Source organism: Trichosurus vulpecula, chromosome 2, assembly GCF_011100635.1.
Source record: "Trichosurus vulpecula isolate mTriVul1 chromosome 2, mTriVul1.pri, whole genome shotgun sequence".
NCBI lineage: Eukaryota > Metazoa > Chordata > Mammalia > Diprotodontia > Phalangeridae > Trichosurus > Trichosurus vulpecula.
In genome coordinates this window covers 397,782,225-397,854,313 of record NC_050574.1, presented here as the reverse complement: position 1 = coordinate 397,854,313, position 72,089 = coordinate 397,782,225, and the positions used below count along the sequence as shown (strand labels likewise).

Genomic DNA, 72,089 nt, shown 5'->3' with positions numbered 1-72,089 from the left:
GAATTTCCTCTTTGAGCCTTTGAAGCAGACTGCCTATAAGAAGTCACTTTCTGTATTTGTATTTTGCTTGCCTGTTCTTTCAACTAGACACTCAGATCTGCATACTGTTGCCCATGACTGGATGGACTTTGCCCAGCAAGGAGGCTGAGAGACTTCTCATGGGTCTAAGCTGCAAGGCATAGCTTTCAGGGCTAATTGACTTCTAATGATCTCTTTAGATCTTTTAGATCTCTAAAAACCCAGATTACTTGTCAAGGTGATTGGGCAAAGACATGCAATACTATTATGGTGATTGCTCTGACTTGGCAGTTATCAAACTTTTTAGTCTCAGGATTCATTTACACTATTAAAAAGTATTGAGAACTCCAAATACATTTTATGTGAGTTATATCTATCAATATTTACCATATTGGAAATGAAAAATTAAAATATTTATTTACCAATTTAAAATAATAATAACCTAATTACATGTTGACACAAATAACATTTTATGAAAACTATCTTATGAAATAAAAAATGGTGGGAAGAGTGGTATCGCTTCACATTGTTGCTAATTTCTTTAATGCATGACTCAATGGAAGACAGAGGGATCCTTATATCTGCTTCTACATTCAGGCTACTGTTATATATTGTTTTGGTTGAAATGTACGGCCTCATACAGATATGTAGTTGGAAAAGGAAAGGGTACTTTAATAGTTTTTTCACCTAAGAACGTGTTGGAGAAAATGTTAATAATTTAGATTAAACCTAAAAGTGTGCTATGGGTACATCTTCTTTTTCTTGGAGAGCCAATTGTTAAACATTTACTAGCATATTCCTGCTTAAAACCCCACACTTACATGTTAATCACACCAGTTCCTCAGTCTTGCATCATACTGTAGAGTTATAGAATTTAGATTTGTAAGGGACCTTACATAGTAATTTTTGGGGAGGGTAGTTTATTTTTATTATTTTTTTTGTCTGCATAGTTTGTGCCTACTTGGGCATGAAGGGTGATGAAGGAGGAAAGTTACATAACATCACAGAATGTTAAGGTTAAGACCTTAAAGATCATCCAGTCCAATTTCCCCATGATACTGTTTGTTCTCAAGAATTCACTTATCTATTTTGTGTATTTCTCATGTAAAGTAAAATTGGGAAGTGGTCAGCCAATGGTGGATAAGCCCATTTTGAGAAACGACTAAATAAAAATTGTATCTTGAAGCTGTCTTATCCTTGTGCCTGTACTTTAATACACTGTGATGTAGAATTGATATCTAAGCTCTAAAATTCTTGCTGGGTCTAAAGTATTTGAATTTAGTCTCTGAATAAGTAAGTCCAAGAAGAAATGAGATGGACTTAATAATTTCTATCTTATGCTCTCAAAGGGCAAAAATCAATTTTCTGTTTTTGAGGAAGATGGAATAATGAAGAAAAAAATGCCAAATATTATCTCTTTTCCCATTAACTGGAAACTCAGGTTATGTAGTATTACAGTGGGGTAGCTAGGTAGCATAGAGGATAGAGTGCCAGGCCTGGAGTCAAGAAGATTTCTCTTCCTGAGTTCAAATCTGGCCTCAGACACTTACTAACTGTGTGATCCTGGGCAAGTCACCTAGCCCTGTTTGCCTCAGCTCCTCATTTTTCAAATGAACTAGAGAAGGAAATGGCAAACCACTCAGTATCTTTGCCATGAAAATCCCAAATGGGGCCATGAAGAGTCAGACATGACTGAAATGATGAAGCAATAATAGTATTATTCTACATATGGTGTAGGGAATATACCCTGGTTTCCATATCTGTTCAACCAGTATTTTTATCTTTAAGGAATTACTTTGGTTGAAGATCACACAGAATGGTAGCTATAACAATTTGCTCTTGGTTTTAGTTAGATACTACTTATCATTTTAAGAAAAATTCCAGGGAGGGGGGGAGCCAAGATGGCGGCTGGAAAGCAGGGACTAGCATGAGCTACCTGCCGAGTCCCTCCAAAAACCTATAAAAAATGGCTCTGAACCAATTCTAGAACTGCAGAACCCACAAAAGAGCAGAGGGAAGCAGGGCTCCAGCCCAGGACAGCCTGGATGGTCTCTGGGAGAGGTCTATCCCACATGGAGCTGGGAGCAGAGTGGAGCAGAGCAGAGCCCAGCGTGAGCGGCATGGACCAACCAGACCAGGAGCCAGGCGGATTGGGCCCTAGCACCCTGAATCAGTGAGCTGCGGCAGTTACCAGACGTCTCAACCCACAAACACCAAAGACAACAGAGAAGGTTAGTGGGAAAAGCTGGGGAGCGGAAGGAGTTCGAGGTCTGGCCACTGCCCCCTTGGGCAGCGGAGGTGGGGCAGCTACAGAAGTACAGCTGCAGTTACTTCTGGCCCCAGGCCCACCTGGTGGGAGGAATTAAGTGGCGGATCAGAGCAGGAGTGCACAGCCTGCTGAAGATCTAAGCCCAGTCCGGGTTGGGGGTTCTTGGGGAAGGATGAGTGCTGCTGTGACAGAGCTGGCTCATTCCCCCAAGAGTGGAACATAGAACTCAAGGGTCAAGTTAGTTTGTTGAGAATATGGCCAGGCAGCGAAAACGCACCCAGATTCAGTCTCAGACTCTGGAATCCTTCTTTGGTGACAAAGAAGACCAAAACATTCAGCCAGAAGAAGCCAACGAAGTCATGGAGCCTACAACAAAAGCCTCCAAGGAAAACATGAACTGGTCTCAGGCCATGGAAGAGCTCAAAAAGGATTTGGAAAAGCAAGTTAGAGAAGTAGAGGAAAAATTGGGAAGAGAAATGAGAAGGATGCGAGAAAACCATGAAAAACAAGTCAATGACTTGCTAAAGGAGACCCAAAAAAATGCTGAAAAATACACTGAAGAAAACAACACCTTAAAAAATAGACTAACTCAAATGGTAAAAGAGCTCCAAAAAGCCAATGAGGAGAAGAATGCCTTGAAACGCAGAATTAGCCAAATGGAAAAGGAGGTCCAAAAGACCACTGAAGAAAATACTACTTTAAAAATTAGATTGGAGCAAGTGGAGCTAGTGACTTGATGAGAAATCAAGATATTATAAAACAGAACCAAAGGAATGAAAAAATGGAAGACAATGTGAAATATCTCATGGGAAAAACCACTGACCTGGAAAATAGATCCAGGAGAGATAATTTAAAAATTATTGGACTACCTGAAAGCCATGATCAAAAAAAGAGCCTAGATATTATCCTTCAAGAAATTATCAAGGAGCACTGCCCTGATATTCTAGAGCCACAGGGCAAAATAGAAATTGAAAGAATCCACCGATCACCTCCTCAAATAGATCCCAAAAAGAAATCTCCTAGGAATATTATCGCCAAATTCCAGAGTTCCCAGATCAAGGAGAAAATACTGCAAGCAGCCAGAAAGAAACAATTTGAGTATTGTGGAAACATAATTAGAATAATCCAAGATCTGGCAGCTTCTACATTAAGAGATCGAAGGGCTTGGAATACAATATTCCGGAGGTCAATGGAGCTAGGATTAAAACCAAGAATCACCTACCCAGAAAAACTGAGTATCATGCTCCAGGGCAAAATATGGATTTTCAATAAAATAGAGGACTTTCAAACTTTCTCAGTGAAAAGACCAGAGCTGAATAGAAAATTTGACTTTCAACACAAGAATCAAGAGAAGCATGAAAAGGTAATCAAGAAAAAGAAATTGCAAGGGACTTACTAAAGTTGAACTGTTTTGTTTACATTCCTACATGGAAAGATGATGTGTATGATTCATGAGACCTCAGTATTAGGGTAGCTGAAGGGAATATTCATATATATATATATATGTTTATGTATATATATATATATGTATATGTGAGTGTGTATGTATGTATATATGTATGTGTATATATAATGTATATATGTATATATATGTATATATATGTATATATACACACATATATATATATATATATACATAGGGAGAGAGAGAGGCACAGGGTGAGGTGAAGATGAAGGGAAGATATCTAAAAGAAATAAAATAAAATTAAGGGATGAGAGAGGAATATATTGAGAGAGGGAGAATGGGGTAAACTATCTCACATAAAAGTGGCAAGAAAAAGCAGTTCTGTAGGAATGGAAGAGAAGTCAGGTGAGGGGGAATGAGTGAATCATGCTCTCATCAGATTTGACCTGCGGAGGGAATACCATACGTACTCAATTGGGTAACTTACTCCACAGGACAAAAGGAGGAAGAAGAAGATAAAAAAAGGGGGGGATGATAGAAGGGAGGGAAATGGGGGTAGAGGTAATCAAAAACAAACACTTTCGAAAGGGGACAGGGTCAAGGGAGAAAATTCAATAAAGGGGGATAGGTTAGGAAGGAGCAAAACATAGTGAGTCTTTCACAACATGAGTATTGTGGAAGGGTTATACATAATGATACGCATGTGGCCTATGTTGAATTGCTCGACTTCTTAGGGAGGGTGGATGGGAAGGGAAGAGGGGAGAGAATTTGGAACTCAAAGTTTTAAAAACAGATGTTCAAAAACAAAAAAAAAAGTTATTGCATGCAACTAGAAAATAAGATACACAGGCAATGGGGCATAGAAATTTATCTTGCCCTACAAGAAAGGAAGGGAAAAGGGGATGGGAGGGGAGTGGGGTGACAGAAGGGAGGGCTGACTGGGGAACAGGGCAACCAGAATATACACCATCTTGGAGTGGGGAGGAGGGTAGAAATGGGGAGAAAATCTGTAATTCAAACTCTTGTGAAAATCAATGCTGAAAACTAAATATATTAAATTAAAAAAAAGAAATTTAAAGAAAAGAAATAATAGTCAGAAGAGGGAGCAACCACAATTTACTGCTGTTATTATGGGGAATATTTCTAATATTTTCTCACTGCATTTAATATTGGCTTTCCATCTCAGATTCATGCTTTTAAAGAAAAGATCCCTCTTTTTCTACTTTATTGCACATAAGTGAGCATCATATTTGGTCAAAGGTTTTTTTCACATTTGTTAAGATAATCGTTTGGTTTTATATTTTAATCCAATTATTTTGATTACTTTCCTAATGTTGAAATACCTTTGTGGCCCTTGTATAAGCTCAACTTGGTCATAATGAATGATCTTTCTAAAAAAGTGAAAAAAAAAAAGAAAAATTCCATTTATTCTTATGCAACTTTTTAAAGACTCTTTCACACTCTTAAGAGTGTTCACGCTCTTAAGAATATTAACATCCTCTATGTCCTTTTTCTTTTTCTTTTCCATGCCTGCACTGTCAATGTGACAACAAAAGGGAGCCCCACTAGTCCAAAGAATATATGCTTCATGAGGTGCTATGGCCAAATAACCCATCATCTAGTGGCCAACCTGCTGGTGAGAAACCTTTCCACACCAGTCAAGGCTAGTCCTCAGACATTAGATCAAGTCAGCCACTAGGATCATACCGGAAGCCTGTCCAGTTGGTAAGACCTGTTGTTGCTTGTGCTCTTTTGTCAATGATCCCCTTTACACTACAATGAGGCATTCTTAAAAGTGTAGAAACAAGGGTATTTCAAACAGGATAAGGTTTGGACCTTTATGATTTCCATTAGGATTGAGAACTCCCAGGTTAGAAAACTTTCTTTACCAATGCAGATCAGCATGGTTGCTGCTATTTAGAGTCTCAGAGAGTTTCAAAGAGTGCTGAGTGATTAAACGACTTGCCCAGGGAGACATAACCAACAATGTGTCGGAGACAAAACCTCAACTCAGAGACCAATTCTCTATCCACTTTACTTCTATTTTTTTTTCCTGTACTGGATGTCTGTACTAAATTTGTAGTTCATCTTGGCCAGTATTCTGTCTCTAACAATGGCATAAGACATTTTGTGGGAGTGTGTCTTTTGTTCTACACCACTTCACAATATTAAGAATATACTCTTTCTCCCCAAGACGTCCACAGTTTCGTCAGATAATTTATCAGGATCCATAAAATACTTCTTATACTTCTTTATATTTTTAGCTTTGAGTAGCGAGTTTGATTGGAGAAGGAAATGGCAAACCACTCCAGTATCTTTGCCAAGAAAACCCCAAGTGGGGTCACAAAAGTCAGACATGACTGGAATGACTAAACGACAACAATGTTTGATAAGCTTGGTACTGCTGGGTAAGTAACACTTCTTTTTTTAATTTCTTCTGAAACTTTTTATAAGCTTCAGAGGCCGTCCCCTACTTTTACCCTCAGCTCTATTCATCATCTATCTTCTTTTCATGGATGCTAATGGTAGCAGTGATTCTTGGGGTAGAATGTTGATGCATAAATACAATGATCTAAGACAATTCCAAAAACTCACAATGTAAAATGCTATCGATATCCAGAGAAAGAACTATGGAGTCTAAATGCAGATAGAAGCATATTATTTTTTTCTCTTTTTTTTCTTTCCTGTGGATTTTCCCTTTTGTTCTGATTCTTCTTTCATGACATGACTAATGTGGAAATATGATTACCTTTTCATGCTTCTCTTGATTCTTGTGTTTGAAATTCAAATTTTCTATTCAGTTCTGGTCTTTTCACTGAGAAAGCTTGAAAGTCCTCTATTTTATTGAAACTCCATATTTTGCCTTGGAACATGATACTCAGTTTTGCTGGGTAGGTGATTCTAGGTTTTAGTCCTAGCTCCATTGACCTCCAGAATATCGCATTCCAAGCCCTTCGATCTCTTAATGTAGAAGCTGCCAGATCTTGGGTTATTCTGATTGGGTTTCCACAATACTCAAATTGTTTCTTTCTGGCTGCTTGCTGTATTTTCTCCTGGATCTGGGAGCTCTGGAATTTGGCAACAATATTCCTAGGAGATTTCTTTTTGGGATCTATTTGAGGAGGCGATCGATGGATTCTTTCAATTTCTATTTTGCCCTGTGGCTCTAGAATATCAGGGCAGTTCTCCTTGATAATTTCCTGAAAGATGGCATCTAGGCTCTTTTTTTGATCATGGCTTTCAGGTAGTCCAATAATTTTTAAATTATCTCTCCTGAATCTATTTTCCAGGTCAGTGGTTTTTCCAAGGAGATATTTCACATTGTCTTCCATTTTTTCATTCCTCTGGTTCTGTTTTATAATATCCTGATTTCTCATCAAGTCACTAGCTTCCACTTGCTCCAATCTAATTTTTAAAGTAGTATTTTCTTCAGTGGTCTTTTGGACCTTCTTTTCCATTTGGCTAATTCTGCCTTTCAAGGCATTCTTCTCCTCATTGGCTTTTTGGAGCTCTTTTGCCATTTGAGTTAGTCTGTTTTTTAAGGTGTTGTTTTCTTCAGTGTATTTTTCAGTATTTTTTTGGGTCTCCTTTAGCAAGTCGTTGACTTGTTTTTCATGGTTTTCTCGCATCCTTCTCATTTCTCTTCCCAATTTTTCCTCTACTTCTCTAACTTGCTTTTCCAAATCCTTTTTGAGTTCTTCCATGGCCTGGGGCCAGTTCATGTTTTTCTTGGAGGCTTTGGTTGTAGGCTCTATGACTTTGTTGTCTTCTTTAGGCTGTATGTTTTGGTCTTCTTTGTCACCAAAGAAAGAATCCAAAGTCTGAGACTGAATCTGGGCGCGTTTTTGCTGCCTGGCCATATTCCCAACCAGCTAACTTGACCCTTGAGTTTTTCAGTGGGGTATGACTGCTTGTAGACTAACGAGTTCTATGTTCTACGTTTGGGGGGGAGGTGCCAGCTCTGTCAGAGCCGCACTCCTCCTTCCCCAAGGACCCCCAGTCCAGACTGGGCTTAGATCTTCAGCAGGCTGTTGCACTCCTGCTCTGATCCGCCACTTAATTCCTCCCACCAGGTGGGCCTGGAGCCAGAAGTAACAACAGCTGTAGCTGCCCCCCCCCCCTTCCACTCCCGCAGCTTTTCCCACTAACCTTCTCCGCAGTCTTTGGTGTTTGTGGGCCGAGGGGTCTGGTAACTGCCGCAGCTCACTGAATCAGGGCGCTAGGGCCCCCTCCGCCCGGTTTCTGGTCTGGATCGTCCACGCCACTCAGGCTGGGCTCTGCTCCACTCCGTTCCCAGCTCCCAGCTCCGTGTGGAATACACCTCACCCAGAGACCATCCAGGCTGTCCTGGGCTGGAGCCCTGCTTCCCTCTGCTGTTCTGTGGGTTCTGCCGTTCTAGAATTGGTTCAGAGCCATTTTTATAGGTTTTTGGAGGGACTCGGGTACGGAGCTCACTCTAGTCCGTGCTTACCAGCCGCCATCTTGGCTCCGCCCCCTAATGTGGAAATATGTTTAATATGATTGTACATGTATAGCCTATAGCAGATTGCATGCCATCTTGGGAAGGGGCAAAAGGAGGGAAGGAGGAAAAAAATTGGAATTCAAAATCCTATAAAAGTGAATGTTGAAAACTATCTTTGCATGTAATTGGAAAAAAATAAAATATTATTAAATGGAAAAAATAATAAAGTAGTTCACTGACCAAAAACAAAAAGAATGTTAATGCATAGAAAAACACAGAGGACATGGGAAAGCTCCCTCAAAAGCATAAGACATGGAGACAGTGACAAATTTCATTGAATCTTAGAGTTGGAAGGGACTTCACACGTAATTTGGATAACTTTTATGTTCAAATAACAAGCATTTAGTTTATCTCCATCTTCCCTCCCCCACTGGAAAAAAAGAAAAAAAAGAAAAACAAAATCCTTGTGGCAAATATGTATAGTAAAGGGAAAAAAAAAACACAATTGCTAATGTAACTAATTTTGTTTTACTTTTATCAGAGGTCATTATGTCCAAACTATACGTATAGCTATGACAGGTGGTCATTAAACTTTTGCTTGGAGAGCTCCAGGAATGGGGCTCTCACTATCGGTGACTCATTCCTCTTGTGAACAGTTCTGATTGATGGGAAGGTTTCCCTTAATACCGAACTAAAATCTACTTCTTTTCTTTCTTTTTTTTCCCCCAATTTCTATCTTTTGCTCCTAGTTCTTCCTTCTGGAGCTAAACCAAATATATTCGATCAGTTTACTCCCTTTCTTCCTACTGCAAGGATATGTACTGAATCTTAATGGTTTGAGTAGTGGACAAAGTCAGATATCATTATTTCAATCCTGCTGTGCCTCAGAGGAAAGTAGATAGAGGGATGGAAGCTCAGGAAGTACCTACCCACATCAGGAAGTACATTATGAGACAGAAACAGAGGGTAAAGATAGTGCATACATAAACTTCTCAATGTTTAAAAAAATGAAGGCCTATATTGGGTGGATTTACTTGAGAGAGGAAATGAAATGAATAAAGGCAGCAGTAGTTTGTGAACTCTCCTGAATGATGTTGGGACCTCACTTCTTCATGCACAAAATTAGTATCAGATTCTTGTTGTTGTGTTGATTTTAGTCATATCCAACACTTTGTGACCCCATTTGGGGGTAATCCTGGCAAAGATACTGGAGTAGTTTGCCATTTCCTTCTCCAGTTCATTTTACAGAAGAGAAAACTGAGGCAAATAGGGTTAAGTGACTTGCCCAGGGTCATATAGCTAGTAAGTGTCTGAGGTTAGATTTGAACTCAGATGTCTCTAACTCCAGCTAGGCACTTTATCCATTGCAGCACCTAGCTGCCCCAGTGTTGGGCTAGTTGATTGTTAAGGGTCTGCAAAGCATTTCCCTTAGGTTATCTCCTTCCATTCCTGTAATAACCTTATTTGGTAGTAAAATGGAGTTTAATTAATTTGGAACCTGAGCAACTACAACTTGTTTTTAAATAGTTATGGGACTAATGAATTTTGCTCAACAAGAACACTGCCTAGCAATGTATATCTAGAGAAATGTCTTGTATCTTTTATCCTTTTTCAATGGATATTTCTTTGTTGCAGTTAATCGTCTTTATCTGTCATCCACACCCTGTTTGTGCAGATGTCATGTTAGCTGAAGTTAATTGTTTCTACCATATATAAGTTATATAGTTCTTAATATTTTATTTTTCCCCAATTACATGTAAATTAAAAAAAATATTCTTAAGAAAAATTTTGAGTTTCAAATTCTCTTCCTTCTTCCTTCTCTCCCCTCTCCAGTCATTGAGAAGGCAAGCAATTTGATAATTTATTTCTTTTTAAGAGAAGCTGTTCTGCTTTTTATTACTTTGTACTCCCATGTATTCCTGTACATTATCAAAGCTAACTGATTAAAGTAAGCATTTCCCTTGATTTTGTTGCTTTTCTGTATAAAAGATGCCTTGGGGAAAAATATTTGAATTTGTATTCAGAGATATCATTTCTGAGTATGTAAAAATTTATTGACTAGTGGCTGTATCTTAATTTTCTTTTGAATTGCCAAAGTAGTGGTGCTACTGGTATGATCATCTCATGCTACTGATGAGCTTCTGAACTTCCCTCTGCTCACTTCTGTTTTTTAAAATTTTGATTAATAAATCTATTTTTCTTTCCTTCTTTCCTCCCTCCCTTTCTCCCTTCCTTCCTTTCTTCTTTTTTCTTTCTCTCTCTCATTCTTTCTTTTTTCTATGTTTCTTTCCTCTTTCTTTCTCTCTCTTTCTTCCTTCTTTCTCTTTCTCTCTTCTTTCTTTCTCTCTCTTTCTCTCTCTTTTTCTCTATCTTTCTTTCTCTCTCTCTCTCTCTTTCTTTCTTACACTATCACATCCATTAACTACCACCCACCAATAGAAGATTCCCCTGGTAACATATAAATATAATAAAATAATACAAAACACAGCGGCACTGTCTAAAATGTACATTTCATTCTGTACTCGTTGGCTAGCTTTTCTCTGGATCTGGTTTTCCTGAGTGAAATCTCACATCTTAATTAGCATTTCCTGATTTCCCCTCAGCAGTAATGCTACTGTCCCCACCAGATTCACTTGATGTTTGAGATGGGGTATATAAATGCTTTTCCACTCTCATCATGTCTGTGAATGCTAGTGTCAAAGACATGAAAGCTGGTTACCCTAGAACTTCACTTACTTACACTAGAGGGGCCAAGTGGGACTGGCAACATTTGTTCTGCATTCCTAAAGCTATAGCAAGATTCTTGTCTTGCTCTTCCCATCTCTTAGAGAAAGAATAAAAAATAATGGTTCTCAGCCATGTATAATCTTTACTTCACTTTTTTTCCCTTCTGATCTAGGGAACTCAATTTCTAGATTTCTCTTAATTGCTCTAAGGCAGTTCTAAAATGTTCCTAGGTTATGTCTGCTTTCCTGTGCTGAAGAGGGCTTCTTTAGGGACTTCTGCTAATGAGTCCCTAGGTGTGGTCATATCTGTGGGTGATGGTTGTTCTCCATATCTGTCTAACATCTATCTATCTATCTATCTATCTATCTATCTATCTATCTATCTATCTGTCTATGTATTTATCTCAATATATCTGGAGAAGTGATCTAATTAACCTATGTCAGTGACTTCACATTTGATATTTGTTATAATGTGTACATTGTCTCTGACAGAAAATTGGCTCCCTGAGGGCAGGTGCTGTTTAGTTTTTGTCTTTATCTCTCCAGCACTTAGCATAATGTATGACACTTAGAACTAGTGGTAGTGACTGGACTTATGGATTTATTGGTATAAGGAACACATAGATGAAGAAAGTCCCTCTCCTAGGGCAGGTGGGGACCTTATCTGCAATTAATCATCTAATAGAGTCACTTAGAGCACTGAAAAATTAAGTGATTTATTCAGGGTCACTAAGTCAGTATATATCAGAGGCAGGATTTGAACTCAGGTGTTCTTGGTTTGAAACTAGTTCAGTATTCATGCTGCTTAACGCTTAATAAATACTTGTCAAATTAATTAAATTGTGCCTAGTCAAGGACTGACAGAATAGAGATGGGTAATGGTTGAGGGGTCAGTCTTACCAGCTTGGTGCACTGAAGTGATTATTGGGTTGTGAACAATGACAATGACAAAAACAACACCCGCAACAACAAATCCAAGGAAAAGGCATTTGGAGAAACCATGAACTCAAAAGGGAAAAACTCCAGGATAAATTGATAGGGGGGTTGGATAGGGAATATATTTGAAAAGCAGAAAGGAATTGGGAGTGGGAAAAAGGAAGGATTTTGTTATGTTATTCCCTCTTTCAGCCAATTATGAAGAGAGTAAGGTTCAAGTGGTGGCCACTGCCCACCCCCCCATCTTTACTTCCATGTCTTAAGCCTTTTGTGCCTTTTCATGTAGCATAATGTACCCTGTTCTACCTCTCCCTTCCCTCTGCTCCTAGTGTAATCCTCTTTCTCAACCCTATAATTTTATGATGGATATCATCCCATCAAAGCCAAAAGGAAGAGTACTAGAAGAGAAGACTGAGAGGAACTCAGTTGCTGATCACAGCGGGAAGCTTGACCCATGATATCTCAATAAGAGATTTCTTAGAGCCAAGAGATAGGCTAATTAGAGAATTTGTGAAGGCAGAGTCTAGGAGACATTTGGATGAGTCATCAGGTTGGGAAACTGTGAGCACAGCAGTTTTATTTGGGGCCTGGGGATGAGAGGAAGTAAAGACTAAGATGGACTAGACAGCAATTCTTGAAAGCAATTTGGAAATATACCTAAAAAGCCAAAAAAAGTCACTAAACTATGCATTCCCTTTGATCTAGCAATAATACTACTATTGCAGGATCATCTCCAGTTGTCCTGAGCTATATCTCACCACTGGATCCAGATGATTCCAGAGGAGAAAGTGAGGCTAGTGACTTTGCACAGCTCTCCCTCACTTAAATCCAAGTCATGGCATCATTTTCCTGATGTCATGATCCTCTTTGAAAATGAAGAGCAAACAACAACAATACCACCATTAGGCTTATGAGCCAATGAAATCCCAGGAAAAGGAAAAGGACCCATACATACAAAAATATTTATATTAGCACTTAAAAAATTATTGAAACTTTTGTTTTTACATCACCTGGCTTTCCCCTTCACTGTCCTGGGGGGCGGATATCCATATAAAAAAAGAATTATTAATTAAAAAGAAGAAAACAAAAAGAGGAAGATAAAATCAATAAAACCAATGAATACATTAAAAAAATCTTATATGCCATGTTCCATGCCCATTATCCTCACTTCTACAAAGGAGTAGGGGAAGCTGCCTCCTTATATCTCTTTTCTTGAGCCAGGTTTGCTTTATAATTTTGCCACAGTCATTTTTTATTTCCTTGTGGTTATTATTCTCTCTATTTTTTAGTCATTGCATATATTGTTTTCTTGGCTCAACTCACTTCATTTTGCTTCAGTTCTTTTTAGTTTTTCCATGCTTCTCTGCTGCCATCTCACTTATCATTTCTTATAACATAGTAACATTCCAGTTTTCTTAACCGTCCTCAATTGATATCTACTTCATTTCCAGTTCTTTTCCACAACAAAAAGTACTGCAGTAGCTTTTTCAGTAGCAAAGTATTGAAAACTAAGGGAGTGCCCTTCTATTAGGGAATGGCTGAAGAAAGTCAGTGGAGAAGTAGTGTATGGAACAGTTCAGTGAAGAGGCAGTCAATGGCAGCTTAATGTAGGAAGCAGTCCAGCCCCATAAACTCTACAGGGAAAGAGCAAACAACAGCTCTGAAGGCACAAAATTATTTCTCCATAGGACATAGCACCATGATTACACCATAGAAACTCTGTTTCTTCTCCTGCTAGCTGCATCGGAATCTCTAGACTGGTGACTCATCCAAAGCTCCTAGACCCTGCCTTCAAAATTTCCTGATCTATTTTCTTGCTTTGGGATTTTTGCATCTTACCCAGTTTGCCTGAATGAAGCTTGCCATCTTGTTCAGTACCTCCTGATTTCCCCCCTGTCTTCTCTGATTCTTGAAATGAGATTCTCTCTCTCTCTCTCTCTCTCTCTCCTCCTTCTCCCTCCTTCCCTCCCCACCCCCCTTATGTAGCACTGTGGATTGAGAGCTAGGGTTGGAGTCAGTAAGAGCTGGGTAAAGTCCCAGCTCTGACACATACTGGTTGAATGACCTTGAATAAGTCACTTAATTTTTCATTACTCTAGGCAACTCTTTTATTTTTTTAAAATTTAATTAACTAATTAATTTATAGTTTTCAACATTCACTTCTGTAAGATTTTGAGTTCCTTATTTTTTCCATGTCCCCCCCCCCCACCAAGATGGTGTGCAATCTCATATAGGCTCTACATATATGTTCATATTAAACATATTTTCACATTAGTCATGTTGTAAAGAAGAATTAGAACCAGTGGGAGAAAGCACAAGAAAGAAGAAACGAGAGAGAGAGAGAGAGAGAGAGAGAGAGAGAGAGAGAGAAAATACTATGCTTTGATCTGCATTTAGACTCCACAGTTGTTTTTTCTATATGTGGATAGCATTTTCCATCATGAATCTTTTGGAGTTATCTTAGATACCTGCTTTGTTATGAAGAGATCAGTCTATCAAAGTTAGTCATTGTATAATGGTGCTGTTACTATGTATAATGTTCTTTCTCCTGGTTCTGCTCACTTTACTCAGCATCAGTTCATGTAAGTCTTTCCAGGTTTTCCTGAAGTCCACCTGATCATCATTTCTCATGTAACAATAGTATTCCGTTACATTTATATACCATAACTTGTTCAGCCACTCTCCAATTGATGTATATCCCATCAATTTCTAATTTTTGGCTACCACAAAAAGAGCACAAACATATTTTTGTGCATGTGGTTCCCCCCCCCCCCCATTTTATGATTTGTTTGGGATACAGACCTAGTAGTGGTATTGCTGGGTCCAAGGTTATGCACAGTTTTATAGCCTTTTTGGCATAGTTCCCAATTGCTCTCCAGGATGGTTGGATCAGTTCACAACTCTACCAACAATGCATTAGTGTTCCAATTTTCCCAACTCTTCTCCAACATTTATCACTTTTCTGTTTTGTCATATTAGCCAATCTGATAGGTGTGATGTGGTACCTAAGAGTTGTTTTGATTTGTGTTTCTCTAATCAGTAGTGATTAAGAGCATTTTTATATGACTATAGATAGCTTTAATTTCTTCATCTGAAAACTGCTTTTTCATATCCTTTGACCATTTATCAATTGGGGAATGACTTATATTCTTATAAATTTGATCCAGTTGTCTATATATTTTAGAAATGAGGCTAGGCAGCTCTTTTAGACTACAACCTGGAGGTCCTTACACCTGATAAATCACAAGTTTGGTTAAACAAATAAACAAACAAACATTGATACTTTGTTTAATTCAATGCCTTTGCTTTGAAGGAATGTACCCTTTAGTTTCATTTGATAAAATGAGGTATTATCTGAAAAGTGCTTTGCAAATCTTAAAATCATATATAATACTAGTTATTATTATTATTATTTTAACTTTATGCATTTAAAATATTATTCTGAGAAAGGAAGTAGAGACTTCACCAGACTGCCAATGGGTTTCATCTCTCTCTCTCTCTCTCTCTCTCCTCCTTTCCTCCTTCCTTCTCTCTCCCTCTGTCTCTTTTTAAAAATCATTTTATTTAAAATTTAATTTAAAGTTTAACAATACTTTGTTACCCCATTCAGAAGGCATTCTTATATTTTGGCTATGTTACAAAGTCTGATTCTGATGTGGAAATTATATATCCAGCCCTCCAGAGCAGGTTGAATGCATTTGCCTTTGTTATGGTATTTAATGGGCATTCATTATATTTTATTATTATTTTTATTATATATTATACAATAAAAGTAATGTTATATTAAATAACATAATTATGTATTATTATGGTATTTGTATTATATATTATTATTGTATTATTTATGATATTTAGTTGACATTTCTTAGAGCTTTCTTTAATGATTAATTTGACTAATATGAACTGAAAGTTATTAATTTTTTCTGAATGAGAAAAAGAGTTCAAAACCAACCACAAATAGTAACACACTGGCCTACAAAGGTCTATAGATTGACTTTGGGCAAGTCATAGTATACTTATTCTTTTTTGAAAAGGGGAGGTCAAAAGTTTTATTAACTTAAAAAATAGAATCACACTTGCTATATATTAGTACAAAATTTCTGCTCAAGTAAGAGTCAAGACAATTGAACTAATAATGAGGAATGCATTCATATCAGAGAATAAAAAAGTTAAAAAAATTGTAAATGTCTGCATTATCTCTACTTTTCTTAGAATATAGTTAATCTGCTGATGGAAAAAGAAAGACTGGCACTCACATAGTGCCCAATTTAGTGTGTATCTTTACAACATTCTATCTGATTACTTGAATGAGGAGAAATGCTTCATTATATTGTCAGCCTTTGTTGGGACATTAAAATTCCTCAAGAAATACCTTTTCCTCTCTTGAGGAAACTTAAGGGAAACTTATATAGAAGTATTCCTTCACCTGAGTTTTCCAAATTCCTCGCTCTCACTCCTCTACGTATAAGGGCTTCCATCATAGGCTTCAGACTGCATTCTGGCCCAAACTAACCCTTGTACAGCGCTTTGAAGTCAAATAGCTTTAACCCGAGAACCTCTTTCCCTTGGCTCTGTACTTTGGGGCCAAGCAGGACAACAATTCATAATTTTTTTTTCACATGACAACACTTTGAATACTTGAGGACATCTATTAGAATACTAGCTAGCATCTGGATAATGCTTTAAGGTTTGCAAAGCTCTTTATATGTTATCTTATTTGATACAATGACCTCATGAAGTAAGTGCTATCATTATGCCATTTTTATAGATGAAGACACTGGAGCAGAGAGAGGTTAGGTGACATCCAGGCTCAAAAAGCTACTACGTATCTAAGACAAGATTTGAACTCAGGTCTTCCCCAGGAATTCTTCTCCAGGCTAAACATTACCATTTCCTTCCACTGATCCTCACATGGCACAATCTTAAAGCCAGCTCCATCATTTAAATCTGCATGCCTTTTAGTATCAAAGCCCCTTGGCTCTTGAGTATGCTTTGATGTGCGGCACTCGGAGCTCTATGAGTCATAGGACGGAGGGTGGTGGCAAATACCGTAGGTTGACCTAAGGAAGGACATAATGATGTTGGTGCTCTCGTTGAAGGGGTAGAAAATGAGACTGGTCATATCCTATCAATCATTCAATCAATGAAAATTTATTGTGTCCACTATATGCCAGGCCCTGTGCTAAGCACTGGAGAGACAAAAACAGGGAAAAGACAGCTCCTTCTCCAAAGGAGCTCAAAATCAATTGAAAAATTCCTAAATTGTAAAAGCACATAGAGCAACTAGGTGGATAGAGTGCCAGACCTGGAGTTAGGAAGACTCATCTTCCTGAGTTCAAACCAGGCTCCTGACACTGACTAGCTGTGTGACCCTGGGCGTGTCAGTTAACTCTACTTTAGTTTGTTCATGTATAAAATGAGCTGAAGAAGGAAATGGCAAACCACTCCAGTATCTTGCCAAGAATACCCTGGATGGGGTCATGAAAGTTGCATATGACTAAAACCTCTGAACAGCAGCAACAGAGGCATATATCAGCTTTCCTGGCTGCCGTATTAAACTGTTGATTCATTTTGTGTTTACAGTTTGCTAAAATCCCCAGATCTTTTTTGCTTGAAGTGCTGTCTAGCTGCAACTTTCCTCCATCTTATATTTGTGAAGTTTCCTATTGCTTCCAATATAAACAATAAACTCTTTTGTTTAGCATTTAAAGTCCTATTACACCTCGTCCCAAACTTTCTTTCCAACTTCACTGAACATTACTTCCCTTTTAGACCCTGTGATCCAGCAAAACTAATTTTCTCTCTGTTTCCTCTCTTGACAATTCATCTCCCATCTCTAACCCTTTGCACTTCCTGTCTCTCATGTCTGGAATGCATATCATCCTCAATTCTGCCACATAAAGTTCCTCTCTTCTTAGGCTCTATCTTCCTAATGAAGCTTTTCCTGGTCCCCCTAATCTCTATTGCCCACTCTCAAACTACCTTGTAATGAACTACTTTGTATATTTTGAATTTATTAATTTCATATTTATGTTATACATATTTGTACACATAATTGTTGTGTCCTGAATTAAAACAAAAGGAAGGAGGGAATATTTCATTCTTTCCCCTTGCATTCCTAGCACCTTGCAAAGTTCCTAGCACATAGTAGTCATGTAATTATTGATTGGTGTATTGAAATATAAGACTTTATATTTATTAAATTAAATTTAATCTTGATTAATTCTGCCTAGACTTCTACCTTTGTCAAGATCTTGGATTCTGATTCTTCCTTTCAACCTTTTAGCTGTCCTTCCTAGTTTTGTGTCTTCTTTGTATTTGATTAGCATGCTATCTATTTTTAAAATCCATTTAGTTGATAAAAATATTCAATAGCTGAAGGCCAAATGAAGATCCTATTTGAGACCTTCTAATATGACCTTGATCCATTAATGACGCTTTTTTGGATCTAGCCATTCAATCAGGTCTAAAGCCACCTAATTATACTATCATTGAGGCTAAATCTCTCTCTCCCTCCCTCCCTTCCCTGCCTCTATATTATATACACATGTAGTTAGAGCTATATACATAGAATGATCTTTCTGTCTGTCTCTCTCTCTCTCTATATATCTATATCTATATATACAGAAGCATCTATCTTTCTGTCCAAGCTTTAAAAAAAAACCCTAAAACTAAGATCATAGAAACTGGTCTTGTACTTCCTAGTACATAGAGGGAGAAGAAATAGAAGCAGTGTCAAACTCAAAGATCACTGCAGACAGTCATCTTCATATTCCAGTGAATGTTGGCAATTTGGTCTTTTGTTCCTCTTCCTCTTTTGAAAACCAGACTGCACATCTGGTAATTCTTTGTTCAAATATTACTGAAGCCTAGCTTGTAGAATCTTAAGCATAACCTTTCTGGAATGTAAAATGAGCACAATTGTTAGTAATTTTTGAATGTTCTTTGCCATTGTCCTTCTTTGGGATTAGGATTTAAGCTGGCAACTACTCAATTTTCCAAATTTGCTGGTTATATTGAGTGCGGCACTTTAAAAGTATTATCTTATTAGATAATTATTAAATAATATTAAATAATAAAGGGGTTGCAATATGTGTTGAAGGGAATTCAATGGCATGAGATTTGTTATGTTTCTTTTCTACTCACTTGCTACTTAGGAGAGTATTGGTTAGGGGAAAAATCAAAATTGTGAAATAGGGGAAGTTTGCTTTGGTGTTCCCCTTTTCTATACCCTTTCATTCACTCTGTATTCCTTTCCCTTTTTTGTAACCCTGATCCTCCTGGTGTCTAGGGACCTATAGCTTCTCTTCTCAATTGAAACATGCTATCAAAAAGGCCCTGACACCTCAGTGACACTAATGCCTCTCTCCATATACTGTACATTTTTGATGGGACTTATTATTTCATTGATATAGAGAACTTTCAGTGAAAAAACTCACTCTACAAATGCGTGTCAGTTCCTCCTCTACAATTTACCATTTTAGAGTTGCCCAGTATAAGACTAAATTATCATAAATACTTGTAATTTTTTCATTAAGAATAGTAATATATCTACTGAAATAGCTACCATAGAAGATAGAAGACAACAGGGAAATAGGAGAAACCATAAAAGGAGGCATAGGATTTGAGGAGGGAGTTTCAGAATAGAATATTTCTATTAAGAGGACCAATGTATTCTCTCTCTCAAGGATCCCTGTTTGGATATGGAATGAAAGAATTTGTCTCTTGTGGAAGAATTTCATGCATCGAGAGAGGAGGTCGTGGGAGTTTTTATGGAGAAAGGAGCCTCTGGGTGCCTCTGAAATTATATGACTTTCCTAACCAACTACTTTGCCCACAGTACTTGGAAGGTAAGTCCCAGTTTGTCAGGAATTTCCTATGCTGTTTTCTCTTTACTTATCCTGATGCTGAGGCTACTCTCTCCCCAGAGATACAAACACATATTTCTAGGTCATCTACAGAAGAATACTGACTGCTGGGGTTACTCTAGAGCAGGTTGCTTCAAAAGAACATTTTCCAACTTTCTTCTACACTTTCTAGGTTTGCTGTGCTCCACTTGGGATGAGGCTTCTGTGGCCATTAATTGTATTGGAGCCTGGAAGTTGGGGATAAGTAGGGTTGTCTTGCTGATGAACAGAATAGGGAGAGAAGAAAGGAGAATTTAGAAAGCGTTTTTCATGGTCCAGGGTGATGACCTCCCTTTTAAAGGGGATAATGCAGGTCAAGTTCGCAGCCACAAAGTGGAAGTAATAACTAGAAATTTGTGTCTCAGGCTCATGTATGTCTTCATTGGTACGTGCATGTAACCTCCATAGTTGCTGCTGGGGAAAAGGGAAAGAAATCCTTTTGTCCCAATCCACATTTTTGAAAGAGGGGAGAAATGAAGGTGAACAGAAGTTGATTTTCCTTTTAAAGCCTACTAAAATGTCTAGCACTTCCTGCTCAGTCATCAAAGATCTTTGCCATAGCCTCTAGGGTCAGTGACTATGGGGAACAATCAGAAGCCTCTGGCAGTACATGTCTTTTAGCAAGGAGCCTGGGTATGCCAGAAGGGCCTAGGGTCCAGGTTCAACTCCATTTACGCTCTATTCAAAAGCCTTCAAAGGCTATGCAGATCAGGGATGACTCCCATTATTTGTCCCTTTACAAAAGGAATGCATTTGACTTAAGAGTCAGCAAGAGAGAGCAAGTGAGAGTGGAGGTGAGGGGCTAAAGGCAAAGGAAAGGGAAGAGAGAGGAAAGAAAAGCAAAGAAGAAAAAGGAAAGGACAGAGGAAAAAGAGAAGAAAAGATCCATCAAGAGCCAAAGATTCAGTAAAGATGACTCAGGTCTCTGGCTTGGAAGGATGGAGAGAGGAATTTATTCTTTTGAGGAAAAAGAAATGGACATTCAGGATAGAGATATAGGGGACTGGGTGGCAATGTACATAGGGAAAAATCAGAACTCTAGGGGAAGTTCAGCTGTTTTGGACACACTGGGTAGCATTTCATCTATCAAACCATGTTGTCTGTGAAACAATGAAGAGTAGACCATTCTTTTTTTTTTAATTAATTTGTTTATTTTTAGTTTACAACATTCAGTTCCACAAGCTTTTGAATTCCACATTTTCTCACCTTCCCTCCCCTGCCCCCTCTCCAACATGGCATGCAATCTGATATAGGCTCTACATATACATCCACATTAAACATATTTTCACATTAGTCATGTTGCAAATCAGCATTACAACCAATGGAATAAAGTAAATAGGGTAAGAAGAAACAAAACAAAACAAAAGAGAGAGAGAGAAAATAGTATGCTTCAATCTGCATTCAGACTCCATAATTCTTTCTCTGGATGTAGATAGCATTTTCCATCATGAGCCTTTTGGAGTTGTCTTAGAACCTTGCATCGCTGAGAAATGCCAAGTCTGTCAAAGTTAGTCATCACACAATGTGGCTGTAACTGTAACAATGTTCTGGTTCTACTCCCCTCACTCAGCATCAGTTCATATAAGTCTTTTCAGGTTTTTCTGAAGAAGGACCATTCTTTTCATTACTGGAGGAGCTATAGGTGTGTGTGTGTGTGTATGTGTGTGTGTGTGTGTGTGTGTGTGTGATCATTGTTGTAAACTAAAAGAACTTGGAGGGGGAGATGTTATTCTTGTCGGGGGAGAGAGAAGAGGTATATCAGCTCCAACTCATCAAAGCAGATGAAGCTTTGTTGGTGTGGAAGATTTGTGGCGAATGAAGGTGCTTACTATGGAGGTATCAAACTCTTAAAGGGAAAAGAAACTTGGAGTTGGGCTGCATTTGAGACTAGGTCAAGAGGCCACCTCTGAGATTAGCCCTTGTGATCACTTATCCTCTATGTGCCTCAGTTTCCTCACGTGCAAAACTGGGATGATAATATCTGTAGTGCCCACTTCAGAGTTATTGTGAGGCTCAAATGAGATCACTATATATGGACAACTTTGCAGTTCTATGTGGACGTCTTCTGTTATTATTATAAAATAGGTTTCAGGCTGATTTGCTGTAACAGTAACTCTTACAAGGCTGAATGTAGACCCTAAGGGATAGGAATGATGAAGTCTTATTGAGGAATGTTCCCTCCCCTTGCCCTTGGGGGACTCTTTTCCAGTGTAGCAAGTCTCCCACCCCTTCAACCCTGCCAACCCTTATTTTTCACCCACACCCGGGGAATTGCACCAAAAACTCGAACATGTGCAGACATACTCCGCCTGTGTATATGAATGACTCATCACTGGGTTGAATCTCTCTAATTGGTTACTGAGTCAAAAAACTTAATGCCAGGAGGCCTCTTGGTGCCACTTTTTGAGAAAACAAGATGTAACTTGTCAGGAGGTGGAGCAAAAGAAGATCCTTCTTTACCTCTGCTTAGTGATGGGGATGGGGCCTTCAGGACCTTGGCTCCCCAACTGGAATGTAGACTCAGCTAGGCAGGCTTATGGTTAGAGGCCTCCAGCCTCCCCTTTTCTGTTTCCTTTCCTGTAGCATTGCCCTTGTGAGCATTAAATGGTCCTGGAGGGTCTGTGAATGATGGCAATAGAGACCACTGTAGTAGAATGGCTGTGGTTACAGTGGCAGGAATTGTAGCAGCATCAGGCTTTTGGCAAGAAAAGCATCAACACTCAAGAGAAAAGCTCCTAGAAGGACAATACCATTCAGTGTTTGGTCAGATTGTGCTCAGTGGTGGTGAAATGTGGACTGGTAGCTAGGTGGCATAGTGGATGGTGTGCTAGGCCTGGAGTCAGGAAGATCTGAGTTCAACTCAGTTTCAGATACTTACTAACTTGGCTTGGGCAAGTTATTTAACCTCTAACTTGGTTTCTTAATCTGTAAAATTGGGATAATAATAACACCTACCTCCCAGGTTTGCTGTGAGAACCAAATGAAATAATTATTGTAAAGCATTTTGCAAACCTTAATACCACTACAAAAATGCTAGCTATTATTAATGGCTTGCAAAAGCCATTTATGTCCCAACAAGGCTTAAATTTTAATTTCCCTACTGCTAATAATAAGTTAATGGATTCTATGCTAAACATTCTATGATTTTTTATTGTTACACCTTCTCTTTTCTGCATGAAAATAAGCTATGTATTCCACATCTGATTCATATTCATATTTTTGACTTTGCTGGGGAGAACCTATAGTCCACAACCTTTTAAAAAATAATTAGCAACTTTATAAGTAGGAACTTTCCCTGGAGTATATGGGGGTTGGGGTGAAGAAGCAAAATATGAGAAGTAAAGAACCTACTTCCCCTATTGAAAAGGCAGGCTTCCCCAGAATAATGACCATGGGGCAAACTGAGATAGAAGGGAAAGTACAGAGACTGGCACAAGTCTCCTGATACCATGGCTTCAGATGGCTGGTGTCTGGCTATTTTCTGCGTTAGACTAGCACCTCCTCTTTCTTGGCCTTTCAGCCTGGTAGGGAGAGGGGATTTCCCTCTTGACTTCCTCTCCACAATGAATATAGTGACTTTTCCTCCTGCCTACCTGACCACTCCGTCTCTGTTTCTTTTGGTGGATCCTCCTCCAGATCATGCCTTCTAACCACAAATATCATTAAGGGTTCTGTCCTAGGTCCTCTTCTCTTTTCTCTCTATACTGCTTCACTTGGTGATCTCATCAGCTCTCATGGATTTAACTACCATCTCTATGCGGATAATTCTCTAATCTACCTTTCCTACCCCAATCTCTCTGCTGACCCCTAATTTCACATATCCAATTGCCTTTCAGACATCTCAAACTGAAAGTCTAGTAGATATCTTAAACTCAATATGTTCAAAACAGAGCTCATTATCTTTCCGCCAAACCATTCCCCCTCTATCCTTCCTTATTACTGTAGAAGGCTGGTGAAAGTGAGGCTGATGACTTTGCACAGTCCTCCCTCACTCAGATCAAATTCAGTTGTAAGTCGTGTCATCATCTCTCTGATGTCATGGGTCTCTTCTAGAACAAAGGACAAACCACAACCTGTAAGTAGTCTGAGCTGCCCTATTGGGGACCCAGCTGGCCAGTTCCAGTTGGGAAACTCAGCTTGTCCTGTCCTGTCCTCTCCTGTCTTGTCCTGTCCTCTCCTCTCCTCTCTTAGGGTATCATGCACTTAACTGAGGGTGCTCTGCCCAAAAGAAGGTAAATTCTGATGGCTGAAACCTACCTAGTTAACTTGGGGTTTACTGGATACATTACTTTCTCAAAGGTGAAGACTTAAACCCAATTCACTCTGGATCTCATTGATTGGACAACAATAGGTCCCTGCCCTGCCTAAGCACCACTTATTGGTTATTTTTTTTTAGGTCCTCCTGGTTCAGAGGGAATGCAAATAATAACTGTTTCTCTTTTGGCCAGCAATCCTGAGGGTCTTCCCTTCCCAGTTTGATTTTTGTTTTTGATTAAAGGGGTCATCCCCTGACTCACTTCTTAAAGAGGCTTATTCACTGAATGGGTGTTGCCTCACTCAAAGTAACTTGAAAAGACCTTAGCTTAAAATGGCCACAGTCTCCTACTGCATCCTGGGCCATCTCCAGTTATCCTGATTGATATCTGGCCACTGGACCCAGATGGCTCTGGAGGAGAAAGTGAGACTAGTGATTTGCCCAGCCCTCCTCTCAAATCAAATTCAATTGCAAGTCATGTCATTATCTCCCTGATGTCGTGGTCCTCTTTGAGAATGAAGGATAAACAACACACATAACTGTAAAAGGCAGTATTATCTTTCCAGTCCCTCATGCTCCCAATTTAGAAGTCATCTTGTATTCCTCACTATCTCTAATCTCCACCCCACCCGCATATTCAAGCTATTGCCAAGTTTTGTTGATTTCATCTTGGTGACATCTCTAGAATAGTCCCTCTTCTCTCCTCTGATACTGCCACCATTCTGGCGCAGACTTTCATCACCTCATGCCTTGATTACTGCAATAGATTGTTGGTGGGTCTACCTGCCTAAAATCTCTCCCCACTCCAATCCATTCTCCATTTGGTCCCTAAAATGACATTCCTAAAATGCAAATTTGATCATATCACCCCATCCCCCCACTCAATAAACCTCAGTGGCTTCCTGTTGCCTCCAGGAACAAATACAAAATGTTCTGTTTGGCATTTAAAACCCTTCATAATCTAGCCCCCTCTTACTTTTCCAGTCTTCCTGCACCTTACTCCCCAAAATTTTCTCTTCACTCCAGTGACACTGACTTCTTGGCAGTTCCATGAACAAGATATTCCATCTCTTGGCTCTAGGCATTCTCTGTGTCCCCCATGCTTGGAATGTTTCTTCTTCTCTGCTCCAAGTATTGACCTCATGGGCCTCCTTTAAATCCCATGTAAAACCCTACCTTCTATATTCTTTCCATATTCCTCTTAATTACAGTGCTTCTCCTTTTAAAATCATTTCCTATATGTTTTTCTACAGCTTGCTTTGTATGTATTTGCCTGCATGTTGTCTTCTCCATTAGATTTAAAACTCCTTGAGGACAGGGACTGTCTTTTGCACCTTTTTATATCCCTCACACTTAGCAGAGTGCCCGGTACATAGCAGGTGCTTAATAAATGTTTTTTGAATGGAATTGAATTTGCTTGGCTAGGTGAGCCTGAGATCGCCTGGAAACCCTATCTATCTTCTGTCTTTCTCTTTCCTTTCCTGAGCTTAGATCAACCTCTAGAAAGGAGACACGGACATTTCCAGTCTAGGTGAATACCTCATTTATTAGAGAGTTCTCAAGTATCTGAACCCAGTGCTGGCCATCCAGAAGATTTCTTCCATAGAATATCTTTAGAGGGAAGATGACCATGACCAGGATCATCCTACTGCTGAAGAACTACAGTAAGCCATGTACTAGCTGGATGGGAAATATGAACATTGTGAATTACTCAAACAACGAGAGTCGAAAGTGAATGTGAAGTACCCAAAGATCCACAAAGTTGTCTTTGCTTTCTGGGGGAACAATAAAGACTGTAATAGGCTTTTGGAGATGGTTTTTGTTTCCATTTTTGTTCATGTGCACTTTTTTTTTTCATGTCTTTTTCGTCTGATGAAGTTTCTATGGTGAAAGAAATAAGCAGCTATCCTATTCCTGACTCTCACATATTGTCTATCTATCTATCTATCTATCTATCTATCTATCTATCTATCTATCTATCTACCTATCTATCTATCCAAGCACACACACACACACACACACATGCTGAATATCTTTATTGCAGGGGGTGGTATTACTTGTATTAACTACATTTTTTTCAAAGCCCTATACATGAACCATACTCAGCTTTGTTTGAGAGATTTCCCTGTGGGATAGGGGCAGGACCAGAGGGAGAAATATGACCTCCCTCCTCAGAATAACAGAATTATAGAATTTAAGAGTTAGAAGAGATGTTAATGGCCGTTTAGGTCACCCCATAGACAAAAAGAATCTGCACTCTAATATATCTGATAAGGGGTTATCCAGTTTCTATTGAAGATCTCCAAAGAGAGTCACTCCAGGACTGAACTAAGGTCCTTGTGAGTCCATAGAATGAATACGTTGTTGGGGGCTCCTGGCTGAAGGTACAGGAATAATACTAATTACCTCAGAAAGCTGTGTCAGCTAATAATGGTTAAATAAAGGATATTTTAAGATGTAATGTATATACTTATATACACACGTTATCTACCTCATTAGAATTTAAACTCCTTGAGGACAGGAACTGTTTAATTTTTCTCTTTATGTCTTCTGTGATTAGTATGAAGCTGGTAAAGTAGTTGCTTAATAAATGGCTGTTAATAGATTGATTAAAGATTTTTATGCATTTTAACTCCTTGATTCTATATTCTGTATCTTTGTTTTATTTTACTTTTTTTCCCTAAGTGCTAATAAACTGCTTTTTAAAAACTTTGTCTCTCCATCAGGTTTGATAAGGAGGACAAAGTGGGCAACCATGCTGAGCTTAGATGAGGACTACTGGAAATGGTAAATAGACATACAGAAAGGGATTTCATGGCAAAGAAGCTTGGGGAGGTCCAGTCAATAATTAATAGTGACCAATGAATTGTAGTGAAATAGATTTAGCTTCACTGTAAGAAAAGTTTCCTAATAATCAGAGTTGTCCTAAAATGGAATGTGATGACTTAGGATATAGTAAGCTCTCCCTCATTGTAGATCTTTGAGAAGATGCTGGTTGGTCATTTTTCATCAATATTATAGAAAACATTCTAGAGATATACACTGAATTAGGTGGCCTTTGAGGTCCTTTCCAGCTCTGAGGTTTTTGCAAGTAGAGAAAAGGAAAATAATGTCAAATAGAACTAGATTTTGCTGTTGTCTTCTCTGTTTGGGTTCATTTTCATCACAGATACTCTAGAAAAATTTCTAGTGTACATTCAGGCAGGATTAAGTCTGGAGTATTTTCCCCTTTTATCTACATTCATCTATTTGCTTGTACCTACAATAATCACCTTTAAAATACACACACACACACACACACACATACACACACACAGAGCCATGCCTCACTTTATATAGGGCATGGTCTCCCAAAAAGTTAGGTTTAAATAATTTTTATTTCTTGAAATAAAATTAAATTTTAAATGCAATGAGTAAATTTGCTATTTAAAGTATTTTTATGTTGAATTATTTTGTTAAGTCACAATTCTTTTGTAATGGGAATAATAATGATTCTCTTCTATATTTTCATTTCTGTAAAGTGAGATACAACTACACACACACACACACACACACACACACACACACATCAGCCCCAATACAAATATAGAATCAACCTTTATGATTAAAGGTCACTTCAGTTTAGTTCTCTTCAGTTCAATTCAACTTAACACAATTCTTTAAGTCAATTGGTTAAGGGAAGTGAAGAAAAATCTAGGAAGTTGAGACATGCTGAAGATGCTTTTTTTTATTTTTGGAGTTTGAAGGAACTGGAAAATCATGTACCAGTGAAGTGCAAATAGGAATGTCAAAATTCATTTCAGTGCTTGAGTTATTCCAGGATCTTAGGGATAGTTCAGACTTGGGATCTGCAATCTTTCATTGCTCCCAAAACAGTATGATCCAGAGCAAAATGTGAATGTTGTACTTCTTGTCTAAGCTCTACAAGTTTTTGACATGGATTGAGTCTGAGCAACATGGTCTTGGGTTTGTCGTTGGCTAGAGTTCCAGTAGAACTCCAACTATTGGATTGCTATTGGACTCAGCATTTATCAATAAGCTGGTGAGCTCTGCAGGTTCAGTATGGCAGAACTTCAGATTTTCCTTTGATCTGGGGTTCCTGCCCTAGTTATAGGTTTCAGACTATGCTGAAGTATGGAATTGAGACCCTGATCCATTCCTGGGGGGCAGTGCCTCACAGCTACTGCTTGCTTCTGTATTTCTTCCTCCCTTAGTACATAGTCTAGGACCTTTGACCATGCCTTACCTTGGGTCACCACTCCTAAATGCAGGTCCTCTCCTCAGTCCCATGCTAAATCTGCGACCCAGTAATGGGTAGTAAGCCACAGAACATCCAGTTGGCCCCTGTTCCTGGTCCTTATATAAGAACAAGTTTCTTTCTCTGGGTCTGGGCTCTCTTCTTGCCCTCATATACAGCTTTTGGCAGTCCCTCCTTGAATCCTTAATCTGTACTCCTGGCTATGCTACTTTTCCAGTGGCCAAAGAGATATCTATCTTTCTTGCTATTTCAACCTGGGATAAAAAGTGAGAAAAGCACTCACTATGGTATTTTTTTTCCCTTGGATTTCCTAGTCAGGACTTAGTTTGTTATGTTTTCTAAATTTTTGTAGAGTAAGTTATATCAGAGCTTAGCTATGCTATTTGGACTACTACATCATTTTGGCTGGTCTTTCCAACATTTAGCCAAAGAGTACATTGGGGCCAGTCTAAAGTTATAAAGTAAAGGCATTAAAACCAGCTATCTGATGTAATAAAGCTTTAGGACTATCACTGAAATTTGGGGTTTTAAAGAATGTCTTCTCAAGCCTCATGATGCATTGGTACTATGCTGGCAGTCTAGGGATCTGCCATGATGTGGACAAGATGATCTCTGTGGTATATGACTTGAAAAGTACATTTGCCTTGTTCTATTTACTCTTCTCAGGCTTCTCTAAATTCTTCATATTTGTAATTTCTTATGGTATAGTAATTTTTTTCTTCTTTTCTTCTTCTCCCTCCCCTTCTCCCTCTCCTTCTCTTCCTCCTCCTCCTCTTTCTCATCCCTTCCTTCCTTCCTTCCTTCTTTCAGCTGGTGTTGCAGTAGATAGAATTCCTGGAGGTAGAAAGACATAAGTTAAAATTAAGACTCAGAAATTAACTAGGTGACCCTGGGCAAGTCCCTTAATCTCTGGCTATTTCAATTTCTTCAGCTGTAAAATAGGGATAATAATAGCCCCTATCTCCCAGGATCATTGTGAAGATCAAATGAGATAATATTTGTTTAAAAAATGTTTAGCACAGTGCCTGGCACATAGTAAGATCTATATAAATGCTTTCCCCCCGCCCCGTCACTTTACTATCATAATTTCAATTGCTTTCTGGAATTGTTAGTCTAATTCATAGCTCTACTCACAGCATTAGTGAACCTGTTTCCACAATTCTTGCTACATGGACTATTTCCGTTGTTTGTCATCTCTGGAAACTTTCTGGATGTGAGGGAAAAGCTCAGAGTTGTTTCGATTTGCATCTCTTTATGTATTAATGATTCGGAGCAATCTTTCCTATAGCTGTTAATCGTTTGCAATTTCCTCTTTTGAGAACTGTTTATTTCCTTTGAACACTTATCTATTGATCTCCCTTTATCTTCAGTTAGAAGTCTTCCTAATGAGATTCACAAGACACCAGAAAAAAAAATCATCAGCCTTCATAAGTTGCACTGCATTGCTGGCCAAGAATTCACCATGGCTTCATTTTAAACTGTGAATCAGTTTACTCATACTACATACCATATTTTCAATCAGCTTTCCCATTTTAAAAATCTCCCGTTCTCTTCCAAAGTCCTTATTTTCAACTGGAAGCAGTGAAAAGAAGGAACAATAAAGAGAACTGGAATTTCATGCTTCATCTCTGACATTGACTAGTGGACTGAATATTTCCTTATCTATAAAATTATCAAACTAGATGATAGCAACAGATGCTGATTTTCTGAACCTAGAATAATCAGAAATTAACTTTCTGATCCCTCGAGTTCCATTGGGGATGGGGACATTGTACTGAGTTACTAGCAAAGCTACTATCCTCCTGTAGGCTGTCAATTTCCTTACCCTTTGCCAAGGTAAGCAGGGATAGTCAGTCTCTTTCTCCCTCTGACTTCTTCACCTCAGTAAAAAACAAAACAAAAAAAATTACATTAATTCCCTTTCGGGAGAAAAAGAAACCAATGCACAACCTTATGTGTCCTTGTTTTTTATTTATTTCAGCCACACACCAAGGATGCATACATGCCCATGGGGAGGCTGGTTCTTAGTTAGAATAAAACATGACTGTCTTCAGCAACCTGATGCATGTTTTCCAGTCCTACCTTCTCTAGACCTGTGTAGTTTCATGTCAACACAAAGCATAGACATCTGTGGGGAAAGATAATGAACACGATGGCACAGCTTTCCACAGCTTAGGGATATAGGACTGCTTTGGGAAATGGCATTTCTAATTCCTTGATTCTCACTCCTTTCTGGGCTTTTCAGCATTTTAATTGGCAAGGAGAAAAGCTACTAGCTTTTCAATTCCCAGTTAGATCTACATCTTGGAATCTTTGGATATTGAACTTGTTGAAGGGCTGGAAATGGGAGTTTGACTAGCTTGTGATAAGTCTGCTATAGTAGTTCTAAGTGGTTGTGCAGATAGCTGGTTATTTCACAATATGCGCAGCCTTATAGGGAGGCCTAGCCCAGCAAACCTCCTTACAAATTTCAGGAATGAGGCAATTGAATAAATCAATCAACAAGCCTATAATAAGCACCTACTATGTGGCAGACACTGTGCTAGGGAAACAAAGGTAAAAATGAAACCATTTTCTGGCTCTAATATCTTACAGCTTATAGGGGGAAGCAACATGTACACATATAAGTATAAACAAATGAAATATGCTGACAGTGTTACAGTACAGATAGTCACAATTGTATGTGTGTATATGCTACAAGTAAGCAAAAAAGTGTCACAATTGCTGTCTCTACAATTATAAAGAATCATATTGAAATGAATGAATTAAAAAAATATTAGGGCCTCATTCTCTTCCAAGAACTAAGTCCTGCTAAGTTCTAAGGCTACAAATGGACAAAAAGAAGGAAACAAGCATTTATTAAGTGCCTACTGTATGGTAAGCACTATGCCTGTGAGAAATGGAAAGAGAAGACAATCCCTGCTCTCAGGGAACTTATACCCTAGTGGGGAAAGATTGCGCATATAGCAGAATATAGCTGTAGCACAGATAGAAAGGCCCAGAGGTCCTAAGATTGCATGGGGTATCTGCCCTTCGTGGAAAGGAATGTGTAGGAAAGTAGCCCATCATCACTGGGAGTAGGTCTAAGGGTTGGAGAAGACAGGGATTCTGGATTCCATTTGGAAGAGGTAGGGATGGGTGTCAATGTTTGGCCAAGAGGGCAAAAGAAAAAGGTGGACATTGGCAGGAAGGTTGGAGTAATGAGTGGCTGGGTTGGGGAGAGGGAAGGATGGTCTAGCTTGTAGAAAAATGATAGTGGTATCCAATCTGACTCAATGTAACAAGCATTTATCAAGCACCAAACACTCTACTATCATTAAGGACAGTGGGCTGGTATACCCTTGTAGTTCCTTGTTATAGGTACATAATCAGCATTCAAGGCTGACTTTATGCTCTCATTTGGGTTATAATCTTCCTCCCAATCCATATAAATATTTACCTCAGGTGACCCTGAATTGCCAAAATCCTTTTTCTCTTGCCTACCCCTCTTTTTTAGCCAAGAAATCCATTTATCCCAGAAATCAGAGAAAGTATACATATAAAAATATATACTAGACAATACAAAGTGAAGGAGCTTTCCTATTGGGAGGGAGGAGGAGAGAGAACCCTTGATCTCATCCAAGGGGAAGTTCCCTGAAGTCTCTGATGTAGCAAGCCAGGAATTGGGACATGATGGAGACTAACAGATCCCCTTATGTCTTCTTGGTCTTTTCCTTCAGCAACCTGGAGTGGGATTGGCCTCATCCATCTTGTCTTCTGGCACTGGAAGCCAGAAGCACGCAAAGCAACTTGGAGCTTGAGGAGAACTCAAAGAAGACTGAAGAGACGTCTCTCAACATCTCCTTCCCACTCCTCACACAGAACAGGGCATCCATCTCCACCAATGAGGAGACAGCTTCATGCCAATGGGCTTTGGGACAGGGGTTACACTTTCTTTGTATGCCCACAGCTTAGCACCATGCCAGGCACATAATAGGTGTTTAGCAAATATTTATTAAATGACTTACTGAAGATAAGGAGACCAAAATGAAACAGGCTTTGCCTTCAGGGACCTTGCCATCTTCAAGGGGATACAACATGTATACAATTGAGTAAATACAATGTAATACAAAAGAATTTGGAGAGGAAGAGAGGATTAATAACTAGTGGATCTGTAAAGGTCGATTTGTTCTTCCGTACCTGCTCTCTATTTCTTGACTCTACTGGGAAGATGCATTATTATTTTTCTCTACAGAGAAGATAACGATAATTTTAAAAATAATTTGATCTTCACAATATTCGTAATTTAGATTATATAGCTGTATATTTGTACATGCACATTCATTTTCTCAATTTAGGAAAGCTGGCATATTAAGTTTCTTCTATGGCTTTGGACTATACCAGCTATTCAATAAGTCTAGCATTGTAATGAATGATTAAATTCATAATTGGCAAGGGGAAAATCTATTAGATTTTGCCTTCACAGCAAGATCTATATCTTGGGGTCTTTGGATGTTACAGTGGGTTGAAGGGGTGGAAAGAAGTAGGGTGGAAAGAAGAGACATGGCCCCGTGGTTAGAGCGACAGTCACAGGGTTATGTAGACCTGAGTTCAAATCCATCTTCAGATACTTAGTAGCTGTGTGACTCTGGGAAAGTCACTTAACCCTTGTCTGCCTCAGTTTTCTCAACTTTAAATTGGGGATGATAGCACCTACCTCCCAGAATTATTGAAAGGCTCAAATAAGATAACATTTGTAATGCACTTAGCACAGTGCTTGACACATAGTAGGACTCAGTACATACTTGTTCCTTCTCCCCTTCTGCCTTTAATGCAGGTCCTATCTTCCCTAGAATAGTACCTTGCACATGGCAAGCACTTAGCAAACTCTTGCCAACACATTAAACTGGAGACATTGATGAACTAGTGATAGTGATGATAATGCCTACCACACTGGCTTCCATTTAGTCATTAGAAAGAGAAAAAGAAATGACATTCTGAGGGGAGTATTGGGCCAACCAACAAAATTGGAAAATAGATCATAAACCTGGGAATGAAGCATTGTATAATAGCGGGACATCAGCTAGAAACTTCTCTGCAAAAAACAAACAACAAACAAAACAGCTGATAAATTGACTTGTATTCATTGAAATTTAATTCTTTGAAAAGAGGAGGAAATACAAAAGGGAACTTCTATTCTAGGTTGGATTGTGACCAACGAGGAAGAACTTGTTGCACAAGTAAAAATGATAGGGACTTTAGGGGGAAAAGTCAGACTCCATTTTAGAATTCATGATGAGGAAGAAGAAAGCTTGGTATAGTATGACACACACTGTAGATTTTGGAGAAAAATATTTGAATGTCCAGAGAAAGGATAGGTAGGATTCTGTGGCTAAAAATTTTATGAGAGAAGTCAGCTGAAACAAGAAGTATGGGAAAATAAAAAAATCTTTCTTATGATACAAATAATTTCTTTGGGTAAGACAAAGAAGAGTCATCAAAAAGATTCTGATAGGTGTGTACAAGGAACTCATAGATGGGTTTAGATTTTAAAATGGTACACATAAAAGAAGGAAACAAGGTCAGTTAAAAGAGGATGCACTAAAAAAAAGAATATTCTGGTTTGATGAGAAGATAATCAGGATCTCTAAAGATCAGAATGAGTGGAGGCTGTGGAGGAACGCTAAGGACTTAAACATGCACTTAATTAGTTATGTCAGAGACATGAAGGAAAACAAAAGAGGTACTAGAGTACCATTGGAGTTTTTGAATGGTAAATAACCAGACAAGTTTGTTGAAGGAAAAAATGTTAATATACTACTCTGTATTTGTCTGCCAGAAACAATTCAATATAATGTAATATTGATGTAATATATAAACCCTAAATCATTTCTAGCTTGGGGGTGGGGAGGGGTAGAGAGAGGGAAGAGAGAGAGAGAGAGAGAGAGAGAGAGAGAGAGAGAGAGAGAGAGAGAATATGTTCCTGCACATTTCCTTCCCCTCCTGCCCTGCCTCTACACTCTCAAACATGTCTCTCAACAAAAATATATAGGACTTTTGAATAAGAAAAAGTTCACAATATGTTAAAATACAGTTTGGATGAACTTAATCTAATCAAATTATGGGATTCCTTCCTTGACCACTCACCTCAAGGACTGAAAGGTCTTCCTTACTAAGATAAATATCTTAATTCTTGAATGTAGAAAAAGATACTGCTCTTTGGTGGGTTGTGATGGGTTGGAGGTGGGCATGGCTGGGAGAGTGGGCCATAGGATGAAGAGTCAATGCTCTTACCTAGATAAGATTTAAATTTGGTAATTAGATTTGATTTGTTCCTAGGGCCTCAGTCTTTGTTTTACCCACTTCCTAACAGAAAAAGTTTGGAAAAAGTTTTAGGTTGAAAAAAATATTGTTTCTTTATATTTTCAGTTGTTTGCTTCAGTTAATAGAAATATTTCCTCAGTTCATCTTTGGCTTGAAAAGAGAATCCTTAAAGGGCATGGTCACAGGGGAATGAATGGTTAACTAAAAGTAAGCCAATTGTTAACTTAATTGAAAGTTAAATGACTATTCTGTTTGATGAAGTAAAATGTTAACTGAACTTTACAATGCATTCTATAACTGTTCTATCTCATTGCGGAATTTGTGTATTATATAGGAACATTGTAACTGTAACTTCAAAATAGTTTGTTAGAGACTTTTCAGTCATGGGGGGTATCTACGTTTCTCCTCTCTTTCTAAGTACATGTGCCTAGATTAGGATAATCCAAATTAATAAAAACTATTTCTGAAAGGCATGTGCCTTAAACACTGAGTGCGGATTTTTTTTTTTCACATCCTGCAGCATCTTACTCCACGGGACTCTATCTTTCCTCTGAGCCTTTTGAATCTGCCTTCCTAAAGTATAGGGTACATATTTGGCTTGGCGTGGTTTTCCTCTCCTCCATTACAAATTCTAAGACCTGGGTGTTGGAAAATTTTTCAGATGGAATTTCTTGAGGGTCCAGAGATAGAATCTCACCTATCAGCAGAACTCCAAGGGCAAATAAAGTGAATAATTAAGGTGAAAGGAAAAGGAATTATTAGCGTGGTAAGGAGGATTGTTTTCTGGGGTGTAGATTTGGCTTATATAGCTTTTTCAGGCCTTCTTAGAGTACAGAGGCCATCAATAGCATTCTATGGCATTTGAATTGATTGATGGGATAGTCTGTCCCTATGGCAAAGTTGGTCTGGAAATTCCATAGTTTTGTGTTATGTGCAACATTTCTGGGATTCTGGGAAGCTAGAGAGTGCTGTGTGCAGGAGGGGTCAGTATATTCGCATAAGTAGCATTAAAGTAGTTGTCAGGTTTTGTTATTCAATCTACAAGAGAAATGTGTGTGTGTGTGTGTGTGTGTGTGTGTGTTTTGTGGGGCAATTTAGTCAGGTTTTGTTATTTAGTTTGCAGCAGAATGGGTATTATTTAGATTTAATAGTACATTCTGATAAAAAAGGTTTTTTCCCTCCTCCACTATTGTTCCTAATCCCCAGGGCTCCAGTCCTTTTCATTCTAATAACCGGTTCCTCGCTAACAGTGAGAATCACATCCAGTGTAGAAATTCCCTTTTTTGGTTCTTCCGCCTTCTGAAGGATGAAACTCTCATTAAGGCAAGTCAAGAAGTTACCCTCTCATGCCTATTCATCTTGCTGTTGGAAGCCTGTCTTCTTATCCTGATGCCCTATCCTCCTCCTTTCTCTTCTATTCCTTGTTCCCTCACTCCCCTCCCCACCAACCCAGTGAAAGATTTATCTCAGATATAGGAAGTATATGTTATCCCATCTGCTATCTGACTTCTAGTCTCACATTGGGATGTGTGGTAGGGTGAGGTATCTGGTCTTAAGTGATTTCTATTTCTTAGATATTGGAAATACAAATACAAAATTTAAAATGATGATCCATATTCTCAAGGAGGGGAATAGAATGTATGAATGTGTAACAAGTATTTATTGTGGCCACTCACATTGTAGTACCTCCTACTGTTTACACTGGGCTTGTGATCATCTACTAGTGAGTAGAATGGGTTACTCACTCACTCAACATATTCTCACATTGTAAAGCCTCATTTATTCTGAGGAGCACAAATCATGGAGTGATTACACTTGTCAAATTCACCCAGAATCTAAGTCACTCTACTGGAATATACTCACCCTAATTATAACTTCGAGCTCTTAAGCCCCCCACTGATATACATCTATTTGCACAGACCAGCCACTAATAATAATAACACTTTTATATAGTAAACACATTATTTACTTAACATTGATGCAAAAGAAATAATAATTACATCACAGAAATAAGTGCGTGAATAATAAATACATCTCAACCCATACATATACCTGGGTCACACCCTCCCAGCAATGTACTCTATTCCTATGAGGGAGGGTGGGCACACAGTGTCATTTTCTTGCCAAGGAGGCACATGAATGAAAAAAAAAACAGACAAAAAATGGGGTAACTCAAAACTTTGGAATTGTGAAACAGAGTTTTGCTCATGTCACAGAAAAGGTCTATAAAAGGTCTTTCATGAATATAGCTTCTGTGTTAGACATGTTTCCACTATTAAGCTGAGTTAATCCCTGCAATACTTAACAAACACTTCCCAGGGTGTGACATATCAGTCAATCTAGGCAATCCATTGGGTGGCATCATTGATTTCTTTTTTCTAAACTGTTCCTCTCATCAGTTGGACTTATTCTTCAAACATAAGAGCAATCGCTTCCAGCTTCAAGGTTAGCTGATGTAGTCCTGAAATTGGTTCTTTCATCTTCTGTTCTGTTTTCTTCTCTCTCATATTTTTGTTGGTTCTGAGAATGCCATCACCAATTTTAGTTTGTAGTTGGTAACCAAATTCTCAGCTCTCTTTATAATTTGATAAATTGCATTTGTTCCACAATCATAGAATGGTTCTGTTATTCAAAGCTCCAAAGTCTGTTATAGTTTGTCACATTAAAAACCAACAACTATCTCAGAACCTATCATTAGAGTAACTGCTTCAGTTAATGCAGAAACTTAAAAGGACAGTATCCTTCACACAGGCAATTAATTACAAGAAGGAGAGGATGCTAACAATGAAGGGGAATCAGGAAAGATTTTGTGTGCTAAACTCCACCTGGACTGGACCTTGAAAGAGCTAGAGATTTTAAGAGGTAGAGATGAGGAGAGCGTGCATTTTAGAAATGGAGAGCAGCCAGTTCAAAGAGATGGCATGTTGCGTATATAAAACAGCTAGTAGAATTGTTGAATTAGAATGCAAAGTTCATTAGGGTAGTAATTTGAAATACATGGAAAAGTAAGTAGAGACATAGATAGTAATTGCTTGCATCAAGCATCATAGAAGAAGGTTGGGACAAGCAGCATGAAAAGTGTCCACAAGTCAAATTTATAAAATAAATTCAGTTCAATGGAGAGGAGGGAAATTCATGGTTATTATGTTGGATCTCAGTACACATGGTTTCATTTGGAAAGACACAAGACTCAGTGTATCTGTAAAAGGGAGTGAGTCTCCCTCAGTTCTTCTTTTACTAGCCTGTCCCGCAAGGGATAAATGTGGAGAGGTGAAGCCCTTTTTCTTCCTTCCAGAAGAATGTCAACTTCTCCCACGTGGCAATTCAAGCAGGGGTGATGGGGTCAGTTGGGCAGGTTTGACCAGGTTCTCTGGCTGCCTCCTCTGCTTTGTGTTTATTTGACTGATCCTAAGTGACCAAACATTAGCCATGAGGTATACACATTTGGGTTTAAAGGTTACCTTGTGAGTTCCAGAGATCTGGAGGTTCTGGGTCTCCAGATAGGGCCAGATGGATTTGGAAGGAGTTCCTGCCAACTACTCTAAAGTTCTTGGAGAGAAAATGACCTCTGGCTATAAGATGAAGGACAATGCAGAGATGAGATGAAACATGAAATGGCTATTCAGCAGTTCTGCCAAATGCTTTATGTTTTGATGGTTTTAATTCTCAATTTCTTGGCAGAGTATTTCAGTAGCTATTACTGCTGATTGTTGGGTTTAAGTTTTCTGTCTCTGGCACACTTTTTTGTAGAGCCTTTTATGTAAAATATTTTTTTTTAAGGAAATAAATATTGACATAGTGAATAGAAAACTGACCATGAAGTCAGGAAGCCTTGGGTTTAAGTCCTGCCTTTGACATATACTGACTGTGTGACCCTGGGCTAGTCACCTAACTTCTCGAGGTTCTAGGTAATTCTCTAACCCTGTAAGTTGATGAGAGGTGATGGCCTACATTGATAAGGGGATAGTTTCCACAATGGAAGTTTACTATACTGATGAAATCACAGGTCCAGTGAGTATCCCAGTCTGTCTCTCATATCTGAATTGCATTTAATACTGGGTATCTTTCCACTTTTGCTTTTTGGGAAGACTCTAGACATGAACTGAAACTTAAGCTTTAAGTAAACTTTTCCCTCAGGTGTCAGGGTAGGAGTGTTTTTGTTGAGTCATTTCAGTAGCATCTGACTCTCCATGACAACATTTGGAGTTTTCTTGGCAAAGATACTAAAGTGATTTGCCTTTTCCTCTCCAGCTCATTTTATAGATGAGGAACTGAAGCAAGCAGGGTAAAGTGACTTGCCCAGGGTCACACAGCTACTAAGTGTCTGAGGCTGTATTTGAACTCAGGTCCTTCTGACTCCAGGGCTGGCGCTCGATCTACTGTACCACCTAGCTGTCCAGGGTAGAAGTATAAACTGCTAAAGAATAAGAGAAAAGGAGTCTAGCCCTCTCTCACCAGAGGCTAAAGTTCTCCAGGACTGAACTCAGTCTGTACTACTTGCATGGGTTCAGTCAAGGGCCCCTTAATGGAGAAGGATTGGGTGAAGCAGCCCTTGGGCCCGGTAGTATTTATACTGTCAGATCTGGCACATTAATTTTAAAACTGTGTGTAAGATGGATTGGATGGGGGAAAGAATGAAAGCAGGGAAACTGAAGTAATCTAGGAAAGCAGTAAAGAGGCCCCACGAGGTGTAGTGGTCATGTGCATGGAGAGAAAAGGATGGAATCAAGGGTTGTGGAAGTAGAATTGACAAATTTTGGCAACTGATTGGAGATGGAGGTGGGTACAAAAGGAAAAAGTCAACGATGATTCCAAGGTTGCAAACACAGGTGATGGGAAGGATAATGGTGCCCTCAACAGAAACAAGAACGTTTGGAGGAGGGCTAAGGACTTGGCTTTGAAGCTTGTTCTCTACTCACCATGCCAAACTACCTCTCTGCTGAGACAAACAAAATATAAAAAAAATAAAATTTCCTAAAACTCCAACGGGTAGTAGCGTTGGGAAAATTCACATGCTCCTCTGGCATTAGACATCATCCTATTACATCTATAGTCATTATCTCTTCACATTTTTCTGGATGTTTAAATTCTTCCCAGATGATCTAAGGAAAAGAAGAAAAGCAAGAGTGATGTTTTGGTACGTTATTGGAAGCCTCATAAATGGGTAGTAGTTTCCCACTTGGAAGTCACTTTTCCTCCTATGAAAATATCGGAAAAGGTTAATAATACTAGGGACCAAGAGAAAAGATCAGAAGTGCTGAGAAAGGCAGATAGCCCTATGTGATCCCTGAATTGGGGATCGGAAGAACTGGGTTTGAGTCCCAACTCTGTCATGTGGGCCTTAAATGTAACCTCTCTGGACCTCATTTTCCATGTCTGTCAAAGGAAGAGGACATGTGATTGATAATATCTCCAGTGCCATATAGTGGAAACGGCAGGGTTTATTATGAGAAGACCTGAGTTCCTAATTCTGGATCTACCATTTATTACCATTGTGATGCTGGGCAAGACTTTGGACCTTTCTGGACCTCAGTTTCCTCAACTGTAAAATTAGGTGACTTTGAAGGTCCTGTCCTATTCTAAATCCATGATCCTTAAAGAACACTGGGTGTGGTGTTCCAAGATTCTATGAGTTGAAAGTGCAAATGACTTCCAGTCTTTGAATATTTTTTCCCCTGGATCACTCCTTTGCCTTATATACCATGGGCAAGTCTGTTCATTTTTCAGTGCTTCTTTAAAGCTATCTCTGAGATGCTTGTCTGTATTAGTGGAAGGAGCATTCACACTGGGAGTTCCCTACACTGATGAAATCACAAGTCCAGCCTTATTATCCCAAACAAAACCGCTCATTTGGTTCCTTATGAGATGAGCCGCTTTGCATTATTGTTTAACTTGTGATTTAAACAACTCGGTTACTAGCTTCTTCAAGGCAGAGGTTCTATTTTTTTTTTTGATTTATTGTATCACAGAATTTCAGTTGAAAGAGATCTCAGAGACCTACAATCTTAAGGCCACACATGGCCCTCTAGGTCCTCAAGTGCAGCCCTTCGACTGAATCCAAACTTCAGAACAAATTCCCTCAATAAAAGGATTTGTTCTGTTAAACTTGGACTCAGTCAAAAGCTGTACCCAACGACCTAGAAGGCCACATTCTCGTCCTAATTAGTCTGGGCCTAATTCTAGTCCAACCTTTGTCTTAAAAATGGCACCTTGATGGCATGATGGTTAAGGCCTTGGACTTCATCTCAGGAAGACCTGAGTTCAAATCTAGCCTCAGACACTGTTATGGTAATTAAGGAGGGACTTTTTTTTTTTTTTTACTGTTTTCTCTTTTGGAATGCTGAGGTAGTCAAGTCCCTTTGATGAGTTTTGACTTTGAAATGTAATGGCAAGCAAATCAGACTTTTTGTTGTCTTTGTTTTGGAGTGCTTCTCAGCACTAAGGAATCTTTGATTGAATGGGGAGACTTTGATGACCTGCTTATGTCAAGGGAAGGCCCAAGTCATGTGGGTTTGAGGTTGTGATGCCCTTTGACCCTGAAGAAGTGTATGCAAACTCAGAGGTTAGCATTTTGCCTTTGGGGGCACAATCATTGAAAGAGTGTTAGTGATGAGACTCTGGGTAACCATTGAAGCAGCCCCCCCCCCACCCCGCCTGCTTTGTAAAACCCAGAAGTTGGTGCTTCTCTAGTAACTATTTATTTCTGTTTACATTGTCTCCATTTGTAATTTCTGTTTGTATTTGCTCTGAAGTTCAGGGTGCTGACTTTTTCCCCTGAACTAAGTGAATGGTATATGTATGTTTAACGGAAGTGAGATTGTAAACCATTTAAAATTGCTTTCCTTAGAAAAGCAGATCAAAGAATCTGTGCTGGCAGCCATTCTATGTGCTGGTGTTGTTGGTCTTACACAGCCACAGCAGCTACTGGCAACATTGTTGCTACAGACACTTACTATCTGTGTGTCCCTAGGAAAGTCACTTAAACCTTTGTTTTCCTCATTTGTAAGATGTGGATAACAACAGTATCTATATCTCAGGGTTGTTGTGAGGATAAGATGAGGTAAGATTTGTAAAGTGTTTTGTAAACCTGTTGTGTAAATTCTAGTTATTATTAACAATGATCATTCTAAAACATCAGGATTTAGCTTGAAGACCTCTGTAATAGAGGTGTGGTTCATGGCCAGAGAGCCTCAATAGGAGTTTTCATGTGAAAGATGCTAGGGAGTTTCTTTCAGGAGAATTGTGATCAAATTAAGGAGAAATACTTTGTGGAGACAGATTGTGGAGCATGAGTAGACATTCTATAATCGGTTCTCCTAGGCCAGGGCTGTTCAACCTTAGGTTTTTATTGAAACAATAGACAGTATATTTTGATTTGCCATTTTAGTGAGAGCTCTGTGATGGATTTGACGCCTCCCTAGGCAGGTAGAAGCCATTCCTTCTCGTGATAACAGAACCGTAATTTGAATAACCTGGGGCCAGGAGGATTTGCAACCGGAACTCTTTGAATGGGTGGAGTGGAACCCTCTTTTCGGTTGAGGACGTGGAAACATGTCCTCATTTTCTCATGTGATAGATGGTAGTGCAATGTAAAGCATGATGGTTCTGGAGCTAGAGGAGCTGGGTTCAAGCCCTATCTTTGACCCTTCAAATCTGTGTGAACTTGAGTACATTTCTTAGCCTCCTAGGCCTCAGTTTTCTCACCTCTAAAATGGAGGTGTTCAATTATATGATCTCTGAGGTCTCTGCCAGCTCTAATTCTATGATACCTGTAGTGACAAAACACAGGGAGGCTTCTGCTCACTGGTGCCCCTGGTGTTTGTCACACAAGGCACTCAGTCTTTGTCCTCTTGTGGATTAGGTCAGGCAATAAACAAGGGCCCCCTTTCCCATGATTGCTGTTGTAGACAGGGAGCTATCCCCTCCTCCCATCTTCCTCAACACAAATGTCTATGTCTACTTGTCACAGTTTTTGAAGTGAAGATAGTAAATGGTATATAGCAAGGATGTCCTACCTGTTTATCCAGGTGATCACAGGTATTCACTTTGTCTTTAATCTGAGGAATCTGGGGAAACAACCTTTGCATGACAAAGTACCTTGGAAGAAAGAGGGGAGAGAATGAATGGAAACTGTACAAAATGACTCTTGTGATCTGCAAAATTGATATTGCTCTGATAAGGAAGTCCATGAATGCCAATGCCCTGCTGACCCATGGGATAAAGGCCAGAGAGGGTTCCATACAGCCCAGCTTTCCATCCAGCGCTCTGAACATTCTAGATACTTAATGACTCCCTTGAATTTAGGTTAGGATTCTAGAGGGAATATGTGTGAGAGGTAAGGGGATACAGATTGTATATCACAAGTGCCCTTCTATATTTAAAGGGTTAGGCAGCTCAAAGCTCTTTCTTGCTTTAGTCTGGTCTTAGAGAACAATATTAGCGATGTACCATTTTCAGGTTCAGTACACTATTCACATTTCATGACTTATTTTAAGTATTGTGGTTTTTCTAAAAAAAAAAAATTTCCGTTGTGATTAAGATAGGATTATTTGCATTCTGATCTGCATTCTAATGTGTGAATTTGTTTTATCATTTAGGGACAAAATTCTGCCTGTGGGCGCAACCATCCCCAGGTTTGTAATATGTCAAAAGCAAGTGGTTCAATTAATAGAAATTATTCAGGGTGCAAACACGTGCTCAAAATGTTTATGTTAATAATGAGGTGAAGAAATGTAGGTAGCAGATGTTTCCAGATGGCATGCTAGCTTTTGAGCAGTGCTATATTGCTAAACACTTATATAGAATGTGGTCCATTATGGCCTCTGCATCTTTGAATGTTGAATAGTTGAAACTATTCTCCCATGTGATCCATCATTCTAGTCTTATTGCGGAAAATGGGAGAGCAAAAGTCAGGAAAGGGATAACTAGGTGGTACGTTTTCTCTGAGCCTAATCCATACATTACAAATTATAATTGATTGATTTAGGCAAATTGACCTGTCAGAAGATCCTTCCTTGAAAATCTACTCACTGGGAAATATTTCAATATTTCAATGAATCTATGCTCTAATTTCTTATTAGGAAGAGAATACACTAACCAGCTGAAATGAATCCCTTCTATAGTGAAGATTGCGATTCATACTGTGTAATTCGTGTTTGCATTCTCCTATAAATCCCCCTAAAGAGGAATCTACCTGCATGCTAGAGGCCTTTATTATATTAGGCTATGTTGTCATTATTGCTAATTATAATGTTCTATTGTATTATAATATTCCATGGATCCTGGCAAAAGCCATTAGATTCTACACGTCACCCCTTGCTCTTTGTATATGACTTTTATAATCCTTTTCTATATATAATCCTTTTGTAATCATACATGTTCTCAAGAAGATCCCACATGTCTCTTTTAGTGAGTTATCATTAGTAATATGCTACAGCCTACTTGTGCCTCCTATCTATCGTTCTTTTGCATTTTGGAAAATCTGCAATTTTGATTCTTTAGATTTGGTGTTATTCTAAGATTTGCAGCAATATCAGTCTTCTAAAGAATATTGGAATAAGAAAGATCTATTTTTTTTTGTGTTGGGTGACAGACAGCATTGGAACATTGACTATAATAATAATAATAGCTAGCCTTTATAATGCTTTAAGGTATTTTACAAATATTATCTCATTTGATATTCTCAACAACTGTGGATTATAGGTCTATGACTACACCTATTTTTCAGATGAGAAAACTGAAGCAGACCTAAATTAAGGGATTTCTCCAAAGTAATATAGCTATTAAGTGTCTTTGGCTGCATTTGAACTCATGACTTCCAGACTTCAGCTTCCCACTTTGCTATCTAGTTGCCTATAAATAAAGATTTGTATAAAATATAATCAAATATGCTCAAAAACTTTGTAAGTGACACATCAAAAAAAAAGATAGGAACCTAATAAAAATGGTAGCATAGTTTTATATGTGTTAAATAGTCAACAAAAACATAAATGCTGCAGTCTGCCTCCCTCTGGGGTGGGCCCTGGCTGTTGCTGTGCCTTCGGCTGCAGGACCAAGCTGGGCAGGCAGCAACTCTGGTCCTCAGGGCAAGGAGGCCTGGTGGAAGGGGCTGGGGGTGGTGTGGACCAGCCCCTATGCTGCCCACAACTCCTATTGCACCAGAAGATATACAATATATATGGCACTTTAACCTTGACAAAGACCTGAAGTTTGCTTGTGAAAGTGAGCTTTGGGAGGATTATTGAGCTCCTTCACTATTTCTCTCAGAAGAAATTGCGTAGAAGCAAACTGAAAATTTGAAATATGCTCAAAGTGTTCTATGACATATCAATTGTGTTGGGAACAATTTTTCACTTTTGAAACAAATGTTGATAGTAGGACTGACTGTCTGATATTGAAATCATACCGTGCTATTAGTGTTTTCCAGTTTACAAAGTACTTTTACATATTACCAAGATCTCATTTGAGTTACAAATGAAAAAGAAATGGCAAACCACTGGAGTGTCTTTGCCCATAAGACTCCAAACTGGATCACGAGTCTGAAACGATTGAACAACAGCAAAATTCACAAAGTGCCTATCTAGTACAATGATTGTCTTTCTCATTTATTAATAAAACTTAATTACAAAGTGTTGTTACCTTTTAAAGATAAACATGATAATTAGTACAAGGACAGCTGTCGCAAATATCACCAATATGTAAATATACACGTACGTAGGACTACTTTTTGGTTTTTCATAACCTCCTGGAAAAGAGAAAACAGAAGAAAAAAAATCCCAATACATCTGCAACTTAATGAAACATTAACTATTTCAGTTTTTAATGAGTATTATAAGTTAGTGAGGAATTGTCCTCAATAAAAATGCACAAAGTTGTAATCACATTACTATTAAAACTATTCATTAGCTCAATGTTACTGATAAAGTTAAAACAAGCAAACAAACGAATATCTACCATAACATAATTTTATCGTTATCTTATAAGGTATAATATTTTAAAATCTTTGATTTTATATTAAAATGTTATTTGGTAATTGCAATACAACTAATAAAAATACGGGACATTCAAAACCGTGCTAGGCAATGTTTGATCAAAGGAACTTGGGAGATTTATTTAGCTTGGAGAAGAGACTTAGGGGGCTATAATCATTACTCCCACATACGGAAGGAACTTGAAGGAGAAGAGATATTAGATTTGTTTTTCTTAGCCTCAGAGAGCAGATCTGGATATAAGATTTAGTAACCATATTTTAAAGAAGTACTTAACAGCATGCCGTTTTCTTTTTTCAGAAGCAAGACAGACTTTATTTTTTTCTATTATTAGTCATGTTGTGAAAGAAGAAACAGACCAAAAGGGGAAAAAAAACCCCATAAAAAAGCAATTGAAAAACAGTATGCTTCAATCTGTATTCAGACTCTACCAATTCTTTCTTTGGATGTGGGTAGCATTTTTCATTAAGAGTCCTTTGGAATTAGCTTGGATCATTGTACTGCTGAGAATAGCTAAGTCACTCACAGTTGATCATCATACAATATTCTAGCATGCCATTGTAAAAAATAAATTTATTTAATAAACTTAAAAAATAAATTTATAAATTTTAGTTTTCACTTCTATAAGATTTTGAGTTCCAAATTTTCTCCCCATCTCTCTCCTCCTCCCACCCCAAGAGGGCATGTAATTTGATATGGGCTTTACATATACATTCATATTGAACTTATTTTCACATTAGTCTTGTTGTAAAGAAAAATTAGAACCAATGGGAGAAAGAATGAGAAAGAAGGGAAAAAAAAGAGAGAGAAGAAGAGCAAATCATATGCTTCAATCTGCATTCAGATTCCATAGTTCTTTTTCTGGATATGGACAGCATATTCCATCATGACTCCTTTGGAATTGTCTTAGAACCTTAGCATGCCATTTTTAAGAAGCAGTCTTTCGTAATGGAAAGAAAGGAAACAAACATCTATTAGGTACCTACTGTATGCCAGGAACTGTGCTAAGTGCTTTACAAATATTATCTCATTTGATCCTCATGTGAACCCTGGGAGGTAGGTGCTATTATTATATCTACTTAATGTTGAGGAAGCTGAGGCAGATAAAGTTTAAGTGACTTGCCCAGGTCACACTGCTAGTGTCTGAGGTGGATTTGAACTGTGGTTTTCCTGACTCCAGGCTCTGCTCTTTATCCACTGTGTCACCTAGTTACCAATAATACCCAAAATGTATGAATTTGTTTTCAAGAACCATAAAACATTTTAAGAAACCTTAGCATTTAAGGAATCCGCAAATAAACAGACAGATGAAGATCTACATATCATATTACTGAGAAGCTAGAAATGTGCCAGTGTATAGATAAAGCCCAGTAAGGGGTTAGAGGGCTATAAAAATTGGTAAAAAAATTTATAATATTATAGGAGACAGTGTACAAAGAATGAGAGATAATAATTCTCCTGCACACTGCCCCAAGCAGACTTCATCTGGTGTATCGTGTTCAACTCTGGGAACCATATTTTAGGATAAGACTCTGTCAAACTCAAAAGCATCTTGGAGAGGCTCACCCTGATGGTGAGAGGCCTGGGAAGGTTAGCTAGCATAGAGGATAATGACTGCATTCCAAGAGTCTGGAAGGATTGGCTGAGTCTGTAAGAGGACTTTTAAGTAAGTGCTTTTTCTTTCCTTAAATTAAAGTATAAATTTACCTGTTCACACTTTGTATCCTCTCTTCCCCTCCAGGAGAATATAAACTTCTTGAAGGAAGGTACTGGCATTTTCGCATATAGCACAGTGTCTTGCATGGATTAGGTCCTTTAATAAAGGCTTGTTGGATAAGATTAGAGAAAGATAGCCTTGGGGGGCGGGGTGGGGGGGGAACGGGACGTGGTAGCTATCCGAAAGATTTCTTATGAAAGAATGCCCCAGAGGATCAATTGACTGAAGCTACAGAGAAGCTGAGTGAGGCCAGATGGAAGAAAAAACTTGGTAGGCAAAAGGGGAGTGGGTTTCTTTGGGAGCTATGCCCATCCCTGGAGGTCTTTGGATCGAGGCTACGTACATGACTACTTGTCAGCATGGTGTGGAAAGAATTCCTGTTGAGTTATGGGTTGGAAGAGACGGCCTTTTCAACTCTTGTGTTTCTAAAGTCGTGCAGTTCTAGAAATACTTGGGAAGTTTGACTCAGATGTTACTAATGTTGGGTAGAAATCAGTGCTGGGTGATCTTTTTTTTCCCCACCTTTTTTCTTTCTCACTTGGATGAGCAAAGTTGAAAATTAGTAATCATAGGGAAAAGACAGTTTGAGGCCATCCCTGAGGTAAGCAAAGAATAATCAAATGATACAGGCTAAGAGTCAGAAAACTTGGATTCCAGTTCTACTTTTATCCACTGACTAGCTGCACAATCGCGGATAAATAACGTCACTTCTCTGTGCCTCAGTTTCCCTTCTGTAAAATGATCTCTAAGCTCCTTATTAATTCTAAGAGCCTATGACTCTATGATACCAGGTAGCTCTTCTTCATAAGAGGAACCAATCAATGAAAATAGAGCACTGACCTAAGAGAGTTGAGATCTCCAAGATAGCAAATTGACTAAGGCTGGAGGGGAAATTTGTGGAAAAGATCTTGATTGTACAAGCTACATGTAGCATGCCTGAAGGTCATGGTTGGATATTTAGAGATTTTCAAGGCCTAAGACCTGGAGATAATTCTTTAGTTGAGAGAAAGTAAAGGAGTTCTTGATAACAGAAAGTTGAAGCTAATTTGATAATAACTGATAACAGCTTTTGTTGATGCTGTTCAGTTGTTTCCGACTCTTTGTGGCCCCATTTGGGGTTTTCTTGACAAAGGTACTGGAGTGGTTTGCCATTTTCTTCTCCAGCTCATTTTACAGATGAGGAAAACAGAGTTGAATGATTCGTCAAGGGTCACACAACTAGTGTGCATCTGAGGCCAGATTTGAACTCAAATCTTCCTGACTCCAGGCCCAGTGCTCTATCGATTTCACCATCTAGCTGCTCAAACAGCTTAGTTAGTAAGAAAGGCCCGTACTTTTGAGGTGTGTGTATTTTTTTGTATTTCTTACTCTATATCATATCTGACCTTACTGATGTATAATGATTAACAATTGGTGTTTAATTAAATGATTTGTGTTCTTGCTTTGATAAAGAGGGGCTTCTTTTATTTAGAACAAGATTGAGAGTTTGAATTATAAGTTTGAACTCATATCTCCCAGTTTTTCACCTTGTGGTAACCCTAAAAATAGAAAGGATCACCATTTATCTGGTAGCAGCCATAGAAGAGTATAAAGGGTGTGTAGGTTGAACCCTGAAACATCTTAGTATCTCCCCCAAAAGTGGCTTTGCATTTTTTTTTATTGCATGATACATTCTTTTTCTGTTTTTGAGGCAATTGGGGTTAAGTAACTTGTCCATGGTCACACAGCTAGTAAGTGTGTGAGGTCAGATTTGAACTCAGGTCATCCTGATTTCAGGGCTGGTATTCTATCTACTGTGGCCCCTAGATGCCCAATATATTCTTTTAAATAAAAGAGTAAAATTCTGTGGCTGCCCATAGGCCTCATACCCCACCACATACTTTGTGATACGGTGATATCGGCTACCTTGCTGTTTCTTGAACAAGATGCTCCATCTTCCTGCAGTGGGCATTTTCAGGGGCTGTCCTCCATGTGTAGAATGCTCTCCGTCCTTGCCTCCTGCTCCTGGCTTCTCTGACTTTCTTCACCTCTCAGCTACAATTCCACCTGCAGGAGGCCTTCCTTCTGTAGGTTATTTTCAATTATTTATCCTGTGTCCAGCTTGTTTGTACATACTTATTTTCATGTTGTCTCCCCTGATAAGTTGTGAGCTCAGGGGCTGTCTTTTACCTTTCTTTCTATCCCTAGAACTTAGCACAGTGTCTGAAACATAGTAGGCACACAAAAAATGTTTATTCACTAGATGACTCCCTGATGGAATGTGCCGGATACGTCAATGGTAGGAGCTATCTGGATTGTAGGAACAATGCAGGAACAGAAGGGAGCAGCAAGTCTGGGTCTGTGAGGTTGCCTTTGAATTGCCAAAATGACTAAGGTCAAACAGATCACTTGTTATCATACATATACCGTATTTCCCCATGTATAAGATGCACCTTTATTTTGGGACCTGAAATTTGAAAAAAAATGTATTACATAAAGTTATTGAACTCAAGTTTTATTTATCGTAAAATTCATACAATAATATGATAAAATTCAAGGACCTTCTGCTCATAGCTTTCAGGCATCTTTTGGGCAAGTCTGGTGCATGTACACATGCTTAGTCCATGCTGTTTCATGAACCTGAAGCACCAATTGTGTCCTTTGAAATCGGTAACTTCTTTTCCATCAGCAATTCTTCTTGCCTCGTGCTGAACCATCTTTGTAGACACAGGAATTCCAATTGCCCTTTGCTCTTCAATCCATATCTTCAATTCTCTCTCTAAATCAGGCCATTTTGCTGACTTGCCTCTCATGGCCTTCTTCTGCTGTGGCTTTTTCAGTAGGGTTTCTTCTTCCTGTAGCCAGTCTTGGATTGTTTTCTCAGTTGGAGGAGGACCAAACTTACATTCAGCAGCACAATTTCCATTCACTTTCGCAAACTGGATCACTTTTTTTTTTTGGAGGAGGGAAGGAAAGGCAATTGGGGTTATTAAGTGACTTGCCCAAGGTCACACAGCTAGTAAGTGTGTCAAGTGTCTGAGGCTGGATTTGAGTTCAGGTCCTCCTGACTCCAAGGCCTGTGCTGCCCCTAAACTGGATCACTTTTAACTTGAATTCAGCACTGTACAAAAATCTTTTCTGAGCCATTTCTGGGCAGAATGTGGCAAAACATAACCTAATATACTGGTAACAAATGTGAAACAATGAGCGCAAAGACAACAAGCGCGAAAAAGCGGGAAATGCAAGTAAAAAATCTACAACTACCATATGAGATGCACCCAATTTTTAGACCCCAAATTTCTTGAAAAAGGGTGTGTCTTATACATGGGGAAACACGGGTATGTAAAGAAACAGAAATATGCTTACCAAACTCTATAGGTTCACTCCATTCACCCCAATTCCCATCTCGACGACTTGCTCTTATTTTCAAAATATGCTTTATTTCCATGTCATAATTTTGGAAGTCATATTCATTTTTTGGAGATCCTGGTATGTTCACCTTGGTTTAGGAAAAAAAAGAAAATAGGGGGAAAAACACATTTGTCACTGATTCTGTGGAATGAGGGATGCTACAGAAATGTCAGTTTTTTTTTAATGGCAACCCTGAAATCTTGAAAATGTTTTAGTGAGTATTTCCTCAATTTTGTGTTAAGATGTTTAAATAAAGGGTGCAATGTTGCAAATAAAATGTATACCTTTGCTAATTATTACATCTAAATGTATTTAAATACAATCTATACATTTATGGTATAATCTAAGTAAGTCCTTTATTGCTACTTTGCAATTTTTCTATACCACTCTTACTGCTCTGCTATGTCAGAACCTTCTCAAAACAAGGTTGGCACATGCTGATGATCAAGTAAGGCCCTGGGAAGGGAAGGAGCAATCCTCCATCTGGGGCAGGATATGTGGATTCTGAATAGAGAGGAAAATGAGCATGAATACAAACATCAGGGCCAGTATAGTACCCAAGGAACTCAAAGGGGCCTTGACATGTCAAAAAACTGAATGCCTTGATACTGAGAAGTATTTACGAGTGTAGGAGACAAACTGTAGGGAGTACCCAGGCACGGATTGTGTAACTCTACCTAAATCCCCAAAGACATTTTTCATCTATGTTAGTGGTTGATATTCTTTGCTGTCTGACCATGCCTCTTCTTAATTAGTGTGTGAACACACACTATGCCCCTTCCTTATTCACCAGGGTCCATCAGACTATGAGAGCAATATGTCATTCTACCATGCAGAACACAGTCTGGGACTTTAGGACCAGGGCTTGGTGGAACGTCATTGCTGGAAGCCCTCCACTAGTTCTCAATGTGCATATTTTGTTCCCAGGTTTTCTGATCAAGTCTATATCTGTTCCAGTTTTCTAGTGCTGGAAGTAGCCCATAACCTCTCTGAGTCAAGTATACCCTGAAAAATATATTATTACTGCCCATCCACAATTAACAGAGGAGAGTAAAGTCTCTGAAGACAGATGTTGGGGGTCAAGATGAGCCTGTCATAACAAAAACTAATGGAACACTGTAGAGATGCGGAGTATGGAAACTACTCCCAGCCAATCTCTCTTAGACACAGAAATGAGAACTTGAGTGATGGGCAAATTATCTATCACCTTTTCTGCTGATTCCTAGAAAGGTTACTTAACACAGAAGTTTCAGGGATCAGTCAACCAACCATGCAATCAATCAACCTGCAGGAATTTATTAAGCACCTGCTTTGTGCTATGCATTTTCTCTCATGAATTCCACCTCCTCTACTCCTCTCTACTCACACCTCAACCACTATAGTCCAGGTCTTCATTATTTTATGCCTGAACAATTGTAGCCTCATAATTGACTAGAAGCGGGTCTCTCTCCTCTCTTCCCTGTTTTTCCACATAGCTGTCAAATAGATATTCCCAAAGTATCTGTTTCACCATGTATGCCACTCCTCTGTTCAAGATATTTTGGGTCTTCCCCATTGTTTTTAGGTGAAAGCACAAACACCTTTTTGGGGCATTTAAATCTCCTTACCTTCTGGATCTAGCGTAACTTTCTGGGTTAATTACACATTACTCTTCCCTCATGTACTCTATGCTTAAGTCTACTTCAATCAAATGAGATAATACTTGTAAAGGGCTTAGCACAGTGCCTGGCACACAGTTGGCATTTAATAAATGCCTATTCCTTTCTTCTTGCCCTTCCCCTACTTACTGTTCCTTATACTAAACATTCCATCTTCTACCTTCATGTTTTTATGTAGGTAAACCCCCATACCTGGAATACTTTCTCTTTTCACCTCCAACTCTTAGAACCACTGGATTCCATTAAGGCTCAACTAAAATACCACCTCCTCCAGGAAGCCTTTCCTGATTTACACAGCTGTTAATGTCTGCCTCTCCCATACCCATATATTCATTTTATATTTCTCCATGTACATGTTGTATCTCCCTTATAGAATGTAAGCTTTTTGAAGGCAAGGACAATTTTCATTTTTGTCTTTACATATCCAAAGTCTAGCAAAGTGACTGATGATCAAGCTAATTGATTGGTTGATTGATTAATATAAATATATGTATTTATGTATATGTATACACATGTATCTATATCAATGTCTATGTCTATGTCTATATCTATCTACCATCTTGAGAAAGTCTCACAATCACATATTGTATCATCCCCTCTTTGAGAGCGGCGTAGCTATTTTCAGTTTTATTCTGCGTGCAAAAGTTTATAGATCAGATGGCAACAAATTTGAGTGATTATTTTCTAATTTCAAGTGCACTTTGACATCAAATCACAACAAAAGACCTAACTCACCTCATCATTATGAGTGTACTGCAAGTCCTGTAAAAAAATAGCAAGAAAAAACCTGGTAAGTACTTTTACTCTGAAAAAACATTAAAGAAGTATCTGGCCGAGTCTCCCCTTTTGTGTCCTGGATGGTACTAGCAACAAACCTTCTTGAGTTAGAGGGCTAACTGCTTCTTCTCCAGTCCAAAATTCAAGAGCATGCCTGCTTTATAATTGTGGACTGTGACTAACGGTTTACTGGTAAATGTTTGACAACTGGCTTTCTAAAAATATGACACATTTTTAAATTCAATCTGTATTATCATTTTTCTCTATCACTTTCTTAAGTCTAGAAATCAACAAAACAGTAAATCAAGCTCTGATTTGATTTTTGAGGTATAGATGCTAACACTGAAAATTTTAACAATCAGCTCCCCCTAGTTGCTTTGAACTGGCTCCAAAAAAACCCTAGGAAGACCCAGATGCCTCCCTCTTTGACTACCCTTTTTTTGTGACTCTGCATATGAGCTTGATCTTTGGGCCTTGGCATCATCTGAGCCTGACCTCTGTTCAGGAGGATTATGGGGATACTGTCTCTCCATTATGTCAAATCCTCATAAGACCTGAAAGGTATCCCTTTACAATTTTACCATAGTGAAAGTAAAGGTGTGTCTCCTCTTCAATTTCACACAACCCAGATTTTTATTTTCCTTTATTTGTTAAACATTGTATCAAAATAAGGCATAAATATAATAATAGTTAATGCTCATATGGTACCTAAAAGTTGAGAAATAATTTTATGCATATAATTTCATTTGATCCTTACAATAACTAGGAAAAAAAATCCTTTTATTATTGGTCCTACTCTACAGATAGGAAAGCTGAGACAAACAATGTGACTCACCTAGGGTCACACACCTGTTTAGTACCTTAGGTAGGATTTTCAATTTAGAGCTTCCTGACTCCAAGGCCAGCAATCTATACCACTCAGCTGCTCGAGGTCTCCACTCAGGGCATGTAGTGACGGTGTATGGCTCTCTGTTGCTGCTAGCAGCCTGCCTAGGTCTCTAGAGTAAGATCCATTTGTGTCTATTACCAAATCTGAGTCACTGTAGGAAGGCCTAAGAGAGAGAGCTATGTTATTGGCAGATTCTCTGCTGATATAGATCACCTTGTCTAGCCCAGTCTGCTAAGCTCGTGTCCTCTTTTGGTGGTTACAATCCTGGTGTGTTTGGCAGGGTGGGGCTGTACAATTGTCATGGCTCTATGCCTGGATGAAGTAACAGCATCACCTCAAAGTGATTGAAAGGCCGGCTTTGGAGTAATAGTCAAATTCTGCTCCTGACACTTAGTTGCCATGTGGAGGACCAAAGGTAAATCATCTAGCCTCTCTGAGAACAGATTTCTTTTAATTTTTAAAATGGGAAATAACACTTGGTAGTACCTACCTTAGAGATATGCTATAAGAATCCAATCAGATAATGTATATAAACTGGTTTGCAAACCTCAAAGCCATATACAAATGTCAGCAACATCAAATATCGGAGGAAAAAATTCTTCCAAGGCCTACAAAGTCATATTAAAAAACCTGAGACATACATGGCTTAGCAGAATCGTGTTGGACCTGTGCATTTGGGTCTGGGCCTATGGCTTAGTACAGTGTCTTAACATATGGTATATACTTAAAAAATACTTGGTAATTGACTCTACAGTCTTATTGGGGCAAAGTGGGACTTTACTGAACATTTTCACCTGTGTTTTTGACACTTCGAAAAATATTAATAAAAATTCAATATTACATTTGGATATTGTGTTTTAACCCTTCATAGAGCTTTAAATAATGATAGTTGGCATATATACAGGGCTTTAAGGGAGTGGCTTACATATATCATCTCATTTTATCCACACAGCTCTTGGAGATAGACACTATCACTATCTTTTTTTCTTCTTTTTATGAATGAAGAAACTGAGGATGGGAGAGGTGAAATGTCTTGGCTGGGGTCACATAGTTAATAAGTGTCTGAGGGGGGACTAGAGCTGACAGCAAGTTCAGTACTCTATGCACTGGGCCACTTTTTACCTTTGAATCTGATTGAATTATATTTAATCCTCATAGTAACCTTATGAAGTAGGTCTTAATATTCCCCATGACCTAATTTGTTTTCTGGTTTCCACTTTTAAAAGAAATATGTTGGTCTACTTGAAGCATAGCATAGTTATAGCCTATAGGAAAAGCAGAAAGAATAAGAAACAAGGGGTTCACATGGTGCAGCCTTCATCTAATTGGGTAACAAGAGAGCTCCTGCGGAGGAGGCAGACCAGAAGTGAAGGAACTGCTTCTCCAGCATGTGGAGGGCAACTATGGCATTTGGAACTAGCTTTTCTTTCTTTCTTTCCTTCCTTCCTTTCTTTTCCTTCCTTGCTTCCTTCCTTCCTTCCCTCCTTCCTTCCTTCCTTTCTTTTCCTTCCTTCCTTCCTTCCTTCCTTCCTTCCTTCCTTCCTTCCTTCCTTCCTTCCTTCCTTCCTTCCTTCCTTCCTTCCTTTCCCTTCCTTCCTTCCTTCCTTCCTTCCTTCCTTCCTTCCTTCCTTCCTTCCTTCCTTCCTTCCTTCCTTCCTTCCTTCCTTTCTTTTCCTTCCTTCCTTCCTTCCTTCCTTCCTTCCTTCCTTCCTTCCTTCCTTCCTTCTCTCTCTCTCTCTCTCTCTCTCTCTCTCTCTCTCTCTCATCCAAGGAATTGAATAGAAGGAAACCCAACAAGTAATGAACAAATCCCATATCTAACATTTTACCTTGGATTTCCTTCAGACCACTGGTGCACATTCACACAGAGAAGGAATCACAAGTAAAAAGTAGTATAAACAAAGAAACATTTCAAAGCATCTCATACTTACCTGTTTTTGTATAAAAAGCTGGTATTTAAATTCAGCATCACCAATACGAAGTTTTGTTTTGGGTTTCAGCCACCGTATGAGACAATTTGACTTTGAGCAGTTCACAGTGATATTAGATGGTGCAACCCAAATTTCTGCAACCCAAAATTCCAAGATATAATACAAATCAGAGAAGTCCCCCTAAATATATTTTCCTTGCTCCTTTTGATAAGCCTGACTGGACCACCATATTCAATTGTAAGAAGCTTGTGATTGGGATTCATCCTTGTACTCTTAGCACCTAGACAATGCCTTACATGTAGTAGTTTCTCAATAAATGTTTGGTGAATGAATATATGTGATATTAATTCCAGCTGCTTGCCAAAATCTGACAACAATCCTCCCTTCCCTCCTTCCTTCTTTCCTTCTTTCCTCCCCTCCTCCCTCCTTCCTTCCCTCCCTTTCTCCCTCCCCCCTTCCTCCCTCCTCCTTCCCTCTCTCCTTCCCTTTCTCTCTCCCTCCCTCCCTCCCTTCTTTCCTTCCTTCCTTCCTTTCCCTTTCTCTTTATCCATACAATTATTATTCACCAACTCCTCAATCCTCATCCTTCTTGGATTCTCTCTAACATCAGACATGCAATCACTCTCTATTTCTGGATATTCTTTCCTCTCTGGGTTTTCACAACACTGCTTACTGGAACATTATCCATGTTCCACCCCCTGTAGATATACTCCACAGTTCTGTCCTGTCCTGGGACGTTTCTCTCTCTCTCCTCTCTCTCTCTCTCTCTCTCTCTGTCTCTCTCTCCTTTCTCCTCTCTCTCTCTTTTCTTCCTTTCCTCCCTCCCCCCTCTTCTTTTAGTAGCTTCATCCACTCCCCTATGTTCAATTATGTATCTTTACATAAATGTCTCTGAGATCTATCTATCCAGTCCTGGTCTCTCTCCTGAGCTCTAATCTCACATCATGAACTATCTTTGGGGCATTTCGAACTCTCAAAATCAAATAGAACTCATCTTTCCCTCAAAATTTCCATGAATTAAAGAGACTTTATTATTTCTTTCAAGGATACCACCATGTTTCCAGTGTCACGTAGTTGTGACCATGGCATCTTCCTGTGCAACTTATCCTTTCTTATCCCATATATCCAATCACTTGCTAAGCTTTGTCAATTCTAACTCCATGATAGATCTCAGATTTGCCCCTGTCTCTCACATGGCCACTACTCTAATTCAAGGTCTCATTATCTTTACTTGGACTAGTACAACAGTGTCCTAATTGGACAGTCTGCCTTAAGTCTCTCCCCTCTTCAATTCAGTCATCATGCATCTACCATGTGGTTTCTTAAAGTATAGTTATGACCATGCCACGATCCTGCTTAATAAACTCCAGTGACTCCCTATTGTCTCTAAAGATCAAATACAAAGTCTTCTGCATGGCACTTAAAGTTCTTCACAGTTGGATTTCAATATATTTTTCTAGGCTTGTTATTTATTATTGCCTTCCTATACTCAATGGTTCAGTCAGATTGATTTTCTTGCTGCTTCCTCATACATAGAACATTCCATCTCCCGAATCTTTTCTCTTTCTTTTTTTGGTGAGGGGGAGGGAGGAAGGCAGGGCAATTGGGGTTAAGTGACTTGCCCAAGCTCACACAGCTAGTAAGTATGTCAAGAGTCTGAGGCCAGATTTGAACTCAGGTCCTCCTGACTCCAGGGCTAGTGCTCTACTCACTGTGCCACCTAGCTACCCCACTGTCTCCAGAATCTTAACACACAGGTTTTCCCCAAGCCCTAGAATCTACTCTCTCCTTATCTCTAGCTCTTAGAATTCTGAGCTTCCTTCAAAGTTCAGTTCACGTGTTACCTCCTACATGAAACCTTTTCCTTATCCACCTCTCCCTCCAGGGGTTACTGTCATCATCTCAAAACTACCTCATTTTTGCTTTTCACATATTTTGCATATACTTATATGTATACATGTTTTTCCAAATAGAATGTAACTTGCTTGAAATCCAGGTCATTTAAATTTTGTTTTTACATCCTTAGCAGTTAACTTAGTTCTTGGCACATAAGAGGCTCTAAATAAACACTTATTGGTGGTTTGATTGCTTCATCAATTTTTTCAGCCTTCCCTAATGCTAGAAAATAGTGGTAGCAGCTAGGAATGACAGATGGAATAAAGGTTGGGCTCTTTGACAGCAGTGCCAATTATGGCAAGCTCCGTGAGAAGAATTGGCACCAGAATATCTCTAATTTGTCCTTAGAGTTCAGATACCCAAGTTAATAAAAGTCAATAGGGAGCCACTGGCATTTACTGATCAGGACAATGGAATAGTCATAGGCATGCTTTAAGAAAATCATATGGTAAATACATGGAGCCTGGATTGAAGAAGGGATAAACTTAAGGCAGAGAGCCCAATTAGGACTCTGTGGTCATAGTCCAGGTAATTAGAGTGGTGGTTGTGTGAGTAAAAAGACAGAGACAGATTGGAGATGTGTTGTGGAGTTAGAATTGACAAGGCTTAGCAAAGGATTGGATATATGGGATGAGAGAGAATCAGCTGCACGGGAAGATGCCATGGTTGCATTTTTGCCAAGCTGAAAAGAAGTCCTGTATTTCATTGACCAAAAACTTGCATTTCATTTGATAAATCCTACATGTTTAAGTCATTCAATATGTTATCAATGTTGTAACCAGAATGGCCTTTGTTTTCTTTGAGTGACTCAATTTATCTCAGTGAGCTTTACTAGGTGCTAAGCCCCGGGCCCAAACCCCATTAAGTGTTAACCTAATCCATGTGGATGTGAACCTCCCAGGGTCCTAAGGGGAGGGGCCAACTCAAGAACCAATCACCAGAGCCTGAGCTCTGGTGATTCAGATGATGTTTGATGATGTCTGAAGCCCTATAATAAAGGAGGACAGAGCCATTTGTGTAGGGCTCTGGAGATGGTGTTGATGAGGACACTTTGGGCAGCTGTAGCTAAAGAGCCCTCCAGCCTGTAAACCCGGATGTTGAAACTTTGTTGAACTCTGGTAACTATGTGTGGGGATTTGAATGAGACAAAGTCTGTTGATGTTTGTAATTTGTTTGCATTTTGTTTTGAAGTTCAGGTGCTGGCTTTTTCCCCCTGAACTAACTGAATGATATTTGAATGCTGAATTAAAAGTAAGCTCGTCAACCCCTTCACCTTGCTTTCCTTAATTAAGCAGATCAGAAGAACCTGTGCTGTTGGCAGCTTTCTGGGTGCTGGCTGTGGGTGAATCTTATACTCCTACAGAAGCTGCTGGCCAGATTGTTGAAACAAATGTGAATGTGTCTTTTGACTGTTAATGTAAGGTAAGATCGTATAGCTTGCTTCTCACCTATTGAAAGAAGTGAAATTGTACCAGAACACAAATTACTGATTTCCCTTCTTTTGCTGGTACCAGTTACAAGGAAGTAACCTTTGCCTCTGAATCCATCAACTTTATCAAAGTGACATCCAACGTGCCTCTTCTGGGAATCTTTTATGTAACTAGGACATTCTCTTTCTTGTTGTCTCCTGCAATAGACCAAAATACCTCAGATTAGTGGGATATAATAGCTTGCATCATAATTCTAATGATTTTCATTTACAGTTAAAACTTACTTAGCATTCTGTGAATAAAGGTAATATTGGACATCATTTGGAGCAGCTCTGCCTACTGTCCAAGTGCAGTTCATGAACTCGACATTGTAAACATGACAGGAGAAGTTTTTAGCAGCGGTATCGTCTCCTAGGTAGATACAGAAAGGACACAAAATTCATTTTGAAGTTAAAATAAGATCTGATACCTGTTCTTGATGGGAAACAAAAGCAAGAACGTAATACTAAGATTTCTTACCAGTATCATTAAAAATAAGTTCTTTTTTGGATGTGTTCTGATACATAGTCAGAGAATCTAGAAACATGGCTTCATATCTCAAATTACAATTAGAAAAGCCACAGCAGATTTTCCTGATATAGTTCTTGTCCTGAAAACAAAACCAAAAAAGAAAACAGCACATTTACGTTAACTATTAGTAGAATCAAGGGATGGAGCTTTACCCCGTTCCTAAATATTATTTCACCTTGTTGAAGTTGTCTTGCTATGAGTAAATCATGTTATGAAACTTAGTTAAAGATACAGTTTTTCAAGGATGTGTCAGATTTCTAAGCGGCTGTTGATGAAACCAAGGATGGTAAGTTATATATGACTGAAAAGGTCCTTGTTAACAAGCCCCTTTTTAATAGATTTCTTCTGTCATCTATCAAAGGGGTGGCTAAGTGGTGCAGTATATAGAACAATGGGCCTGGAGTCAGGAAGATCTTAGTTCAAACCCAGGCTTGGACACTTGCTAGCTGTGTGACCTTGGGCAACTCACTGAACCCTAATTTGCCTCAGTTCCTCATCTGTGAAATAGGGACACTGAAGAAAGAAATGGCAAACCACCGGTATCTTGCTGAGAAAACTTTGTCTGGGGCAGGTAGGTGGAGCAGTGAGTAGAGCACTGGCCCTGGAGTCAAGAGGACCTGAGTTCAAATCTGGCTTTAGATACTTGACACACTTACTAGCTGTGTGACTTTGGGCAAGTCACTTAACCCCGATTGCCCTGCCTCCCCCCTCCAAAAAAAAGAAAGAAAAAAATAAAAAAAATAAAACTATGTCCATGGGGTCATGAAGAGTTGGGCACAACTCAACAACAATAGGTATCAAAAACACCCATTTTCTATTTGATGAGACCAATAAAAAAGGGAAATAAGACATGAAGCCATGCTTACCAACACTGGTGAATTGTGTGTTTTCATTACATCTGTGGGCATTGTGATGTTGTCACTGTTGTCCCAGGTTAACTCCATTTTCCTTGGATCTTTTTTCAGGGTTGTGACTGATTGACCTGGTACTTTGGCTGCAAGTTCTCCAAAGGATTATTCATTGAGGTTTTAGGTCACAAGTTCCCCCCTCTTCTTTTCATTCCTGATTTTTTTTTTACCTTTGCCCTAGGATCTCATTCTCTCCTGCTTCCTCCAAAGTCCTGACTGCCTCTCTAAAATTCCTTTCTCCTTCATCCACCATCTCTCACTCTTTTTTTTTTTTAAAAATTATTTTTAGTTTTCAGCATTCACTTCCACAAGCTTTTGAGTTTTAAATTTTCTCCACCTCCCTCCTCTCCCCCCTCCCCAAGATGGCATGCAATCTAACATAGGCTCTCTATATATGTTCTTATTAAACATATTTTCACATTAGTCATGTTGTAAAGAAGAATTAGAATGAATGGGAAAAACCATGAGAAAGAAAAAACAAAACAACAAAAAAAGAGAAAATAGTATGCTTCGATCTGCATTCAGACTCTATAGTTCTTTCTGTGAATACGGATAGAATTTTCCATCATGAGTCTTTTGGAGTTATTTTAGATACTTGCAGAGCTGAGAAGAGCTAAGTCTATCAAAGTTAGTTATCGTACAATGTGATTGCTACTCGCTTCTCATTCTTTACACCAACATTAAAATATGCCCCAATTTCACTGATTCTCAAAAATCAGTTCTTGCACTGAACGAGCTCCTCTTCACATACGCGTGCAAGAAGCATGCCTCATTCTCTTAGTACTCAGGTTCTCACTCCCTTAGCTCTCCTCCACTCTGCCTTCCATTCTTTCCACTGCATATATCTTTCAAAATCTTTGGTGACTTCTACATGGCTAAAATTAAAAGAAATCCTTTATAATTGCAAATCTGCTTAACTTTGCTGAGCTTTTAATGTTATTCACCAATTAGATCTCAAAGTCCTCCCTAACCTTGGCTTCCAGGGTGAGGTTCCATACTGTAATTCTCTCTTTTGATCACATATTGGTCCTCTTTAACTAATCTCCAAGTGGATGACCTCTCAGGTCTCTGTCGAACAGTCTAAAGTTCCCAGTTTCTGGAGAATGGCATACCTGTTGTGTGCCATTGCTTCTGCTATAGTTTAGACAGGCTCACACTTAAAGCATCTCCTTTCTGCCCAATACTATACCCAGTTGCTATGCTCTGTCCAGCTCATGCTCGACTATATTTAAATGATTTCTCTAACTAGGAAGCATTTCAAATCTCACATGGCAAAGTAAAAGTTGTTTATCTTTCATCTGTGCCCTCCCCCCATTACCCAATCAATATTCCTATCAGAGTTGGCAACACCACCTACTTTACCAATACCCTCCAGTAAAAAATCTTTGTGGCCCAAATTAACTTTTCCTTTCCCTCTTTTTTGGAGGGACTTATAAATGTGTTGTAGAAAAATCACTCAAAGAGTAAATAGGCTTGCAGTTTTGTCTTAAAGCTGTGTGTTCTTGAGAAAATTTACTTAAATTCTGTGTGTTTCCAAATAGATATGCTGACACATGGTCTACTTATCTAGTCATCTTCCCCCAAGGTTAAAATTAGAGAAAGCATTTTAATAAGTACAAATTGTTATCAACATAGAAGATATTCTTTCTTGAACTCCCCAAATTCATCCTCTTTTCTACCATACTAAGAATACTTGAAGTATTCTTTCTACATAATATAAATGTGATCAGTTTATTAAAAGTAGGCATTTGTTCAATGATCACACAATTATTGACTGAATTCATGGCTACTTTATGGATCACTCTTAGGTTAGAAGCTCTAAGAGATAGGCTATGAATTTAACTTACTGTTTATTGTGTTAGGTGTGTTAGATCTACATATTTTTGTTTGTTTATTTTATCTACATATTATTATTTGTCTTCAATCTTCATCGGTTGCTCTCTAATGAGTTTGCAGTTAAGCACATCTCACTTATCGGGTAGCTACTGATACCATAAGTAGCGCTAGATGTCTTTGCTGAAATATATCTAGCAAATAAGTGAAGCCAGTTGAAGGCAATTCAATAAAGTGGACCTGTGCTCAGCTAGGCATGGTGGTATACATGTTTGGTCCTTGCTGCTGGGAAGGCTGATGGACTGTTTGAGCTCTGAAGTTCTGAGCTGCAGAGGATTCAGTTGCTTAGATGTCCTTACTAAGTAGCAATATGGTGAGCATCCCAGAGTAGAGGGCTACAGGGCTGTCTTAAGGAGGGGTTAGAAAAAACAGGAAGTTAAACCTTCTATGCAGCAGTCATTACTGGAACTGGTTTTATGAGTGGCCTCCAGTTCGAGACTGGGTGAGATAGATAAGGAAAGAGAGTATCAAATAAATAAAATGAAATAAAGGAAACTGCTCAGATCTTTGCTGATGTTCCTGGGAACACTCAACTAAAGTTGCTTAATTATAATCCTGTGCTCACCCTCTTGTTTCTGTGTCAGGCAGCATGCTGAGGTCAATAACACTGATGTCCAAACCAAGACCACGAGATCAGCCATGGAGAAGGTCTTTAGGAGCAGAACTGGGGAAGTGGAAGAAAACAAACATTTATCAGCATATCATGAGATTTTTAGAAAATCTGCTTCCTTATGTTTCTAGCCATGAGAAGTACTGGGGACAATACCCAGATAGGCAATTCAGGATAACTTTGGATTAAGGATCACATGCCCCAAAGCCCAGTGTTGGTTTTCATTGTGAGAAATGACTCCATTTATTTTGTGGTGAAGTAGCGTGCTGGGCTTGAAGTCAGGAAGACTCATCTTCAAGACTCACCAAATCTGGCCTTAGATACTTCCTAGCTGTGTGACCTTGGGCAAATCACTTAACTCTGTTTATCTCAGTTTCCTCATCTATAAAATGAGCTAGAGAAGGAAATGATAAACCATTCCAGTATCTCTGCCAATAAAATCCCCCAAAGGCATCATGAACAGTTGGACACAACTGAAATGACCAAACAACAGCAGTGTTCTCTTCACTCATTTTCAATAGCTTGAAAGTAGAGGACAACAGTGAGTACTTGGTTGGTGGATGATTCAACTCTGACAGATGGGAAAAAGAATCTGAATGCTTTCTCGTTTTATATTGATAATAGAGAAGGATTTCCACTTGCATGATACAGGCTGTACCACAGAACTGGACTCTATTACAAAATGAGTGTTCTGTACTGTTAAGTCATGAAGACAAGCCATGGTGCATTTCAATTGTATCTGAAGGTTCTCACATAGACCCAGTCAGAATTTAGCTGTTGGAACCCCTTAATCCCAGATAGGATAATTATAGGTTATTTATGAGTCAGTGTCACCAACCAAAGACCAGGACTAAAGGTAGATGGCTCAACTCCATTTTTCCTGCCTCCAGGAATGAAGTTTTCTCTGACTAGCATAGTTCATATTGATAGATCCTTTTTCAGAATTATAGAAACATTTACTATCTATTCCATTTATTTAGGCTCATAATAAATGTATAACATGGGCAGCAATTGCCCCTATATTTGTGGGAGCTACATATGAATTCTTACAAGGAAAGTGAGGGACGAGGTATAAGAAGGCTCACATATATAGTTTCATCTTCAACCCAGAAGAGAGTAAGGTTCCAATATTACCAGTCCCTCACCCCCATTTATTTCCTCTGTATTAGTTTTTGTGACCCATATTTATGACATAATTGCTCTATTTTTCTTTTTCCTACCCAATTTTGGTTTTTAGAATCACCCCATCATATACAACTCAGGCACAGCTTTTCTTTCAAACTACTTTAGTAATGCTAAAAATTTTAAGACCCTATTGCTAATAATAACTAATAATTACTGCTAAAAATAACATTTTCCTTTATCATAAGTAAACAGTTTGATCTTAATCATGCTTTGTAATTTGTCTTTAATGATTTCCTTATATTTCTTCTCGATCTTTTATATCAAGTTTTCCATTGAGTTCTGGTCTGTTTGTTACAAATACCTGAAAGTCTTTCAGTTCATTAAATGTACATTTTTAAAAATTCAGGATCATACTCAACTTTGTTGGGTAAGTTATTCTTAGATGCAACCCCAGCTCCTTTGCTCTTCAAAATATAATGTTCCAACATTGTTACGTTGTTGGTGGAGTTGTGAACTGATCCAGCCATTCTGGAGAGCAATTTGGAACCATGACCAAAGGGCTTTAAAAATGGGCATACCCTTTGACCCAGCAATACCACTTCTAGGGCTGTATCCCAAAGAGATCACACACATGGGAAAGGGACCAGTATGTACAAATATATTTATAGCAGCCCTTTTTATGGTGGCAAAAACTTGGAAATCAAGGGGATGCCCATCAATTGGGGAATGGCTAAACAAGTTATGGTACATGAATGTAATGGAATACTATTGTGCTATAAGAAATGAGGAGCAGATGGACTTCATAATAACCTGGAAAGACTTATATGAACTGATGCTGAGTGAGGGGAGCAGAACCAGGAGAACATTATACACGATTATGGATGCACGGTGTCTGTAAGGACTGAAGATTTGGCTCCTCTCACCAATGCAAGGTTCAAAGGCAGCTCCAAAAGACTCATGCCGATGCAGACTAAGACAAACTAATCGCTCTCTTTTTTTTCCCTTCCTTTTTGGTTTCATTTCTTCTTTCTCATGATTCATTCCATTAGTTATAATTCCTCTTTACAATTGGATTGTTATGTAAATAAATTCAATGTGAAGGTATGTGTAGAACCTACATGGGATTACATGCTGTCTTGGGGGGGAAGGGGAGAGGGGAGAAGAGGAAGGGAGAGAAAATTTGGAATCCCAACACTTGTGGAACTGAATGTTGTAAACTAAAAATAAAAAATAAATTTATTTAAAAAAATATAATGTTCCAAGACTGATGGTCTTTTAGTATAGAAGCTGCTAGGTCTTGTGAAATCCTGATTGTTCTACAGTGTTTAATTTTTTTTCTTGTTGCATGCAATATTTTCTCTTTAACCTGGGAATTTTGCAACTTGGCTATGACATTCCTGTAAATTTTCTTTTTAGGATATATTTCAGGTGGTGATGGAATGATTCCTTCTATTGCTACTTTACCTTCTTATTCTAGAATTTCAGAGCAATTTTCCTTAATAATTTCTTGTAAAAATGACTTTCAGGTAGGCCAACAATTCTTTATTGTTTCTTCTTGATCTGTTGTCTAGATTGGATGTTTTTCTAATGAGATGTTTCAGATTGTTTTCTATTTTTTCTAGTTTAATTATATCTTGGTGTCTTATAACATCATTTGATTCTACTTGCCCCGTTCTAGTTTTTAAGAAGTTATTTATTTCCTTAAGATTTTATATCTTCTTTTCTAATTAGTTAACTTTATTTTCATAAATTTGTTAGATTGCTTTTGATTTTTTCTAAAAAAATAATATTTAAAATGCTCTAAATCATTATTGATCAGAGAAATGCAAATTAAAATGACCTTGAGATATCCTTTTACACCTACCAGATTGGCTAAAGTGATAGTAGGGGAGAGTGACAAATGTTGGAGGGGGAGTAAAAAAACTGGGACCTTAATTCATTGTTAATGGAATTGTGACCTGTTGTAACCATTTTGGAGAGCAATCTGGAATTGTGCGCAAATTGTTATTAAACTGCCTATGTCCTTTGACCTAGCAATACTACTTCTAGGTCTATTTCTGAAGATAAGTAGTGGAAAAGTAAAAGAACCTACAACTTCTAAAATGTTTAGAGCTGCTCTCTTTTTGGTGGCAGGGTGTGTTGGTAAGCAAAATGGGCTCTTAGCACTTAGTTGGCTTTTGTTTTCTTTGAGTAATTCAGTGTATTTCATTGAGCCTTACTAGGTGCTAAGCCCCAGGCCCAAACCCCTGTTAGGTGCAAAACCTATGTGGGTGTGGATTGGTAACCAAGGTGGGGCTAACTCAGGGGAGGGCCTAGTTTACACGTGAGTTTGAGTGCTAGGTTTGGGACATCAGAGGCTCTTAGACCATGTGGGTTTAAATCTCTTCTTTGTGACAATTTTATGTCACGTGGGTAAGTCGCATGTATGACTCACCCCTGATGATGAAAAAGATATAAGACCAGGGGTTGGCTTTCTATTCTTTGGAGCTCTTACCCACAGCAGTGGTGGTGCAAGCGACTCTGGGCCAGCCCTTGTGCTGAGCTCCTGGGCTGAACCCAGATGTTGGTAACTATGAATTGTATTGGGTCTGTCTGTTGATGTTTGTAATTTGTTTGTATTTTGCTCTGAAGTTCAGTGTGCTGGTCTTTTCCCCTGAACTAAGTGAATGATATTTGTATGCTGAGTTAAAGTAAGCTTGTCAACCCCTTAACGTTGCTTTCCTTAGTTAAGCAGATCAAAAGAACCTGTGCTTTTGCAGTGTGCTGGTAGCGTGCTCATTGTTGGGCTAATGTTGGTCTTTCACCCCCCACAACAGCTGATAGCTAGATTGTTGAAACACAGGGATGCCCATCAATTGGGGAATGGCTGAACAAGTTGTGGTATATGATTGTGATGGAATACTGCTGTGCTATAAGAAAGGATGGGCTCAATGATTTTAGAAAAACATGGAAAGACTTGCACAAAATAAAGAAGAGTGAAATGAGCAGAAACAAGAGAACACTGTATAGCAATATTGTTTTAAGAATGACCTTGAGTGAATAAGTTATTTTGACTATCATAAATACCTGAATTAACTATAAAGGACATATGAAGAAAGATACTATCTATATCCAGAGAAAGAACTGATAAATAGAATTATATATAGAATAATTTTACATATGTGTGTGTGTGTGTGTGTGTGTGTGTGTGTGTATCTAATGGTAACCATCTTTGGGGGAGAAGGAAGAAAAAAATGAAATTTACATGATAATTTTGTTGCATATTTGAAAGGAATAGTAAGTTGTACATAATAGATTTGTAGGTTCATGTGCAATCATCTTTTTTTATTGTACTATGTTATGGAAATGCTTGTCTTATTCCGTAAATTAAAAATAAAATTAAAAAAAAGGAAGGCTCAGGTAAGAGACATAGAACAGGAAATCTGGGAGAACAAGGAAAGGGAAGAGGGAGAATGAATGTAGTGTTAGGAGAATGCCTTATCCATTTGCTGCTGTTAATAGGAAGCTTCTAGGTAGTAGTGCATTTTCAGGAACTGAGATGAATGCATTAATGAATGGTGCATAAAAGCAGCTGTGTTTTGAACTGCTAGAGTGTAGATTGATGGAGAAGAAGGGAGAGGATATTCCAGGTGAAATTAATGGTGTGAGCAAAGACATAGAGGCAGAAATATAGACCATGTGTTTGGGGCACAAATAGTAGAACAGCCTGGGTTGAGATGAGGGTTCTTGGAAGAGAGTAATGTGAGGAAGGAATTCAGGAGAGTAATGGGAGATAAGAATTGAGAATGTCCCCATCAGATAATAGTATTGGTTTATTGCTCCTACTAACTAGCAGGTGGCTTTCGTTATTTAGAATCATTTGCAGATTTCTAGGCCAGGTTCACTTAAGATTGGATTCATTAGGCTGAACAGTATAAAATCAGCTGAGGCTAGAACATAAAACTCCAGGTCAGTGTCCTTTCCTACTCTGTATATTGTCCTGCTTGCTTCACCTCGCCTCATCTCTTTCAGGTCTTATGGCTATCTTGGGTATTAACTTTTCCTTGAAACTTTGATCACCCATCTTGCTCTATCTTTCAATTCCAGCAGACCTCCCAGTTACTGACTTTTATGGATTTTATTACTCTTATTTGATTTCTTTTCTTTTCTTTTCTTTCTTGTTTCTATTTCTTTTTTCTTCCCTCCCTATTTTCCTCCCTCCTTTTTTCCTTCCTTCTTTTCTTCTTTCTTTTTCTTTCCTTCTTTCTTTCCTTCTTTCTTTCTTTCTTTCTCTTTCTTTCTTTCTTTCTTTCTTTCTTTCTTTCTTTCTTCCTTCCTTCCTTCCTTCCTTCCTTCCTTCCTTCTTCCTTCCTTCCTTCCTTCCTTCCTTCCTTCCTTCCTTCCTTCCTTCCTTCCTTCCTTCCTTCCTTCCTTCCTTCCTTCCTTCCTTCCTTCCTTCCTTCCTTCCTTCCTTCCCTATAATCTCATTGGTACAGGGAATGCCAAGTGATGAAACTTTCCCCACCAGGGAAGATATTTCTGAGGCATTTAGAGGATAAGTGACTTGCTCAGGGTCATATAACCAGTATGTGTCAGAGATGGAACTTAAATCCAGGTCTTCCTGACGCCAAGACCTAATTCTGTATCAACTACCCCATACTATTCTCTGAACTGTACCTGGTAACTTGTTATTACTGTAGGTGTTGTTTTCACTGTTCTTAAGACTGCCTTTTTATCATCTTGATTCTGTTTGCTTATTTGAACTAGATCTGGAACTAGGAAAAGGCATAGCAGGCAGCCATCTAGTATGTAAATGGGGGAAAGGTACAATGGGCAATACTTTTAAATATTACTGTTTGTAAGTAAAGATTTTAAATGTCATTTTTATGTCTGTCATAAACCAAGTCACATTACAGTGCAGTTCTCTAGACTCAACATGTCCAAAACAGGACTCATTATCTTCCCCTAACCCTCCTACTTTCCCTCTTACTTACAGAAGCATCGCCATCTTCCTAGTCCCCCACACTCACAGCCTAGGAGTCATCCTCAACTCTTAACTAGCTCTCACTCCATATATTCAACTTGGCATGTTGACTTCACCTTTGCAACATTGCTCCAATATATCCTCTTCTCTCTTTTGACATTGTCTCTACTCTGGGGCAGGCCCTCATTACCTCATGCTTGAATTATTACAATACCTTGCCGGTGGATCTGCCTGACTCAAGTCTCTCTCTACTTCAGTCTACCCTCCATTCAACCACTAAAGTGATTTTCCTAAAGTACAGGTCTGATGTCACTACCCTTCTATTTCTCCTACTTTATAAACTCCAGTTGCTCCTTATTGCCTTCAGGATCAAACATAAAATACTATGGTATTCAAAGGCTTCCATAACTTAACCCCCACCACCTACCTCTTCAGTCTTCTTATACTATATTCTTGGATGTGTATTGTGATCCACTGGCATTGGCCTCCTAGCTATTCCATGAACCAGGCACTCCATCTCTCTCTCTCTCTCTCTCTCTCTCTCTCTCTCTCTCTCTCTCTCTTTCAAATGAGGTTTGTTAAAAATCCACCATATTGGCCACCATAAGGAATCTCAGCACTGGCTAAACTCTTAAGGAGTATGAGCTGACACATCTCTTGACTGGCACTTTCTTTGGCTGTTCCCAATACCTGGAGCACTTTCTCTCCTCATCTCTGTCTACTGGCTTCTCTGACTTCCTTTAAGTCCCAACTAAAATCCTGTCTTCTACAGTAAACCTTTTCCCAGCCCCTTTTAATTCTAATGCTTTCCTTCTGTTAATTATTTCCTATTTATCCCATATATAGTTTGTTTGCATATATTTGTTTGTTGTCTCCTCCATTAGATTGTCAGCTCCTTGAGGGCAGATAATAATTTTTTCCCTCTTTTTGTATCCCCAGCACTTAGCACAGTGCCTGGTAAATTTTTTGTTGCTCAATCTTTTCAGCTGCGTCGGACTCTTTGTGACCTCATTTGGGGTTTTCTTGGCAAAGATACTGGAGTAGTTTGCCACTTCCTTCTCCAGCTCATTTTACAGATGAAGAAACTGAAGCAAACAGGGTTAAATGACTTGCCCAGAGTCACACAGCTAGTAAATGTTGGAGGCAAGATTTGAACTCATCAAGATGAATTTTCCTGACTCTAGACCTGATACTTTATCCACTGTGTCACCTAGCTGCTGCCATCTCAAGACAGACCTGGTATATAGTAGGTAATTAATAAATGTTTCTTGATTGATTGGTAACATAGAGTATTTTAAATACTGTATTTGAAAGTATAAAAAGCATTCTTAGTTCACTGGTCATACAAAAAAAAAGGTGGTGAGTTGGTCCATGAGAAATAGTTTGCTGACCCCTGGTGTAATGGATAGAACTCAAGTGTTGCAGTCAGAAGACCTTGCACTTGAATTCTGACCATACCACCATTTACTAGATTTGTGACCTTAGACAAAACACTCTCTGAGTCTCACTCAGTTTACCTGTTTGTAAAGTAGGGTCAATAATACTCATACTCTTAACTGATAGGATCAGTATAAGGAAAGCAATCCATAAACCTTAGGGTATTATATATTTTATCATATATACTATATTTTATATATAAATGCAAGATTAGCATTTCAGTAAGGCTTCTGGTGGATGGTGCCATACCACGCAAATCATCTTCAAGCCTTTCTTATGGTGCAGGCATGCTTGATCTGACCGTGACCCACTGCTGTTCTGATCTTTCTGTTTTCTGTGTTCTCTACTTTCCTTAGATGATTTGACCTGCTGTGTGCCACATTCCATTATGCCAATAAAACTAGGTTGTGTTTGTCCTTTGTTCTGGAAGAGGACTGTGACATCAGGGAAATGATGACACAACTTGCGATTGACTTTGATTTGAGCGAGGGAGGGCTGTGCAAGGTCACCAGCCTCACTTTCTCCTCCAGAGCCATCTGGGTCCAGTGGCCAGATATTCATCAGGAGGACTGGAGATGGCCCAGGATGCATCAAGAGACCGTCAGTAAAACTAAGATGGTGAGTCAAGGCCAGACTATGACAGGTTTTTAATGTCCCAAGAAGAGATTTCAGTTCAATTTGCTTTGTAATGTTAATTGCACCCTCCTGTTGGACTTTTTGAAATGGATATCCTGTAGGCATTTCAAACTTAAGCTGCCCCAAACGGAACTCATCATCAAAATTGTCTTCAAATCTTCCTTCCCCCTCTCAATTTTCCTCTTTTCCTAGAGTATCACCATTCTCCCAATCTTGCAAGCTCTCAACCTGTGTCAACCTATTTCAGCCTCAACTCCTCCCTCTTCCTCATCCTACATATCTGATCAGTCGCCAAGCCTCATCGATTCTCCTTCCATAACATCTCTTGGAGATATCTTATTTTTCCCATTCACAGACCCTAATTTGAGTCCTTATTATGGACAATTACAGTAGCTTTGTACCTGGTCTCCCTGCCCCCACTTTTTCCCCACTCCACTTCATCCTTCACACAGCTCCCAAAGTGATGGATCTGACCATGCCACTGCCTTATCAAATAAAATCTAGTGGCTCCCTATTGTGATTAATATAAAAGAAAAACTTCTGTCATTTGCAATTCTCTTTTAGTCCATTTCTGTCTTTTTAGTCTTCTAACACATTTCCCCTCCAAGTAGCTAGCTCCTCTATAGTGTTGTTAGTTTTTTTGCAGGATGCTTTACAAATATTAACTCACTTTATCCCCACAAAAGCTTTGGGAAGTAGGTTTTATTATTCTTTACATTTTACAGATGAGGA

At 38.8% G+C, this 72,089-nt stretch overlaps 1 protein-coding gene across 1 annotated transcript; it reads right to left on the bottom strand.

Moving 5' to 3' along the window:
• Window positions 1-38,889: 38,889 nt before the first annotated feature.
• On the bottom strand, window positions 38,890-63,917 carry LOC118837246 (granulocyte-macrophage colony-stimulating factor receptor subunit alpha-like). The gene is made up of 12 exons (XM_036744163.1): window positions 63,839-63,917; window positions 63,152-63,250; window positions 60,652-60,788; window positions 59,735-59,864; window positions 59,500-59,626; window positions 59,234-59,412; window positions 55,890-56,023; window positions 53,028-53,054; window positions 50,590-50,722; window positions 45,178-45,283; window positions 42,555-42,636; window positions 38,890-39,641 (listed from the first exon to the last, which is right to left on the bottom strand). Exons 1-12 carry the CDS (start codon window positions 63,915-63,917, stop codon window positions 39,573-39,575), a joined length of 1,302 nt encoding a protein of 433 aa, XP_036600058.1. The 3' UTR covers window positions 38,890-39,572.
• Window positions 63,918-72,089: the final 8,172 nt, after the last annotated feature.

Bases quoted from the DNA above. Each gene is read 5' to 3' on its own strand.
- LOC118837246 (XM_036744163.1), bottom strand. From the start codon at position 63,917: ATGGCTTGTCTTCATGACTTAACAGTACAGAACACTCATTTTGTAATA. The intron at 50,723-53,027 runs GTGAGTTAGGTC...TCCTAAACCAAG, and splicing joins AGTACACTCATAATGATGAG to GTGAACATACCAGGATCTCC. The intron at 42,637-45,177 runs GTAACAACACTT...CTTTCTTCCAAG, and splicing joins ATCATGTTTATCTTTAAAAG to GTACTTTGTCATGCAAAGGT.